This window comes from Syzygium oleosum, unplaced genomic scaffold (genome assembly GCF_021117445.2).
Source record: "Syzygium oleosum isolate NSW1041296 unplaced genomic scaffold, Sole_v2.1 Sole_v2.01, whole genome shotgun sequence".
NCBI lineage: Eukaryota > Viridiplantae > Streptophyta > Magnoliopsida > Myrtales > Myrtaceae > Syzygium > Syzygium oleosum.
In genome coordinates this window covers 14,624,962-14,696,230 of record NW_026607485.1, presented here as the reverse complement: position 1 = coordinate 14,696,230, position 71,269 = coordinate 14,624,962, and the positions used below count along the sequence as shown (strand labels likewise).

Here is a 71,269-nt window from a genome sequence, read left to right as displayed (position 1 = left end):
GGTTTTAATTAAGAACAATAGATATGATATTTTAAATATTTTACCAGAATTTTTTTTATTTTAATACAGACACAATGCAAAGAGAAAGGGCTTGGATGTATAATAAGAACTTACCTGGACGTCAAGGATTGATAGATGAGTTTCGTACTGGGTTGGAACTATTGTTAGACTTTGCTAGTAGTAAATATGAGTTCATGGATGGAAATAAGTTAAGGTGTCCGTGTAAAAAGTGCGGTAATGGTAAATTTCTTGTGTGTGATCAAGTTAGAGAACACCTTACTAGATTTGGGTTTAGTCCGAACTATTATAATTGGACTTCCCATGGTGAACCATTTATATCTGATGAAGGATATGGAAGAAGTGACCAATTTTCAGTTAGGGAAGAATGTGGCTATTATGAGCAATTGAACCCATACGAGAGGATGGTGATTGATGCAGCTAGTTATAATTTTGTCACAGAATCAAATCATGCAAGTACTAGTTTTACTCCTACACGTGAACAAGTGGGTACTAGTCATGCTTCACAATTGGAAGATATAGGAGTAACGGGTTTTGATGAGAATGTCTATAATGAAACTTTTCAATCTAATCAGTTCCGGGATGTGTTGAAAGCAGCAGATGAACCTTTATGGGCAGGTTGTGAGGACCACACTAAGTTATCGGTGACAGCCCGACTATTAAATATCAAGGCGAGCATAATATGTTCATGGGATTGCTTCAACTCTTTTGTTGAAGTAATGCGGGAATCATTGCCTCGTGATAACATCATGCCAAGTGATTTTTATGATATGAAAAAGCTAGTGGATAACTTAGGTCTTCCGATTGTAAGGATTGATGTATGTAGTAGGGGTTATATGATATATTGGAGAGATGATGAAAATGCAGAATCTTGCAAATTCTGTAGCCAACCTAGGTACAAGATTAACAGGAAGCCGGGTCGTAATCAGAAGCGTAGACCATGCAAGCAAATGTTTTATCTGCCCTTAATCCCCAGATTGCAAAGGCTTTATGCGTCTAAAGCCACTGCAGAACACATGACTTGGCATGCAAATCATGAAACAGAAGAGGGTCTAATGTGTCATCCTTCAGATGCGGAGGCATGGCAATATTTTGATAGAACATACCCTGAGTTTGCGATGGAGCCTCGGAACATCAGGTTAGGTCTCTGTGCCGATGGATTTGCTCCATTTGGGAAAACAAGAAAAAGTTATTCATGTTGGCCAGTTATCTTAACGCCGTACAATCTTCCACCTGGTATGTGCATGAAGACACCTTATATGTTTTTGACATTGATCGTGACAGGACCGCAAAATCCGAAAAAGTTGATAGATGTTTATATGCAACCATTGATTGAGGAGTTACAACGGCTATGGGTTGAAGGTGTCCCTACGTATGACGTTTCTACCGATCAAACATTTGTAATGAAGGCTGCCCTTCTTTGGACGATAAATGACTTTCCAGCTTACGGAATATAATCTGGATGGAGTACAGCTGGGATCTTAGGATGTCCGATATGTTTGGAGAGGTCAAAGTCATTTAGATTAAAACATGGAAAGAAGCCCAGCTATTTTGACTGTCACAGACAATTTTTACCGCCAAGTCATCCTTTCAAAAGGAATAAGAAAGAGTTCACCAAGAATAGGAATGAAAGAACGAGTCCACCATTGAGGTTGACCGGCGATCAAATTTGGGAGCGTGTGCAGGACTTTCCAACTGTTGTTGAGAACCCGCACGGCACGACTTTTGCGTACGGAAGTACACATAAGTGGACAAAACGCAGTATATTTTGGGATCTACCATATTGGAAGGCCCATCTTATTCATCATAATCTTGACGTCATGCGCATAGAAAAGAATGTTTTCGACAATGTCATAAATACTGTGATGGATGTCGCCGGAAAAACAAAAGACAACTTGAACGCAAGAAAAGATATGAGAGATATTTGTGATCGACCAATACTAGCTGTGGATGCAAGCAGCAGGGGACCAAAACCGAAAGCAGTTTATACATTGGATAAGGAGCAGAGGCGAGTTGTTTGTCAATGGTTGAAATCTGTGCGGTTTCCTGATGGATATGCTTTGAGCCTCGGGAGATGTGTTGATTTGAATGAATGCAAGTTCACAGGTTTGAAGAGTCGTGATTGTCACATCCTAATGGAAAGACTAATTCCAATAGCTTTGAAGGAAGTTCTACCGAACTTTGTATGGGGCGCCATTACAGAGTTAAGCAATTTCCTCCATGATATTTGCTCGACAGTGTTAAAAGCATCGCACATTGAAAAACTAGAGAGAGATATTCCAATTATTCTTTGCAACTTAGAAAGGATATTTCCTCCAGCGTTTTTTGATTCGATGGAGCATCTCTTAGTTCACTTGCCTTATGAGGCCAAAGTTGCAGGTCCCGTCCAATTTCGATGGATGTATCCATTTGAGAGGTAATGTTTTTTTTAAAATACAGTTCAAATTAGTTTATCATATAATATGTTCCGATAAGCTTCTTTCTATTTCAACTAGATTCTTATATCATTTGAAGAAAAAAGTGAAGAATAAGGCACGTGTTGAAGCTTCAATTTGTAATGCATATATTGCGGAAGAAGTGACAACATTTGCATCATACTATTTTGAGCCGCACATTCAGTGCAAGAGGCGGAGAGCAGGCAGAAATGATGAGGGCCCCATTGATCCCAATTGCACAGCATTCTCTATTTTCAATTATCTGGGTCGACCAAGCGGCGCATGTCAGTTTTGTTACTTATCAGGCGAAGAATTTCATGCAGCCCATGCTTATATTTTACTGAACTGCCCAGAAGTCGAGCCATACTTCAAGTAAGTGTAAATTTGCAAATATATGTTTTGTGTGTCAAATATTTGCTAATATTAATATGGTTTTTAATATTAGGATTTTCCAAACTGAAATGTTTGGACTACAACCAAATGAGTTTGACCATTTGTGCGATGAATAATTTGCAGCATGGTTCAAGACATATGTAAGTTGCCTATGGACCAAAACCAAGTTATTAAAATTATATACATCATTTAGTATAATATATATTATTGACTTTGCATGTGTAACCTTAGGTTCATAGTAATTATGATGAAATTGGAGGGCAATGATTGCTATATCATCTGTCATGGGGTCCACAGTTAAGAGTTCGAAGTTGGCCAGCATATTTCATAAATGGATATAATTTTCATACTCAAGAATATGGAATGGGAAAATCTACAATGAATAGTGGTGTGTGTGTTCGGTCATCCAATGGTGGCAGTTCAGAAGATGATTTTTATGGCTTGTTGGATGAAATCATAGAGATAGAGTGCCCTGGACCATTAATGATGCGGGTTGTGTTATTTAAGTGCACGTGGTTCGACCCCGTCAAAGGAATGGAGGTGCATACGAAGTTCAATTTGGTTGAAATAAATCACAAGAAAAGGTATATGAAGTATGAACCATTTGTCTTGGCACAACAAGCAATTCAAGTATGTTATGCATCATATCCTAGTTTGAAACGTGACAAAGCTGATTGGTGGGCTGTATGTAAAATCAAAGCACAGAGGAAAATCGAGGAACACTGGAAGGATAGAGCCTACCAACAAGAGGAAGTGTGTAACACGGTTGAAATTGATGAATATAACATACCAACTTTATGAGATCCGTGTGGAGCAATGATAGATGTGGATCCAACTGAAATTTGCGAATTAAATGTACAAGAATGTTCAGAATCTGATTTTCAGACAGATGACAAAGACGAGGACGAAGACGAAGACGAAGATTAAAATTTTTGTCACAAAACACTATAGATGCGTAATTATTAATGCTACAAGTGCTATTTTGGTTGTTATCATTATTGTTCTTGTTATTATTGTTATTGTGCTTTTTTATTATTGTTATTATCGATTATTCTTTTTATTTTAATTGATCGTCCGAAATTTTGTCCCTAAATGCCGACAAGTCAAATATTATTAACGTGCCCTAACATTTCCGATATTCTAATTTCCATTGCAAAATTTGAGATGCCAAAATTTTGGACTGAAAAAAAGACGTAGCAAATTTAGGATCCAAATAAATGAGATGCTAAATTTTTGACCGAAAAAAAGACGTCACAAATTTACAACGATCATATAGTATGTCCATATTTGCGACGGACCAGTATAGTCCGTCGCAAATTTGCGACGGACTCAAGCTGTCCGTCGCAAATTTGCGACGGATTTTTATTTCCGTCGCAAATTTGCAACGGATTTTTTTTTACTGCGCAAATTTGCGACGGATTTTTATTTCCGTCGGAAATTTTTTGTCGGTTGAAAATTTGAGACGGACATAGAACGTCCGTCGCAAATTTGCGACGGAAAGTGGAGTTCCGTCGCAAATTTGCGACAGACTCAACCTGTCCGTTGCAAATTTTCGCAAATTTTGCGAGGCAATTTTTACCATTCGAAATTTGCGACGGATAATTTAATCCGTCGCAAATATGCGACGGATTTTTATTTTCGTCGTAAATTTTTTGTCGGTCGAAAATTTTCGACGGACATAATTTAATTCGTCGCAAATTTGCGACGGAAAGTGGAGTTTCGTCGCAAATTTGCGACGGAACTCAACCGGTCCGTCGCAAATTTTGCGACGGACTAAACCTGTCCGTCGCAAATTTGCGACGGACTATAGTGGTCCATCGCAAATTTTGCGAGGGAATTTTTACCGCTCGAAATTTGCGACCGATAATTTAATCCGTCGGCAATTTCCGACGGATTTTTATTTCCGTCGCAAATTTGCAACGGATTTTTTTTTACGTTGCAAATTTGCGACGGATTTTTATTTCCGTCGGAAATTTTTTGTCGGTCAAAAATTTGCGACGGACATAGAAAGTCCGTCGCAAATTTGCGACGGAAGGTGGAGTTCCGTCGCAAATTTGCGACATTATTACCCCTTCCCCCCTTCCCCAACGCCACCCAAGCCCGATCTGCGCTGCTCCCCCGCCACCGTCGCCGTCGCCGCCCAGCCTTGTAGCCGCCCCGCAGCTCCCCCGCCCGTGCCGGTCGCCCCGCGAGCCCCCGCCCGGTCGGCGGTCGCCGTGCCAGCCGCCTCGCAGCCCCCCCGCCCGTCGCTCGCCGCCCCGGCCCGTCGCCCGCCCCCCGCGGGTTGCGCCTCGCCGTCGCAGCCGTCGCCGTAGCCGTCGTCGCCCGGCCTCGCGGCCGCCCCGCAGCTCCCCTACCCGTCGCCGGTCGCCCCGCGAGCCCCTCGCTCGTCGCCCGGTCGCGGGCTAGCCGCCCGCGGCCCGCCCACCGTCGCCCGCCCGCCCCGGGTCGTGCCCTCGCCCTCGGCCCGCCTCGCCGCCCTCGCCGCGTTCGAGCGGCCCGAAGCCTTGCCGCGCCGGCCAGGGAGCCGCCGCCGTCGCCGCCCAGCCTCGCCACCCTCGCCCGCCCGCGGCCGGCGGCCCGTCCACGGCCCGGCGGCCTTACCCGTCGCCGTCGCCGCCCTCACCATCATCCGGCCGAGGCTCTCGCCGGGCGACCCCCGCCCATTGCCGCCCTCGCCGGGAGTACGCCACCGTCGCCGCCGACGCCGTCGTCATCGTCGCCGCCGCCTCTCCTTGCCGCCGGCCACCCGCCTCCTAGTCGTCGGCCCGACGCCGTCCCGCCCGCCGCCCGACGCCATCGCCGCCGCCCGACGCCGTCGCCGTTGAGCTCCGCCGTCGTTTGCCCGGTCGTGGCCGAGCACCTGGCCGACTAGTCACCATTTGGGCCCATGCCCGCGCCGGGACCGCCACTGTTCGATCGGCCGGTTTTTGTTGTCCTTAAACTAAGTAAGCAACTCCCTAAACCCTAGTTAGTATAATTAGGTAATTAGTCGGACTTGTTTAGGGATTATTTAGGATCACTTTTCGTTGGCTAAGTTACGGGTCGATTTCAGGATTGCATGTGGCTTTGATCGATGGTCGACTGGTTAATTTGTCTATTATGTGGATGATTAAGCGTTAAATGACGATAGGGTGATTGATTAAGCGTTTTCACAGAAAATGCTTGAAAATTGAACAATTCTATAAAAAATCATGAAAAATTACGGAAAATTAAAAAAACGGTATATGTTGACAACAAATATGAAATTTGACCGTAAAAGTTTTTTAAAATTTTTAAAAAACAAAAAATTTCATAATATCACAAAATGGCAAAAATTAATAGTGACCACCCATTTTGAGTGAAATTTAGATTTTTTAACGTTCCGGGACAAAAAATATTAAAATATTAAAAATTTTCATAACCTTATAAAATGGCTTAAAATAAATGTGGTCACCCATTGTGAGGGAAATTTTTATTTTTTTTGGGTGAAAAAAATTTTTTAAAAAAATATAAAATTTCAAAACTGCATAGAATTGCCTAGAAAACATGTGGCCATCAACTTGCAGTGAAATTTAAATTTTTTTAGGTTGCCAAAAAAAAATTAGAATTTAAAAATTTTCAAAACTTCACGGAATGGCTTATAATACCTGTGGCCACCCACTTTTAGTTATATTTAATTTTTTTAACGTGCCCTAAAAATTATTAAAATAAAGAAGGACAAAAATTTTGGAAACTTTACCTAATAGCTTATACTACCTGTGGCCACCCAATTTTAGTATGGAAAGTTTTTTTTATTTCACGGGAAAAATTTTATATTAAAAAATAATATTTTAAAAATTCTAAAAATTTTTAAATTTCAAAACTTTACAGAATGTCTTAGAATATCGGTGACCACCAACTTTTAGTGAAATTTTTTTTTTTTAGGTCCCAAAATTTTTTTAACAATAATAACAATTTTTCTCTTACAAAACTTTACAGAATAACTTAGAATACCTGTGGCCACCCACTTTCAGTGAAATTTAAATTTTTGTACGTGGTCAAAAAAATTTAATCAAAATGAATGCGATTCATATAGTGATGTTTGATACCTGTGGCCACCCATATCGTGCTCATATATTGATGTTTCATATCAAAATGAATGGGATTCATAGTATATTTGTTCGTAGGAAATTGCACGTCATAAGCACTCGACATTGGCTCATTTCAAGGAAACATTTTCTCAGTCTTTCCATCAAAATGGTAAGCTTCGTCATGTATATCATTATGTGTCCGTAATACGTGTCAATAGTTCTTTACATATTCGCATAACCTTCCTACTTGTCAGTATAAACGTGGAGGTCATTCGTATAGAAGACAAGCCTCTTTCTCGTCCTCGTCCCCGGCCCTTTCCTCTTCCCCTGTCCCGTCATCTAACCCTCAACCACAATATGGTCCGTCACAATATGGACACGTTGGCCCTTCCTCCAACACTCAACAACATGTTACGGGACTTGGCCACATGCGAACTGAATCTCTTCCAGTTCAATCTCCTTTAGCTCCCTCTCCTTCCGTTCCACCCCATTATTCGGCGGAACAATCGAACATTGACGGAAACACAGGTCAAGAAGATAACCGATTCTTCATATGCCCATTTGGAGATTCGTAAGTACTTCATTTTATTTTAGTATATGTAATATTTAGGGCTTTAGATATTGATGTCAACTGAATTGTTGATGTTGCACAATATTCGTATGATTGCAGATTCACGGATGCTCCGTCTGTTGTGAGGGAATTGAACAAAATAGTAAGAAACTTTTGGATGGGAGAGTATATTACTTACAGAAGTGTTCCACAAGAAGTGAAAGAAATATAGTGGAATGAGTTCAAGGTAAGTTTTACATATTTTATTTTCTCACCAATTAAGTTTGGTGTAGTATATTGATGGTCAAGAATGATGTAAAGGGAACAGAACAACTCTGTAGTTTTCGATACCTAAAGGACCAGATATTTTCCCCGACATGAACTTTACAAAATCTGTCTATATTTGTCTGGTGCATGGTTATGGATATGTGATCATCATAATAACTTTCAATTTGTGTTTTTATTCATTGCAGCGGAAGTTCAAGTGGGAGGAAGCGGAAGACAATGAAGTGAGAAGAATTTTCGATAAGAAAAACGGTGATTTTATGCGAAATGTCATGAATAGAGCGAAGATCAAGCAAGTGAAGCCGTCTTTCTTTACAGCTAACAATTGGGCGGCAATTAACAGATTTTGGGCATCTGAACAGAGTCGGCAACTCTGTGAGCAGAATAAGAAGAATCGATCTTCTAGTTCTAGTGATGGGTCAGCCACATATGCTGGGGGCTCTATCAACATTGCGGAGCATCGCAAACGACTGGTAAGTCTGTTAAATGAGTTATAAGTTAATTTAATTCAATTACTCATGTTTACATTTTGTAGGCACAAGAATTGGGGACGGAACCGACATTTGCAGCTACATTTGAACGCACATTTCAAAAGAAAGATAAGACATGGACTGGCGATCGAGCAAAAGCTGTTAAGGTATGTAAGGTTATACTTTGGCTTCTATGTAAACTATAATGAAAACCGTGAATTCTTTCAATATTTATGGTAGATATATATATATATATATATAGTGATTTTATTTTCATCTACATTGTTAATGTAGGAAAAATATGATGAACTTTTAATGAGCAGTGCTAGTGGTAGTGATGATTGTCCTGAGTCCGGGCCACCAGTTGATAATATGGCATTATGAATGGAGGCAACGGGTGGGGTGAAAAAAGGGAAAATATTTAGAATGGGATCGTTGTCAAGGATGTACATGCCGAATAATCCTGGAAGTTCATCATCCACTGCGACTGGTCGAAGGAGGCCACGACAAGACGAGCAATTGACCCAAGAAGTGCATCGTCTGAATAATTTACTTGTTCAGAAGGACGAACAAATAAATAACTTGGAACAACAAATGAGACTTGTTATGCGACACCTTAACCTCAATCGCTATGACGATCCTCCTGTACCTCCAGCCAATCCAATAGGTGATGGGCACAATGATGACCAACACATTGATGCCGATAATGCTGATGATGATGATGATTTTCTCCAGTCTTTCTAGTTAAAATTCTCAAAATTGGGGGTAAGCTTGCTTCATAATCTTGGTTTTTCATAATTTCACTCATATTCATATGTAAGAACATTTATGTTCATCCTGAAACGTATTTTTGTTAACCCTCTTGTTATTTTACACCTAGTTTCACATCCATGCATAAACGCTTCTTTTATATTCTGGACTGATTTATGTATCGACATTTCCTCAGGTCTCGACAAAAGTGACTACTTTTGGTGTCCTGCCATCGTACCAAAGCTGCGTCTTCTTGTGTATGGTTTTTCTGCGTCTTCTATGGTTGTCCCGTCTCTTAGTTCATGTTTTGAATGTATTGTAAGATTGGATATCAAATAGCATCATGTCAGACTCTGCAACTTTTCTTCAGTTATTTGTTTCAATTATATGTCATTGTGGCTGGTTTGTCAGAATCTATGGTTTGTTCGTTTTTCTGTTTCAATTATATGTCATTGTCTCCTTTGTTTGATATGGACAAGAATTTATGGCCGAAATGATGTAAAAATAGCGACGAATATTTTAAGCCGAATTTTGCGATCATTACAGTTCGTCGCTAATTTGCGACGAATACATTTTGCAAAGAAATTTGCGATGAAATTTACGACGAATTTTGCGACGGTTCGTCGATAATTTGCGACGAAATATTTGCGACGAATTTTGCAACGGATTGTATTCGTCGCTAATTTTGCGACTAATTTTGTGACGAATTTTGCGACGAATTTTGCGACGATTTTGCGACGGAATTTGCGACGAAATTTTGCGACGAATTTGCGACGTATTTGCGACGAAATTTGCTACGAATTTTCCGACGAATTTTGCGACGGATAGAGTTCGTCGCAAATTTGCGACGGATTGTATTCGTGGCTAATTTGCGACTAATTTTGCGACGAATTTATTTTCGTCGCAATTTTGCGACGAACTTTTAAATTTTCCGTCGCAAAATTTTGCGACGACCTAGTAGCGACGGAAATTCCGTCGCAAAATTCGTCGCAAATTCGATTTGCGACGGATTTTTCCAAATTTTCCGTCGCAAATTTCGTTGCTAATCCGGTGTTTTTTTGTAGTGGAGTTGCTAGAAGAGTATAGAACCCAGAACGCCAAGTGAAAGGAGATCCAATATTAAGACAACGGGACCATGTTATTAATCGCTCAACCATTTCACTATCTTTGATGCGGGACTTCTCTTCTCTTGAACTCGGCCTTTGACTTGTGCACCTTCTCAATTTGAAAATAATCACTCATAAAAAGATATTTAGAACCACATTCTATTTGTCAAGCATGTTTAATTAAAAATATTAAAATCGTAGAACGGGAATAATAATAACGCCAATAAAATGCTTACAAATTTTATCACCATGCAAACAAGTCTGGGAGCATCATCTTCTACAGCTAAATACACAGCAAACTCAACAAATTCAAAATTCAATAGAGTACCAGCTAACTGCTAGAGGATAGCCCATTGGCCTCCATTGATCGTAACTATCAGACAGCCGAGGAAAGCTCAGCAGGGGCGACCTGAGAACACTTCCAACACAATGCCAAGTTACAGCACATCGGAAGTCGATGCACAAGCTCGATGTGATCTCATGTCGCTTCTGTGGGGCTATACTCTGGTAAATGCATCATGCGTTGACACTGCGCTTTTGCATTTGTGAATCCTTTGGACTTTAAATAGCACGGAGCTGAAAGATCTAGTACTACACCAAAATGTACTTGAAACTTGAGTACCGGCGATTCCCACGCTTGTAGCGAGCAAACGTGGACTGTGAGTACAACATTGTACTGGAAAGTCAACTAGCTTTCTTATGGGAAAAATGCAAGAAATTGAACTATTGCAGTACTATGCGGAGATTTTCTTTCCTTGTTTGAATCCCGTGTTGATTTTCTTCTATTTTATAAGATGTGGGTAGTGCCTCCCTGGAAAATCGGGGTCCAAGAAGTGCTACATTGGGGAAAATTTTGAAAACTAGGGTTTGGAAAATAAAACCAACATAATGGAATCGTCACCAATCATTTTATAAACAAAACTAGGATGATTAGAAAACCTAGGTGCTTGTGCTGTTAGAGAGGGAAAAGTGCCAAAAAAGTCCTAAACTTTTTGCATTAGTGCCAATTTAGTCCTAAACCTTTTTTTGGTGCCAATTCAGTTCTAAACATTTTGCATTGGTGCCAATTAAGAGAGGGGTTACCGTCCTCTCAACACCCTTTTGATATCATATTTTTCAATTAATACCTTTAAATTCAACTATCTAACAACTTCCGAAAATTAAAAATGCAAATTTGATTTATCCAAAGACGTAATCAAGCGAAATCCATATCGCCTCAAACCCCGGCATGACTTCGTGTGCCGTGCGAGTTTTGTGTTTTCGAAAATATACTTAATGACGTGCAAAAATATGTATTAGTGTGAGTGTATGCAATAGCAATCTACTAAATGACGTTTGTTTCAAATTGCATTCTTAATTTTAAAATTGTTGGAGCAATGTTATTATTAGCCGTTTTTTTTGGTCGAAATTATTAGCCTATATTTTTCTCATTCGGCCATATATATAATTTAGGGTTTTGAAAGAAGAAAATATTTTTGGGAAAATAATTACAGGTTCGAAAAAGTATCGAGAAAATCTTCACATGCACGAGATCTTAGTTCACGATCGGGAGACCATTACCCCTCCGATGTTACATCCATCGGGATGTATTCCCTTTGTATGTCGACCTATGGATTAGTTACGTGCAAAGAATATTTCAAAATCAGGTAATTAAAAATGAAATAAGGGAAAATTCCAAAAAAGGGCCTGAAGTGGAGTTATTTTCTCAAATAAGGACCCAAAGTGGATTTTGTCTCAAATAAGGATCTGAAGTGCCCTTATTTTCTCAATTAAGGGCTTGAAGTGGCTATATAGTCTCAAATAAGGACCTAACCTCACCAGTCAAAGGGTATTTTCGTCTTTTACTTTTTTTTTTTTATTTCTTTATCTGTTTTTCTTTTCCTTTTCCTTTTCCTTTTCTTTTTTTTTTCCTCTCTTCCCTCCGTCGGCCTCAGGCGGAGGCCGCCTTCGCCTGGGTTGGCAAGGGCGAGGGTTGCCCTTGCCGAATTTGGCGAGGGTCGCCCTCGCTCGCCCAGCCCAGGCGAGGCGACCCTCGCTCGATGCCAGTAAGGGCAACCTAGGAGAGGGCGAGGGCGACCCTCGCCAGATCCAGCAAGGGCAACCGTCGCCCTCGTCCACCCAACCCATGTGAGGCGGCCCTCGCCCGACACAGGCTGGACAGCCCTCACGCGGGCTGGGCGGGCGAGGACGAGGGTTGCCTTCATCGGATCTGGTGAGGGTCGCCCTAGCCCGCCCAGCCCAGGCGAGGCAACCCTTGCTAGCGTGGGCTGGGCGGCCCTCGCCCGACGACGATGACCTCAGCCATCACTACGTCTGTTCGGTGACCTCCGCTGGCAACAAGCGAGGGCGGCCCTGGCCTGAGGCTGGCGGAGGTCGCTTGCCAGGCGCAGTGATGGCTGGGGAGGGAAGAAAAAAAAAGGGAAAAAGAAAAAAGAAAAAGGAAAAGAAAAAGAAAGTAAAAAAAAATCAAAAAAATATACTTATAAATTTTTTTGACTAAAATACCCATTTTCCGACGACGGAATAGTCATCGGCCAGCCAAAGGTCCTTATTTGAGACGATTTGGCCACTTCATGCCCTTATTTGAAACGATTTGGCCACTTCAGGCCTTTATTTGAGACAATATCCACTTCAGTCTCTTATTTGAGAAAATGACTCCACTTTGGGCCCCTTTTTGGAATTTTCCCATCCAATAATAACAAGTTACACATGCAACTTAACAAAAAATGTTGTCTATTCAACTGCTTGGCTCCCCTAAAAAAGGCTTCTCTCGGAAAGAATATTTCACTTAATTATCAATTACATCACTAAGAGAGTCTTTGTTTACTTAGAATAAATTAATATCAGGGGTTATGTTCAATGTCATAGTGCGAGAAACTCCAATCATGGAATAGATCCTTAGGTTTAATTGCTCCATGTGACCTAGCAAACTTACCATGAAAATTATTAAATAACTATCAACTAAATGATGCAATTCTAATTCATTTTCCGCATTCCTTTTTATGTTAATGAACTCTATGCATGAGATGCAATTATTAGCCAAAACTATCTATATGAAATGATTGCTAAAATTAATTCTTGATGACGTGCATTATATGATAAGCATGTTATGAGACGAATTTACTTTAAATCTAGATACAATTTAAATGAAATTCAAATGACACTATTTAGTTGTTTTTATCTTATATTAATGAAAACTATAGATTACCCTAAATCTAGATGCATCATGCGTGGCCCTAAATATGAAAATCCTAAAAATATGAACCATGAATGCGCTCTATACTCTAAACATGAGATATATGCATGATGGTCATTAAAATTCCTGTGGCATCAAAACGTACATCTTATTCAAAGTTTTTTGCTATAATTTGAACACATATCGTATAGAAACACGCATATTATAAACCACGAACGATGCAATGAGGCGATACTAAGGACTTGACCTTTAGGCCCAAAGGTCCAGCGCCCTTATATGCCTTGACTAATTCGAGAAAATCACAAAGATAGTTAAAATTAGGGGTGTACAAAAGAACCAGATTGAACCGACTTGTTCTCAAGAACCTGTTCTTAAAATTTGAAATCGATGAATATCGGTCCGGTTACCTGTTCTAAGTGTGGACCCATCCACCCGGACTGGATCAATTTTTTTTAATTCTTATATTCCAAATTTCCGAACCTAATTCTCATTTTTTTCTCGCTCAGACTCAGTCACACATGTTCGTCTTGATGCCTCTCAAACTAGGTTCTTGATGATCATAGCTATTTGTTTTATTAACATCAATCGTGTAGTAGTTTAGACTATGCAACAACAGTTGCAGTCTTGCGGGGAATATGATTTAAAATGGAGATACGGCGAGTTCTTGGACACACCTGGGAACTAGACTGAATTGGTGAGTGGGTCCAGGACCAAGTGGGTCGATTCCCCGTTCCAAGGTGGGAAACGGTCCGCCTTAGAACCGATCGCCCCTTGTTAGAATAACCTAAGGCTTAACTATTGAATAACATGCATTTTAAACTATATACTAAGATTGCACCCACCCTAGCGTACCTTAAATTTGGATTTGCCAAAGTTGATCGCAAGACTGCGGGCGACGTAAGGAATTCCAGCGAGGACAAGGGTCAGCCAAGGAGGGATGAGGCGCCGGCGATGGTGGGGATCGACGGAACGCTATAGTGACACCTAGGGCGCGCATGGAATCCATTCTGGGGCAGAAATTCTGCTCCAGAATGCATTCCGGAACAGAAATGCGTTTGTTAAAAAATTTCCAGAATGCATTCTGAAGCAATTTTTGCATTCTGGAATAAAAATGCGTTTGTTAAAAATACTTGATTCCAGAATGCATTCTTGATTTCAGAATGCATTTTTGATTCCAGAATGAGTTTTGGGCAAGAAAAAAAGAAGCTACTTTTTGTAGCTTCTTGATTCCATAATGCATTCTCCCTATTTTCTCTCTTTTTCGTGGCCTTTACAACACATTTTGAGATATCATTAATTTTTTTTTCAGAAAATGCATAAAAATTGAAAAATTCCAGAAAAATTCATAAAAATTTCCAGAAAATAAAGAAAAAGTCGGGAAAATAGAAAATTTGGTGAATTTTTTTCAAAAAATATAAAAAAATCAAAAATTTCAAAACTTCACAGAATGGCTTAGAATACCTTTGGGCACCTACTTTGAGTGAAATTTAATTTTTTTGAGATGCCAAAAAAAATCAAAAAATCAAAAATTTCAAAACTTCACAAAATGGTAGAATACCTTTGGGCACCCACTTTGAGTGAAATTTAATTTTTTTGAGGTACCCAAAAAATCAAAAAATAAAAAATTTCAAAACTTCACAAAATGGCTTAGAATACCTTTGGGCACTCACTTTGAGTGAAATTTAATTTTTTAGAGGTGCCCAATAATATCAAAAAATAAAAAATTTTAAAACTTCACAAAATGGCTTAGAATACTTTTGGGCACCAACTTTGAGTGAAATTTAATTTTTTTGAGGTGCCCAAAAAAATCAAAAAATAAAAAATTTCAAAACTTCACAAAATGGCTTAGAATACCTTTGGGCACCCACTTTGCGTGAAATTTAATTTTTTTGAGGTGCCCAAAAAAATCAACAAATCAAAATAGATTTTTGTTCCAGAAATCAATTTCTGGAGCAGAATTAGTCATATTTTATCAAACAGATTTCTCCTCCAGAAATCAATTTCTAGCAAGAATTCCGGAAATCAATTTCTAGCAAGAATTTGATTTCTGGAGCAGAATGGTTACCATTCGCGCCCCTAGTAACTGGCCTGATTGCAATAATTCGACTGAAAATGCTGTTGAAGGGCTGTCGGAGCTTCTACTTCAATGGATTTGTTGGAAAATTATCAGATAATACAAAGAAAAAGAAATTGATGGGAATCTGTTGAAAAAGATGAAATTTTAAGATTAAAATATCTTAGGCATGCAAACACTGTCCTTAAAGATAATTTCGCCTCTCGGAGTACGAAAATCGGTGCGATAGGCTTTAGCGACTATTTTCCCAAGATACAATAGACTTTCTTCTTTATTCCGCACAGAATAATAGAAGGAATATGAACAACATCATGTGTATCAGCTAACAAATAAAGGAAAGATATGAGAAGGAAAGAAAAATCTTTTTTAATTCGGTGTATTTTAAATGGTTGTGGTTTGAAGCACAATTTTCTATTCAAACGAAAGATAGAGCTATTAAGAAACTGTTATAAAATAATTGGTAATTATTAAAATAATGACTCTTTGGCCCTCCCATGTGCATAGCACATGCAAATTTTCAGTCACAAAGATATTCAATGGGCTTGATTGAATTTCATGCTCTTGCAGGCTTAATCCAAATAATTTAATTAAGCTTAGAATCCCATGCTTAAACCCATCTAGCATTAGGCCGAATAAATACTATTAAATGCTCATAATATGCAATGGCATTAAGATGCATTATGTATATATGTTGCATAGCCTCCATAATTTGAGGTTAATCTACTCCTAACATGGTTTTGAAACACTTCGACTTCAGTTTGATCACATCAATAAAACAAAGGAAGCCTTGGATATGCTTGTCACCGATATTCTCCTCCAAACATTGCCCATCAATATCAGCTGTTAGGAAATCTGCAATGTATAAGGAGACAACTTAATCCATTAATAATTTTTTATCTAGGATCAATTAGTATTATTTGAGCCACAATGGGAAGCAGATTTTGATACTCAAAAATTTGTTGAAAGTCGCGATCATATGCTTGTTTTGCAATTTCTGATGGCACTTCACAATGAGTTTAAATTTGTGCAAGCTTCACTTATCCAAAGAGATCCTTTACCTCGTCTTGAGGAAGTTGTCTTGGAATTGTTGCTTGAGAAGACTTGACTTACTACTTTGAAGGCGCATCGCAGTACCTTGTCCGTCTCGGAGTTGTTCTGGATGAGAGACTTAGATTTGAAGAGTGCATATAATGTCTAAAAATATTTACGGGCTTAGATATGTTTACGGTCTGCTCGATCATTTTACTGTGAAGTTCAGGACAAGAACAACGATGAAGAATAGTACCGTTTTGAGATAGGATTCTAAGAAACTCTTTTTATGGTTAATACCACGAAAAATCCTAAACTGGTACGCATGTGACAAATTTACCCCGAACTAATTTTTTTACCACAAAAAATCCCAAATTGGTACCCATGTGACGAATTAATCACAAATTAATTTTTTGACCACCAAAACTTCCGAACTGGTACACTTGTGACAAATTTACCCTCTGTTAATTTGGATCAATACCACGAAAAGCCATAAATTGGTAAATCTATGACAAATAGATGGGTAAAATCCCAAACTGGAACATCCTTGAACTACCACGTATCATCAAACTCAGCAATTTAACGACAAAATTTAACAGAAACTAACAAAAGGTAAATTTGTCACACGTGTATCAGTTTGGGGTTTTTAATGGTCAAAAAATTAATTTTGGGTAAATTTGTCACATGTGTACCAGTTTAGGGTTTTCGTGGTATTAACCCCTCTTTTTATTATATTTCATGACATTATCGGTATGAAATATCTTGATATCTTGAGAATATTGTATTTTTATCATGCCAATAAAATCTCGGTTGATACCAGTAAGTTCATTTAGATTTTTTTCCATAAGATGAAACCATATATAAATAGCTCTTCTTATCTCTCCGAAACTTCTTCGATCGAATGTACTGAACAAATAGATTTTTGTTTGAGAGTTATAAAATGGAGTTCTTCCACCAATATTTCGTCCTATTGCGAATATGTTCAAATAAAAAAGCCAATCATGACCCACAATGTCCATGATTCCACAATCTGTTTTTTTTTTGTTTGTTAATATCTTCGCGAGAGAGAGAGAGAACAATTCAAACCGAAGTAAGTTGCCAAAAAAAAAAAAATCTCTCTCTCCCCTTATTGCTCCCTTCGCAATTGCAAATTCGTATAGCTAGTGGGAACGATGAAGTAGGACCTTTTTTTTAAAGTCATCCTCATACTATTGCATATTTGGAGTGGTGTCATCATTCGACGACGTCTTTAGAATTTCCTTTTATTCGATTGCAACTCTAAAATTTCTAAAATCCATTCAATGCGATCTTCCATCCGCGTCGACACACACGATGGCTTTAGCTGACATGGTAGGTCATGCCGTCAAATTCTCATTAAGTATACATGTAGTCTTCGAGTGTCTTTTTTAGACGGGCCAACATCGGCGAACACAAAATCAAAGATGAAGATGCTTTCATGTCTCTCCCTCTCTCGTTTCTATTTTCCTTATTTTCACTCAAATTTTGCTGTTTTTGAATAGTTGAGTAATATTAAATTACTATATGTCCTCCATGTTAAGGTGCTATTTAGCAACAGCTTAACAGTCTCATCAGTATGCGTTACTATTTTTAGCAAAGGGTATGTTTCAGAGTCATTAAGAAAAAAAAAAAAAAAAATATATATATATATATATATATATATATATATATATATATATACATATCTCTAGTATCTGAATCTTCATATTTACCTTCAATTTTCATAGTAAATATAACGATTTTGGAGTTCTCTCAACATGAAAAAGAAAGTAACTCTTCCTTTTTAGGTTTAAGTATGGCATTGGTTTCTAGCAACAATTTGATCATGCGCACATCATCAAATTGAAACTATGGAGAGAGACACACATTGGATGTTACCTCGTCGACAAGTATATATGACGTTTCAAATTAAATTCATATAACTCGGTGTAGTATATTTGCAATGAATTATGTGCTTCCTCCCTGACCTGCGATCTAAAAAGGTTATGTCAGGTTATAAGTGAACTTTATGACGTCACACTTCCTAAAGTGTATCTTTACAAAAAAAAAATTCTCAACTTGGGGATACTTGATAGGTGTTTTATCTTACTTGAAGGGAAAAAGGAAATTACAAAAAGGGAAAAATCGAGCTGAGAGAGAGAGAGATCGCCGTCGAATTTGTCCGCAATCTTTGTTCATGCCCGTTTTTGCTTACACGCATCATGCGCAAGCGAGCATTTGCGGTGCCTCTCAATGGATATAATCATTCGTCAACACGATCTAGTAATATGAGAATCCCACAGGTTTTCTACATGATCTCGTTATGTGTTATATTAAATGCGCCTCATCTAATAATAAATCACAATTTTATTGTGGCCAACGAGGGCCGACAACCACTGGGCAAGGGTCGCAACCCTCACCCTTTGCCGGCAATCGCCGGCGAGAGTCAATGAAAAAAAGAAAAGAAAAAAGAAAAAATATATACAAAAAATTCAGATTTTTTTTTTTGAAATTACAAAATATAATTGTCATTGTCAGCATTTACCTTTTCAGACGTGCCACGTAGGACGGCTGGCGTTCACATTAGCAATTTCCGGCCAAAATTGATGATGTGTAAATGAGAATAACTATTCTGCTTCTAGTGTTTCTTAGTAAGAGTTTGTCGCCTCTCTCGCAATTTATGTTATGCATTCCCTAATTGGTGAAATTATACGAAGCTCTCAATCTCCATGATGCTCCTTTTACTACGGTTATTATTTTTTCGTAAATGTAATTTAGCCTTTATTTGCACAAAAAAAATCAATTTTTGGCGTATAACTTACCTGTTACCTGCTGAAAGTACCAATCAGACAACATAAAGCCATATGAGGACAAGACTGCAATAAACCAATCCCTGGAATACGAAATTAGACCACAAAGATAATATTACATAGAAAAGCATCAGCATCAGGAGATTTTAGACAAAAGAGAACCTCATTGATATGTGATGGGTTTTGTGAATGAATGGGCCGCCCATGATGGGCTAACCCAGCCCATTAACTTTGAAAGAGCCCATGAAAGAAAATAACCGCAAATGGCAGTTATTTTGTGGGAACAAAAGTGAGAAGAAAAAAAACTTACGTAAGTTCTGTAAGTGGATTTGGTTCACTATCAGAAACTCTCACTCACTTGAAACCAAAAACCGACTTTACTCGACAATCGAAGGATCGCTCTCTCTCTCGAGGCTGTAATAGGTGCATTTAATCTGTGGCAAAGAGGTATGTTTGTTTACATAATATGCTTCGTTCGATCGGTGATTCAAGTATAAAATGGACACGTTTTCCGTGTTTTGCATTATGTTTAGGAATCTGTTTCCTACATTGGTATCAGAGCATGCATTCTTGTTTCATGATCGTTTAACGTGCTTATAAAATGGAATGTTGGCCGGAATTCGTGAAATGGCGCCGACGAACGCTCGGGTACGAAAAACCGACACCCGGCCATATTGTTCGAGGTCGTTTCTCGATTTTCGTGTGTCAAAATTTATTTTTCAAAATGTAGGGCCGTAGTGCTCGTCGAGACGAGAAAAATGACGGGTGGCATGCCTCCGGGGGAGGCCGGACGCGCCTCCATCGACCCGGTCCGATCCGACCCGTTTTTTGACCCGATGACCCGACCCGTGGACCCGTTTGACCTGTGGACCCGACCCGGTCATCCGTTGATAGTTGACTATCATTGACCGGCGTTGACCACCGAATTTTTTTTTTTTGCTGATCATGTACTTTAAGGATTATGTGTAATCTTGTTTGGTTCTGCATTTGTTGCAGGAACAATGTCGCACCGTAGGATGTGCACACCTATTATCCCACGATCGGCTGAACAAAAGGCAAGACTTGCAGCGTTGAGAGCTGAATTAGATGCTTATCGATGGGACAATGGTGATTTGGAGAATCACGTGGTCAAGGTCAATAAGATGATACAGAAAATCATCTGGAATGGTTACTGTATGCTAGACTTTGAGAAGTTGAATGTTCTGATCAACACTCTTCCATCTGAATGGAAAAAGGTGTTGCATCGCCTATGGGAGGTCAACGTGGACCCAGCCTACAAAAAACTTGCAATAGATTTTGTGAGGGAATACTATAGGATTGAGACAACAAAGACTTCAACCCTAGGGATGAATGGAACCTGGCGAAGAATAAATGCGCCATGGAGAAACCCTAAGGGATACCTGACAGTCTTTTCTTGTTTGTCAAAGAAAGAGATTAAGTTTCCTAAGAAATTTGAAAAATCATTCCCTGTTTATAGGAAAGTTAGGTATCGTTGATTTCATATATGTTTTAGGTTGATTTTAGATATCCTAAGTGGATATTTCTTTTCATGTTGATATTCATGTTTCTTTCCTATGATGGATTTGTTCCTCATGTAAATAGTTTTTAATGAATAGATGTTGATGGATATTTTCTGTTATGAATAGTTTATGGTACTATTATATTATAATATCTATCTTATTAATATCATGTGGTTGAATGAGAGTTCTAAAAATTTTAATAACTTTAAAGAACGTAATTTTACCTTAATGATTATATTAACGATAATTTCACATTAGGATTTTAGATGATGATTGGGAACATAGTGAACTTTTGAATCTAAAAACTATGTGAAATTACTCATTCATATAATCAGTTTGTATAAAACTGATGGCTCAATTTCATAAAAAACCCCCAACTTTAGCCTTTGTCCCAATTATATCTCAAACTTTTTTTTATCTCATAAAAAACCCCAAACTTTTACTTTTGTCCCAAATCTACCCCGTTTACTATTCATCCAATTTTTTAATATTATTTTTATTTTTTCGAATTTTTTTCTTTTTTCTTTTCTTTTCTTTTTTTTTTGTTTCACCTTCAACCTCCGGTTGGTCGCCGGACCGGCGACCGGCCGGAGGCGAGGACCGGCGAGGTCGGCCCCGCCGGCAGCTGGCGAGGCTCGGCCTCGCCCGACAGCGGCGAGCCGACCTCGCCCGGCAACGGGCGAGCCGACCTCGCCATCGGCCCCGCCGGCCGCCGCGAGGTCGGCTCGCCCGGCAACGGCGAGGCCGAGCCTCGCCCAGATCTGGCGATGCTCGGCCCCGCCGGCACTGGCGAGGTCGGCCTCGCCCGGCAACGGCGAGGCCGAGCCTCGCCCAGTCTGGCGATGCTCGGCCGGCCGGCGGCGCGAGGTCGGCCGCGCCCGGCCAGAACGGCGAGGTTCGGCCTCGGCCGACCTCGCCCGGTGCCGTGAGGGCCGATGGCGAGGTCGGCCTCGCCGTTGTTCGGGCGAGGCCGAGCCTCGCCACGGTTGCCAGCGGGCGGACCCTCACCGAGATCCGGCGAGGCTCGGTCCCGCCGCCCCCGGCGAGTCGGCCTCGCCCGGAAGGGCGGGCCGAGCCTCGCCAGATCCGGCGAGGCTCGGCCCCGCCGGCACCGGGCGAGGTCGGCCTCGCCCGGCAGCTGGCGAGGTTCGGCCTCGGCCGACCTCGCCCGGCAGAACGGCGAGGCCGGCCTCGCCCGGTGCCGGCGGGCCGAGCCTCGCCAGATCTGCGCGAGGCTCGGCCCACGGCCACCGGCGAGGTCGGCTCGCCCAAAGCAACGGCGAGGCCGAGCCTCGCCGCGGCCGGCGGGGCCGACCTCGCCGGCCCTCGCCTCTGGCCGGTCGCCGGACCGGCGACCGGCCGGAGGTTGAAGGTGAAAAAAAAAAGAAAAGAAAAGAAAAAAGAAAAAAATTCGAAAAAATAAAAATAATATTAAAAAATTGGATGAATAGTAAACGGGGTAGATTTGGGACAAAAGTAAAAGTTTGGGGTTTTTTATGAGACAAAAAAAAGTTTGGGATATAATTGGGATAAAGGCTAAAGTTGGGGGTTTTTTAGGGAATTGGGCCTAAAACTGATGCATAAATGAGTGGCATTAATAATTCGTGCTATATGTCTGAAATATTAAGATACCATGGCTTTAGCAACTAAGAACATAGTGGCTGAATTGAACAAAGGAGAGAAATTGAACGGCGAAAATTATGAAATATGGAACATAAAAATCCAATATGTGCTAGAAGAACAAGAAGCACTATAAGCTCTTAACCAACTTATGGAAGAACCTGAGGATGGGAACACTGCACAACATAAGAGAGACAGAGATGCATTTGCTGCATGGAAGAAGCAGAACTCGATTGCTCGCATCACGTTGCTGAGTAGCATGGAGAATGATATCATGCGAGAGTTCAGGCGTTTTGAGAATGCCAAGAAAATGTGGGAAGCATTAGTAGCAAGATTTGGTCATATGTTGGTGACCAAGTTGAGACAGCTCACTATAAGGTTTGACTGTTATAAGAAGCCTCATGGTCAGTCCAGGAAACAACACCTAAGAAAGATGTCGAACATGATCATTGAGCTGAAGGATGCTGGACACATTCTGACTGATGAACAGCAAGTGCAAGCAGTGATCCGTTCCTTGCCTCAAAGCTGGGAGCACATGAAGGTGCACCTGACCCATAATGAGAACATCAAGACCTTTGAAGATGCCATACGCCATCTTGAGTTAGAGGAGGATCGCCTCATGGCGGCGAAACCAGAAACCGACATCTATTATGCTGGTTCTAGCTCACATGGGGCTTCGGGCTCTAAGCGCAAGCACGTCGAAAGGTTCATGAAGTGGAAAGGTAAGGGAGCAAGTTTTTTGGGTAAGAAACCAAAAGTTAATCAACATGACAAAGGAAAGCGTTCTTTTGTTAAGAAGATGTCGAGGGTGAAATGCTATAACTGTAGCAAGAAAGGCCACTTCGCTCGCGATTGTGCGGAGCCAAAGAAGGTAAACTCCCCTTGCATTTTTTAGAACTTTGCCTATGTGTCAAGTTCTGTATTTTTAACTGAGTCTAATTCTTTGTGGACTCTAGATTCGGGAGCAACAGACCATGTAGCGAAAGACAGAGATGGCTTCGTGGAGTTCCGACGGGTTCTGACCGGAACAAAATGGATCTATGTAGGGAACAACTCCAAAGCTGAAGTTAAAGGGATTGGCACCTGCCAATTGATGATGCGTGGTGGACGTACATTGTTCCTACATGACGTATTATATGCTCCGGAGATTCGTCGGAATTTAGTGTTGGTTAAACTTGGTTTTAATTTGAACTTCCATAATAGTGGTGTTGATTTGTATTTGAATATGAATTACTATGGTTGTGGATACTTTCTGGATGGTTTTATAGTATTAAATGTTAACTATGGTGATGTTAATGTTTGTTATTCTCTATTTACATCTTCCAATTCCTATGAAAATGATGTGAATGTGTGGCATGCTAGACTTGGTCATATTGGCCAACAACGAATGCAAAGATTAGCCAAAGAGGGTTTATTAGGCAATATTGAAAAAGTTTATTTGCCTATTTGCGAGCATTGCCTGGCGGGAAAAACAACAAGGAAACCATTCGGAAAGGGTACAAGAGCTGAGTTTCATTTACAACTAATCCATTCTGACATTTGTGGTCCAGTGAATGTAAGAGCAAGGCATGGGGTTGTGTATTTCATCACATTCATAGATGATTATACTCGATTTGGATATGTCTATTTGATTTCTCATAAATCTGAGGCATTAAGTTGCTTCAAGAAATTTATGAACTCGGTAGAAGATCAATTAGATAAGAAAATAAAAACGTTTAGATCCGATCGAGGTCGAGAATATTTATCTGATGAGTTCAGAAATTTACGTGATGAAAAAGGAATAGAAAAACAGTTGTCTATTCCATATACTCCTCAACAAAATGGTGTTGCCGAGAGGAGAAACAGAACCTTATTGGAAATGGTTAGGTCTATGATGGCACAAGCTAACTTACCTATCACTTTTTGGGGTGATGTTTTGTTAACTGCTACCTATATACTTAACCGTGTGCCTTCTAAATCAGTTGCTTCCACTCCGTATAAGTTACGAACAGGTAGAAAACCCGGTGGCCGGTGGTGGGAGGCGGGCGGCGGTGGGAGGACGGGTGGCCGACGGTGGGAGATGGTGGCCGATGGACTGCGGGCGGCGGCCAACGGTGGCCGACGGTGGAAGGTAGGTGGCGGCCAAAAGAAGGCGACCGGCGGCGAGAGACGGTGGTCGGCGACCGGCGGTGGGAGGAGGGCGACCGGTGGTGGGAGATGGTGGCTGGTGGACGGCGGCTGGCGGTGGGAGGTGGGCGGCGGTGGCGGGAGGAGAGGGGCCGGGGGTGGGAGGCGGGTGGCGACGATAGACGGTGGCCGGCCTACGGCGGCCAGTGGCCCACGGTGGGAGGAGGGCGACCGGTGGTGGGAGATGGTGGCCGGTGGACAGCGGCTGGCGGTGGGAGGTGGGTGGCGATGGCGGGAGGAGAGAGGCCGGGGGTGGGAGGTGGGTGGCGGCGGGAGACGGTGGCCGGCGGCCAAAGGCGGACGGCGGTGGCGGGAGGAAGGAGGCCGGGTGTGGGAGGCGGGTTGCGGCGGGAGATGGTGGTTGGTGGTGGGTGGCGACCGTAGGTCGCCGGTAGGGGGAGGAGAGTAGGCGGCGGCAGGAGACGGTGGCCGGCGGCGGCGGCCAACGGCGGGTAGCGACGATCGGCGGGTGGCGGCGGCCGGCGATTGGCGGCGGGTGAGTGACCGGCTAGTAGTGAGGGAAAGTGATGAGAAGAACAAAAAAATTTTGTTTCTCATTTCTGTTCCAGAAATAGAGAAGCTAAAAATTTTAACTTCTGATTTCTGTTTCAAACCTATTTCTGGAACAAAATTTTGTTCCAGAAATAGAAATTGGAATTTCATTACCAAACAGATTTCTGTTCCAAACCTATTTCTGGAACAGAAATAGAAAAACAGAATGGTTACCATTCGCAGCCTAAGTTGCCCTAATAAGGAAAAATGGATAGATGCAATGGAAGAAGAAATGGAGTCAATGAAGTCAAACCATGTTTGGGAACTGGTTGATCTTCCAAAAGGATGCAAAGCTAGTGGGAACAAATGGGTTTTCAAAATAAAGCGAAAAGCTGATAGCTCAATAGAAAGATATAAGGCTCGCCTCGTGGCGAAAGGGTATAATCAACAAGAAGGAATTGATTATGAGGAAACTTTTTTTCCTGTAGTGAGATTTACCTCAATTCGCCTTATTCTGGCAATAGTGGCAAGTATGGATCTTGAATTACATCAAATGGATGTAAAGACTGCTTTTCTAAATTAAGAATTTGAAGAAGAAATTTACATGGAGCAATCCGTTGGCTTCATTATGAAAGGCCAAGAATAAAAGGTATGTCGACTTCTAAGATCGATATATGGCCTTAAGCAGTCTTCGAGACAATGGTATATATGTTTTCATAATGCTATAGTGGTGTATGATTTTACAATGATTGATGAAGATCATTGCGTATATATCAAAAGATCCAAAGACCAATTTGTGATCTTATCATTATATGTTGATGACATACTGATGACCGGAAGCAATAAGGAGTTGGTTAATACGGTAAAGAATTGGTTATCATCTAACTTTGAGATAAAAGATATGGGAGAGGTTGCATATATTCTTGGAGTTAAGATTTCAAGAGATCATTCCAAGAGATTATTGTCTTTTTCGCAAGAGATTTATATAAACAAAGTTCTTGAACGATTTTGTATGCATGATTGTAAACCCATGAATACTCCTATTGCAAAAGTTAAAGGAATGAGCCACAGGTTGTGTCCTAAGACTCCACAAGAGAAGGAACAAATGAAACGTGTTCCTTATGCTAGTGCTGGTGGGAGTTTAATGTACGCTATGATGTGTACAGGACCTGACTTATGTTTTGCAGTTGGAATGGTAAGTAGATACCAATCCAATCCAGGTCAAGCACATTGGAAAGCCGTCAAAAGAATCATGAGGTATCTAAAGGGTACTGCTGATTATTCTCTGAGTTATCAAGGAAAGGATCTGTGACTTGAAGGCTACTCAGATGCTGACTGGGGAGGAGATTTAGATGAAAGGAAATCTACCTTTGGATTTGCATTCTTACTGAATAATGGCGTCATATCTTGGAGCAGTAAGAAATAAACATGTATAGCATTATCCATCATGGAAGCCGAGTTCGTGGCATTGTCAGCAGCAGTACAAGAGGGAGTTTGGCTTAAGAGATTTTTGGATCATTTAGGTCTTGTTGAGCATGCTGCAAGCTCATTGTTAGTCAATTGTGATAGCCAAGCAGCGATAGCATACACCAAGGATCTGAAATATCATGGCAAGACCAAACATATAGATACCAAGTACAATTTGTTAAAGATATGGTAACACGAAAGGATGTGAACTTGCAGTATATATCTACGCATAGAATGATAGCAGATCCTATGACGAAGCCAATTCCTAGAGATGTTTTCAATGATCATGTAAAATCTCTAGGACTGCGTAGATACTGATGTACTGAATATTGTAATTTCCCTGAATGTTCGCATTTAAATGAAATTGTTATATCATTGTTAATGCCTATGAGTTTTTTTTATATTTATGCATCTTAATACTTAGTGTATTATGTCAAGAAAGTATGTCGGACAGATAAGATTAACCCACTCACACGGGTAATCGCCTCTATTTACTATGTGATAAATAGAGATGAGACAATTTTAAGCTTATTATCTAGGTGATAATCGAGAGCTCTAGCTTAAAATATAAATGTCGCCTTAGCTAAGTGCTAAGATGAGGACATAACATTTACTATGTCCGAAAGTAAAATAGTCCACATATTTTACTTTATCTGTCTTTGATGCCAGATGTGAGTTCTGATGGATTCTTTAGAAGAGTAGATACGTGAACTCAAGTTTAGACATTGAGTATGTCTGAACTATCATCTGTACGGTATTGAATGTAAAGACATACGCTCCACGGGAAAGGAGTTAATACCGTAATATGTATTTCATACTATGTATGCATGAGGCGACCGATAAGAGTGGCAAAAGTTTTGATCTCAACTTTATGCCGTGTGAGACTCTTGAGGATATGAGTTCCTCATTTAGTGCCCTCACGACTCTGACTTATTCTCAAAGTTTCTATTCAGTGTTTGCTATCTTAGGGTATTGCCAATGGTCATGAATGATTCGATCTAATTGGGTATTTCTAGAAAAGCGAGCTAGACTGAAATAGAGAGGTTTAAGGAAAGAGGAAGATCAATTTATTTATGATGTCACATTATATTTTTGTATTCACAGGTCGACCAATTATGATTTTGAGTAAATCATAGTTGTGAATACAATATACGAGATACTAAAAGAGATCAAAAGAGATATAAATGTGACTGATTAATCTAGGGTACTGCATACTATATCTACTCGAAAATGTTATGCCCAATTTGAGCTACTATGTATTCCTAACATATGCATGGCAACGAGCTCTCGAAGTATGTTGGTCGCACGGATTATTTACTAGTATGAACATTGCAAAGAAGAGAGAGTTATGTTTAGTCCACCATGTGCGAGTGGGAGATGATGGGTTTTGTGAATAAATGGGCCGCCCATGATGGGCTAACCCAGCCCATTAACCTTGAAAGAGCCCTGAAAGAAAATAACCGCAAATGGCAGTTATTTTGTGGGAACAAAAGTGAGAAGAAGAAAAACTTACGTAAGTTCTGTAAGTGGATTTGGTTCACTATCAGAAACTCTCACTCACTTGAAACCAAAAAGCGACTTTACTCGACAATCGAAGGATCGCTCTCTCTCTCTCTCGAGACTGCAATAGATGCATTTGATCTGTAGCAAAGAGGTATGTTCATTTACGTAATATACTTCGTTCGATCGGTGATTCAAGTATAGAATGGGTAAGTTTTCCGCGTTTTGCATTATGTTTAGGAATCTGTTTCCTACAATATGCTTCTAGACATGATCGAAGAAAGAGTTCGAAGATATCTTGTTTATTTTCTTTGTTAGATCTCTGCCTTTAGGCTGGTTCAACCATCTAAGCTCGTCACATGCAGACATTGCATTTCTTTTAGCAAATTGAACTATACCCTTTTGAAAATACACATTCAACAAATATATAACAATGCGACTCCTCGTAACCTTCGACAAAAGTTAAAGAACTTAAAATGAGGTCTTAGATTATCTACCTAAACATCCATCTTTGAATAAGCAAGGGCAATGATCTGATGTTTTGTGGAGGCAAAACTTGCAGAATCTACGATTGAGTTAAGAAAAAAGCTCTTTTATCATAGCTCTATCAAGTTCTTTTAACTGTAAAATGTTCTGTCCTCTTGTTTGATCATGCAAAGTTGCTAGCAAAAACAGATAAGCTATGATAAAAATTGTCAATTTAAAGTGCAATCATTAGCTAGATAGTTCATATCAGCACCAATAGATGATTGATTCAGCAGCAGTCATCGTTGCAATTCCCTCACTTACCGAATTTGAAGGGTATATCATGGTGATAAAGGATGAACTATGACCGGTAGACACCGGACAATATATAAACTGCTGAGAGGAAGCCGTCACTTTTTTTTTTATTACAATTGAAGACTCAAATATCCGACCAAAAAAAAAAGACTCAAATAATACCCAATTTCCACTGCCTTTATTGTGAATGACATTCCAATCTGGAGCAATAGAGTCCCTTAATCTTCTTCATTGGCTCATTCGGCTCGTGTCTCCACTAGGCGTAAGAGATAGATGATGTAGATCATCAACACAAAACTAGCGGAGTAGACATTTGTTTTGGGTCTAGAGTGAAAGCAAGAGTACGCTTGTCTTATAGCATACTAATAAGTAGTATTAATGTAAGAAAACCATTTACATCAATATTCACACAGACAAAGGAAAATTAGATAACAATATCTATGCTTTTTTTCATCATAGGATTGTGGAATGATGAAAGTACAAGCCAACAAGCTAATTATCACTTTATTTCTGCTCCCAACTGCTTCTTAATTGAACTTAACCGAAATTGGACTCCTAACAGAGTATTTCTTGGAATCCCACCTCAAATATCCCTGGGCAATATTGGCGACCTCGTGAGTGGAATTGGCACGGCTGAGTGTGATTGAATATGTTGCTTTCTGGTTCAATCTTGAGAAGTTGAGTTTGTCAGGCTTCACGGTGACATACACGCCCTGTGGGAAAATGATCGTGACAACATAAGGCGAATAGTCTATTCCAACATTAGTCACAATCCTGGCAAATGTCTATGAAGGTCCAAGGGTGACCGAAAATGAGGGGTAGTTCAGCTCTCCCTCAGGAATGCTAGAAACTCCCGAGCATTTCACTAGTTTGTGAGCAATTGTAGCCACCTGCTTGTCGGTGTATTCCAGACCACAGAGATAAGGAATGTAATCGTCAGGCTGAATGTCGTAAATGAATCTAGGGTCAATGGCCTTTACAGGATCAACATGGCCTGCTTCGATGGCAAAGACATCCGCGGCTTGAAGCCTTTTGTCCAGGATCGGGTTTTGATTGATGTTCAGCTGCTTAGCTGAAGTCATGGTAGCCGATTTGATCGCTGCTGCAGACCAGTCCGGATGAACACCCTTTATCAAAGCCGTGATGCCGCTGAGGTGAGGACAAGACATGGAAGTGCCAAAAAGAATGTCGAAGTAATATGTTGCTAATATGGCCCTGATGAACACCCTTTATCAAAGCCGTGATGCCGCTTTTGTGTCAGTTCTGATGGGAAATGGCCATGCTGCTAATATGTTCACACCAGGACCAATAATGTCTGGCTTCAGAATTCCCAGGGAAACCAAGCTCGGGCCTCTTGAAGAGAAAGAAGTAACCACAGGCGTGGTCGGGTTTCCAAACACCGAATGCAGGGTGGTCTGGCGTTACACCCATTACGATAACGCAAATGATAATTCCCTTTCCCATAGTTGAACCATTGAAAGATCCTTGATGCAGTGGTAAGCCCAAGAACTGGGGGCTGTGCGTTGTCTGGAGGCTGTATATTTGCTCTGGGTGAGCCGCCACAAATCCAGGCTTATCCTGCATTGCGGCGATTTCATCAGGAGTCAGCCTTGCTGCAATGCCGGTCATCACATTTCGTTAAGAGTAAAGAATGCGCCTCCGGTTCTCTAAGTCGGTAGAATTTGTGGGCAAAAAACGAGTAATACCAGGATTCGAGATCCTCCAATTCAGAAAGGTGCTGGCCACCAGGGGGAGTCACGTGGACAATGTAGGTTTGCAAGTCATTGCTCTGTGATTGAGCCGGAGATGACTGGCCATTGGCAAGAGAGAAGTTGACACTGCAAAACAAAACAATTAGGCAGAGGAGATGAATGAAAGCCATAGGTGGTCTTAGTCTAGAATGCAGATACAAGCATTGGAAAATGGTGTGGTTTGTGTTCAACGACTAATCAGAGCGTCTATTTATACAGAAGCTGGAATGAAGATATGGCCAGCTTGTGCATATCCGGTCAGCTATGTTCTACAACATCTCGGTCGGGCCCCTAGAATAATTTGTTGGAAGTGGCTTCTGTATCTAATTCTCAGAGTTGCTTTGAGAGCATTATCACTTGACCATCTAAACGAAGGAGCTGCGGCAAGCATTGGCTTGAAAGAGTTACTTTTAATAGGATGATTTAATTCTCAGTGTTCTACTCTTGATAGTTTGCATATGGTGGAGGTTGTTGCGTCGATGAGTGTATGGAGAGCAGGACCATCATGTTACTTGTAGCTTTTGAACTTGTTCCTCGTAGGTATTTCGCCATCAGATATGCCTTGTAAATCAGGATTTTAAACAGAATGCCCCGAAAAACCGGCAAAGATTGATCAACGTGAAGGTTATCACTTCTCGCCCATTGTTAACTAATCCTTGTACTAGTTACAGCACTCATTTGACATTTCTCCAATGAGACCGCAAAAAATGTTTTCGATACGAGTTTGTAAAATCTGAAGATGGTTTAGAAAATCACCAATAAATTACCCCTAATCTAATGGATGAAGGAATGTCAGCTCGATGCCGTCATTTGCCTCATGAGGTTGGAGCAATGAATTTTATGTCTCGATGCAGTTAGGTTTCTCAAATATGATCGTCGTGTGCCAATTCACTTTAATCTAGTGACAGGCGGTTTCTAAGAAGTACGTGCTCAGTACCATAAGCAGAATAATTTGTTGTTACCAATCGGTATCAAGTGCATGTGCAATTATGAGTCAGGAAGACATCAGTTGATGTTTTAAATGCTGAAGCCTAGTCATGTGAATATCGTGGTCTCGTTTGGGGAAGGAAAAATGACTAAAACTCAACCAAAATGGACATTTCCCAAAAATCAATGCTTTATCAACCAGAAGACTTGGAAACGAATGGCAAGAACCGTAACAATTGGACATCTCGATACGTCGAATCAACGTCGCTTCGAAGTGCTCAGTAAGAATTCCAAACCTTGATTTCTTAGTGAAGCTGTAATTTGGGATTGCATTGTATATCGATGTAGCATGTGAGGGGGAAAAGTCCTCGACTGTCTTAAAAGCAATAAACACAGGCAACAGACTAGTGGGTACACAGATATATAAAGCATAAGTAACAAAAAGGTTGTTGGACGAACTTCAGTCCGAAGGATTGCATATGTACTAAAAAGTTACATCAATGTTGCTAACCTTCCTTACATAAAATGAAACAGACTATCTAGGGTTGTTGGAGGAATGAAGGATTGCTGTACTCAGGAAATATTTGCAGCAGACTGCAGTATTTTGAGATTATTCTTTGACGTTCTTCTCTATGAATCAACATGTTTATTCATCTTTTGTTGTATTATGCATTTGTTATCTTACTCAAAGATCGCAATCCTCCCTTCACGATAAAAGTAGCCATTACATTTATTGACCTTGTTGATAATACAAGCTCTGTTTCCTTGGAAATGTTAGATACTAGTGGTTATCTCTTGAAAATTAACTTCAGCTTGTTTCTCTCCAACAGTACACGATTCAGATAACCAACGCAAACAGGAAAGAATGATGAATAACCCAAAAGGTAAGGATGCTGGTCAACAGGTGATGCTCATTCAAAAATTTGAATTCGCCTGTAGCCAGTCTCGGCGATGGCCGGCCACCGGTGAGGGCCACACTCACCCAGATATAGGCGAGGGTGTCGAGGTCTAACGATGGTCGCCCTCGCTAGATTTGCGAGAGTGTTGCGACTCTCGCCGGCCCGGCCACATGCAAAAAGGAAAATAAAGTTCAGGACTTTCTAGACAATTTTCCTCCCAAACAAACGTTGGAAAAATGATTTGAACAGTTGGAACTTTTGGAACAATCAAATAAGCATTGATAACTGGACTCAAATAGAAGTCCGTAATTTTGTACAAGAGTAGGTAGTTTTATATGTTAGTAAGTTACATAGATAACTCTTTGTAGATTATTGAAACAGTTGGCAATTTGGAAACAGTTAAATATATGTTGATAACAAACTTAAATCTATGACAATCTGGTGTCGAAAAGAAACGAAGTAAGAATTTTTTTCATGTGCCAACACAAGCATGAAAATTGCTCCTAGAAAAGACAGTTCATCAGAATTTCAAACCATAATGAGAGTGAATGGAGAGAGCACTAGTCCCTCTTCTTAAAATGCAGTGTAGCCCCAACCGTAACATCATTTTATCAAGAGCAGTTGCAACAGTATCCAAATTCCTACTGAAACTGATGCCTTTAAATTATCATGGTCAACATCAGACTGTTTGGCATGGGTATACTTTGCTACTATTGCTGCTAAGGAGATGAGAATAAATAAAAAGAAAAACATTGGCATGAAGAAACTGAAGCTCAACAACTGGAAAACTTCAATAGAGGAATGAACAGTACAGAAAATTAAAACGAGTGTACTCTCGGCCAAAATATGATTACATGGACTCTGGTCGCCGTTCAAAAGTCTGATCACCTTTACACAGATCAGTGGAGCAACTATTATCAAAAACAAAATTGTTGCGGCCACTGCAATGGATACTGAAACGGATATGAGTTCTGTACAATTACATCAACAGGCAACATAGCCATTAGAAGACTACCATATTTCCTGCGTGCAGAGTTGAGGAGCCAAAATTCCGATGCTTGCCATCAGCCACGTTACTCAAGCGAAATCCTCGATTCGGAAGCTGGTTTATAAGAAGAGTTTCCAGTTGGCAAGCCATGCTCTTCCCCGGAACTACGAAATAAATAAAAGATGCATTTTGCATTCCTTCCTTCGAACGATGTGCACGTATCCTGCCCTCAAGATTATCCGTCTAGGCAAAAAGCACACGTAATTGAGCTAAGATTGACAAAATTGTCATAGAGAAAACTCTCAAGTACCAACGAGAGACTATAATCGTGAACCATTGTGGTTCGTAAGACCAACGATATAACATGCCCATCCCCATTATACTCTTGCTGAAAAACCAATATATTTTTGCAGTAATCATAGCCTACCATGCAAATGAGGTATACTCTATATCAAATGGAAAGAAAATATCATTATTCATCAGAAAGAAAAAATTCTTAGATACAAAGGTGACTAGACTCCTCGGTGCACTCAGTATGTTGATTTTTTACGTGAAATTCCAAAAAAAAAAAAAGTTTCATACAACACAGTAATAAGCATAATCAAATTCGGAGTCCTTCCGCACAAAAAGAGATTCTGATTAGAGGTGGAAATGGAGAAATGGAGAAGGCAGAAGAAAGGTAAACGCCAGCTAAAAACGTGGAATGTGAGATGATAATGGTAAGAGGTTTGGTAATTTTACTATTATGCCCTCTTTGGTCGCTTAAGGCAATATCATATATGGACATTCCTACAAGTACCTTTCCGACATATATTAGATTAATCCAACTTTTTAGTTATATATTAGATTAGTGCTAGAAGTAAAGTACCTCTCCGACATATATTCTGCTGTCAGGGCTAAACATGACATAGACAACAGAAGCACCTATTGCAGATGGAGGCGGTTGTTCCCTAGCAGCCACGGACACACAGTGCAGTTCAGGAACTTCCAGTGGGTCCTTCAGCTTTCGGAGCTCCATCAACTTCTTTTGAAAGATCGTTATAACCGCATTCTTGACATCTTGCTGCCAGGCTTCCATTTGATTTGTCGATTCAATCTCATGATGGAGGGTGTCTGCTCCAATGTGACTTAACTGAGGATGGGCCTTATCAGAACCTTTTACAACTTGTGCAGACAAATTATTTCCTTTCAAGCCATACATCCCACAAAATGCTTCTTTCTTATGTTGAACATAGAGATCTTCTGCTCTTTGTATTATTGTTTCGGGAATTCCTTCTTTCTTGGCCGTCTCAAATGCAAGGCTTTCATGACAAATTCCATCTATCAATTTCCAAGTTGGCTTTGTCTGCCCATCAACATATGTTGTACCCATGGCTTTGTGCACAGTGTTCTTCGTATTCAAAGGCAAACCAAAAATTCCATGCAAATGAGTGGATATAATACCCAGACAACCAATTCTATCAAGAGTTTCAACAATACTGCCAGCAATACAAGTCCCTTTCGCTGTTTCTGTTCCTCGGCAGATTTCATCCACAAGCACAAGGCTTCTTGAAGTTGCTCTGGTAATAATAGATCGAATCTCGGACATCTCCACCTAAGACAATCGAAATATGAATGGACTTATCAATGAGCTCATGACATGCACATTGGTGCCAATACATCAAGATCCAAGTGCACAAAAGCTATTTGTCAGGACCATCAAACAAGCACATGGTAGTCCCCAACCTAACAATAGATCACTATTTTTAGATTTTATCATTTTTGTTTTGGCCAGACAAGAGGCACTTCTCTATTGTTCTTGTCTCAACTGACTGATTGCCAAATTCTTTTCCAAATTCAAGAGCACCTTCATTGCCACTGGTAAAATCAATATGGGATCTATTTGTTCGCGGCAAGTTATGAAAAATTCCTCCTCCTTAAAAGAAAAAAGTTCTGAAAAAATCCTGGCATTAAAATAAACAGGCAAATGCACTACACAACAATAATATCACACTAAAGAATGATACGGTACGTGTCAAATTGACAAACACAGGCATGTGGTGAGCACAAAGAGAACTATTCTTTAACCATCACTAAAGAGAGAGAGAAGTGTTAGCCCAAGAAGTTAGTACCTGAAACGAGCTTTTTCCATCAGCAGGACTATCATAAGATTTCATATGAAGCATAATAGAATCAAAATGTGGAATAAGAGCCGACTCTGCTGGGACCATCAGTCCACAAATTCCAAGTAGAGCAGCTGCACAAATTGATCGCAGTAAACTTGATTTACCACCACCATTAGGTCCTGTCAAGAGAAACAACGACTGCATATCAACTGTATTGTGTACTGCACTGCCTTGCGCTACATCAAACCAATAAGGTGACAGGCCAACTATTTTCAGCCTATTTGATCCATCTGAAACTTCCACATCCTGCATTCAACATATGTAAATGTGATTCAACGTTTAGGAACCAGGGACAACAACAAAAATAATGCACAGGGCCTCTATTAGGACTTTACTTGACAAAAACAAGCCCGTAAGAATAGCCAAATGATTACGGGTGACATCGTGGGGAAAAAAACATACAACATCTCGCATTTCTAGCCTCCATCAAAAGAAGTTGAGAAAGAAAACAAAATCTGTCTTTATAAATTGACCAATCCAACAAGTGAGATTATGGCATAAAAAGCATTCAGTTTGATTGGGTCATTTGAAGAGGAAAGTCAAAAGGCAAGACATATACATAAGGGAAATTTGACCCAATTCAGCGGTATTAAGTGTCAAAAAATAATAAAGGTAGAAATCGAAATCCATCTTCTTTCCTTAGTAATCTTTTTCAAAACAATTCCAAATCACTCTGAAACCAGTACAAACAAGTAGCAGAACATAAATACAAGCCATGCCCCAAGTTTAGCCTCACAGCAGAGCGAGCCAACTCAACCCTTAATGTTCCCTTTAACAACATGCTGGCCTAATATATGTATATATTTGGCCTTGCATATGGAAATAGCACCAAATGCACCCAATTATATATGATACTATACTTATTCAAACACAGAAGATGTAGATGCTACTAAAGCATAACACAGATTGCAGACTGACTTCTGGTGTTACCTTAGACTTACAGAACCCGGCAAGGGTGGGGAAAACCCATTTTCTCCTCCTCCCTTCACTGAAATACAAGAATTGTCACAAGCCAAATCAGTATGTAGCAGAGTAGATATTATTAATTCTAAAATGCCAAAGCATGAGCCTAGTTATAAATATTAGTTAAGATGTATCTCAGACAAAGATGATTTATGTGGTCGCTTTCTGGTCAATTGACTTGAGAGGATTGCCATGCTTCAGTCTGCAAGCAAATTTTCAACCTTGAGACCAATCAACATGGCACCCTCGCATAGGAAACATGTGTAGCTCAAAATAGTGAAGTAAGTTCATTGACTAGATAGTCTGCTTTTCCCTTTATTCTTCTCTACAGAGAAATGCAGGGATAAAAGAAAGAGAAATCATCCTTGTCTTTAACCCTTTATGCAGAAGTGCTATGAATCTGTCATCACACATTATTATTTGAGTTGCCACATAGCACAAGCCTTGTACACAAACTAAGTTACAGATCGTATATAGATGTCCATTCCAACCTCACGTGAGCAAACAATGCTTTTGCAATGACAAGCAACATAGAAGCAAACACAAGAACATTTGTCTTTATCTGCAGCTCAGCAGAGAGTCCCCGCAATAATTCCAAAACCCTTGCCTTAGCCTTGTCACCAGCCTCATGGTATCTGAAGAAGAAACCATTTGAATGTGTTAGCAGTTAAGGTTTAAAAAAGAAAAAACACAAAAAAAGAAAATGTTCTCCTGGATAAAAGGAACAGCAACCTAGCCAAGGCCTGCTCCACCTTCAATGTAGTAAACCATTCCTCTCCAACCTTTCTACCTCTTGAATCTATGGCAGGCTTAAGCTGCTTAATTTGATCTTCCCCTGGAGTACCAGCCCAAACTGTCGGTGCAAATCGTTTTCCCTTAAACCAAACTGCTTCATGTTCTCGAGAATAAGTAATTTCTCCCCTTGGACCCCCAAGTGGAGCAGTGATAAACTTTATTCGTGAAGTGATTGGGACGAAATCTTCTTCAATCTGCAATCATCATAAACATCTGAATATTAAAATTGAAAAGGCTAAAAGAAGTCTGTAAAAGTTCTGGAAGAAAGTCACAAGTCACGACAAAGGGAAAATTACATTAATCACACTTGAAGGTTAAAGAGGTTCTAATGATCTCACCGCTAGTATCAAAATTAGGTTTGCCTCATTTAGAATTAGATTAACTCCTTCTAGTACAAATGGATCCACTTATCAATGCTATCCACTCTACATGGCGAAATTAGTGGCTATGACATCCAACTCTCTCTGTAGTAGGGCCACTACGGCTCCCTGCTTCACTCCTTAGTTTGGTATGCCTTCTCAAAGATTAAGAACTTGGGCTGAAATAGATAGGTTGACCAGCTACCACCACAAAGCTGAGGTTAATGTGGTTTTCGAGGTAACACTAACTGCAGGCTATATCACACAAAGGTGCCTACAGTCACAATGACAAAGGGATCTGATGGAGCGGTCAAAGAGATTTGCTCTCTTATTCTCTCATGCCCATATCCTTCCCCATTCCCAAAAAAAGGAAAGGGGTGTACTCATGTCTAATAAGCAGTTCAGTTGATGGAAGACAAAATATCCTTCTGGGATAATTTAAGATAAGTTCAATATCTCGGGTGTTCATTTGTTTCTGCTAGTATCTATATGCAAAACCAAAATACAACAAATAAATGAGGACTGTCTATGGCTGGAGTTTGCATAAGACGCACCCACCCCACTTTGATGTTGCAGTTCTAGTAATGCACTGTTGTCAAAAAGCTAAATGCTAGGACAGGCACAGCTAAACTCACAATCGAATATAGCCTGCATAGTAGTCTGGTCAAGGCTGCATAACAAAGAGCATGTGACTGCAAGGTAAGAATTAATTTCCACCTAAAGAAAACTAACTTCAAATCGAAGAACTTTTATCTGACCAAATTCACATCATCAAGGCCCAAATTGCCAAACCAATGTTGAGTAGCCTGTGCACAAAAAAGAAGCAACTTATGTGTATGTAAGGCAAATATAGCCTAAATGCTTACAGCTTTTGACAAGGCCCCTGCTGCCCCTTCAACCTCTGCAAAAGCTTCTTCTACATGTATCATTTTAATGCGCCCTTTCCATGAGGACTCCATGTCCTCGAAAAATTCAGCGGGAACAAAGGAACAGGAACTAATCTTTTGATCACTTTCACCATCTAGAGAGATCATGCCACCGATTTTACTTGATGCCCATTCACATTCAGAAACCTGGAAAACATCCATCCAATTAATTCCTAAATAACAACCATGCAACTTTTATAACTCCGAGCTATCCAAAAACTAGAATGAGAAAAAGAAAGAAGCCTGAGATCGGCTGCATGAAATAAGGCCACACAAGTATTGCTCATTTGTATATCTTAAGACTTAATAATTTTTCCGCTGGAATGAAATAAGGCCATACAAGGTTAACTTTCATATGTGAAGTATTATTACATTGTTTGATTTAGAGATAAAAGTACAACAATGTAAACATCAACTAAAAATTTTCAAACTTTCCATGGAAGGGGAAAATTCAACATATCATGAATTTCACAAGAAAGAACAATTCACATATCTTGAATATGTTTGCAGCGCCACTTGAGCAATTAAATGACTATGCAAGGAAACAGAAAATGCGATAGCCACATAACTGGTGAAGCAAAAGAGCAAATCACAACCTTCTTGAGTTAAAGGGTCTCAATGTGATAGTCATTAACCCAGACTAAGGCCATAGAAAGGTCGAGTGAAAGCTTAAAATGAGTCCAGAAAAGAAAAATAATTAAAAATGATTTAACATCTATAGCCCAGAAGCCGAAGTGCACATAAGAATAGCAGAATTCATTCAATAATAAAGACAAAGTTTCAGTAAGACCTGGATCAGAAAACCAAAACATCTAATCAACTTATCATTCATTAGCAAGACAACAAAGAGGAAAAAGGTTTAGAGTGGGAAACTGCAAAATAATCATCTAAGGGAGAAACATGTTAATATTATAACTTATAAGTGATGTGACACCAGTGTTGGATGAATCACTCTACCAAGAGCATACAAAGAAGAGCAAGTAGATCTCCCAGGGGGTCACAGGATTAGAAAATGAAAAACTCATGGATAAACCCAAGGATAAGGACTATTTTGAGAAAAACATAAAAGGTCTCTCTGCTGTCAAAAAGCTAAGCCCGTATATGAGCAGCAAAACACAGAGATAAAGCGACGCAGGGAGACAGGCTACAAAGCACCTTTTAACTGTCCAATGCCCGTCTCTTTTCCACATTTACTGATTAAACAGCTGGAGATATTAGGACAAACTTCTTGCAGCAGATACAAAGGATGCCATGAAGTTTTGCTTAACCAAGCTGAAAACAGTTATATACCATCAAGCAGGTGTGGATTGGAAAATACTTTGCTAGGCTTAAGCTTCCGTAGAGAAATGAGTACACCCCTTGACTGCTGAAATAAATCTTCTACGGATTGGTCAGTGAATGGATTTTAGTCTTCATTTATATTATCCAATGTATAAGGAAATAGAAATCTGAAGGCTGCAATTTGAGCAAGATCTATAAGATCACAACGGCCCTAAAGTTTATAGAGTAGGATCCAAGTTAAGGTCTACTTGGTTCATCAGGTCTTTCATTGCAAACACAGTTCGAGAATAGCCATGTCTTTGCCTTATCCTCCAAAATACAAAAAAGTGTATCCATATCATAATTAGAACCTAAGACTCATTCATAACAAATGATAAATTAGAACCTAAGGCTACTTCTCTGGGAAACGGAAGGTAGAGAACGACCAGATAAATGGACTTCACTTTCCTCTCTGTTCTATTTTTCATCCCCCTCCTCCGGTCGAAAGACCAGCTAGAGGGACTCAGCTCCTATATAGGAATGAAATGTCTCAATCAAAGAATCATTAAACCATGTGTCTATAACTCCTGAATAAGAAAGAGCTACGCATTTGAATGCTCTCTCATTAGTTTGAGGTCGGACCTCATAAAGGGTTAATCAAATAATTTGGAGACCTTGATATTGAATATAACAAAAAATGCATTAGTTTCCTTCCATGCAAGGTGCAGGCTGTCTACATACTAAAGCCTCAGATCAGCCACATATACTGTGCACAGGTCTCAAACTCGTTTATTTGCATATATATGTTCAAATGTGTAAGGAACACCAAGTTTCTTCCAATAACATTGTCATACAGATAAGGAGACATGAATATCCACAGATGGTGAGCTTGATAGAACTCACTAATGTCTGAAAGTCGACTTTTAACCCTGTTGCAACCCATGTTGGATCCATTAATAGCTTTAGAATTTCTCTGAGCTCAAAATTTCTGTACATGTGCAGTACTTCATCCAGAACATTTTTAATTCTACAAAACTCAATATGATTGGCCTCCCTCAGTTCAAGTAGCTTCACAAGCTGCATGACAATGAAGAAAACTTTCATTAGGTCCTCTAGGCCTAGCCTAGCACGGCAGATATGTGGGGAATATAAACAAACGTATCAAGTAATTAATTTGAATTTTAAAAAATCGAAATTGTAACTTGCAACTACTTAAATTAAAAAAAATGTTATCAAGCAACACATGTCTACAAATTAACGCTTCAATGCTCCACATCTTTCTCGGCCACCTAAAACAAGTAGATAACTAAATACCGCTTTCAACTGCACACCAGCATAAAGTATGACCGCAGCAACCTTAGTTATCATGATGCTTGTTTAGAAAGACACAAGTAAAACATGCTGAATTAGCAAACCTCAATCATAGAAGAAGAAACTTTAAGGGCAACACATTAAATGCAAGGATGAAACTCGAATACTCTGACTGATGGAAGCAGAAACAACAATTATGAACATATCACCTGTACACAATCAGACATTAAGCTAGAATCTAGTAACCTAGAATTGGATGAATATTTATTGCGAGAGAGATGGGGATGAAAAGTTAATTATATGCATGCAGAAGTTCCAATAAGCACAGGAACTTTGTAGAAAAGGAGATGACTAAAGACATATTGCCAAACTAATTTAACTAAGAAGCCTGATAAAAATTAGAATCAACCTTTGCAGATGAGATGCAAGTAAAGTCAGGAATCGAGCAATTTATCTCGTTCATAAGTTTGCAAGTAGCTGCCCAAACAGTAGAAAGAGCAGGACTTAGCACAGAATCTTAAACAACAATACAAAGAAAAGGTTATCATTGCAAAGCTAGGAAATGTTGACGAATGCAAGAGAATATTGGAAGAAAACTGGTCTCCACATTCCTCGTTAATAATCACCATGAGAACAGAATTGTTACAAGATGGCATAGAGCTATGACAGTACAGGACAAACTTTCTTACCAAATGTAATGCCATACCATGAAATCCATGCACAGAACTAATACATGCCTATATTTCGTAGTTATTGCACATATAGTCCGTTCGGTATAGCTATGGCTGTTTTGTGCTGTGTCAAAGCACATACATTTAATGACATATCTTTTCAAGGTGTTGTGCTGAGGCTACAAATGACTAATGTGTTTGGCAAAAGCCGCTGCAAGATTTACTATGGTTATCAAAATGATGAAAAGACCAATAACATTGCTGTAGAGTTGTTACCAACGATTATATATATTGTTAGAACTTTTGCAATGTACCATTTTCACCTTATACTAGTAGTAGTAGTAGGAGTAGGAGTAATAGTAGTAGTACTAACAACAATAACAACAATAATAATAATGACAAAGTTGTTGTTAGTATTATAATTTTATGTCATATTTTTATTATGATTGCTATTATAAATTAACATATTCATGTTATTTTATTTCAAATTTCTAAAAAAGTTGCTATAACTTTCCTTCCCTTCAAGGGAAAGATATTAATGAAAATTTGAAACAAATAGAACTGTGATTATTGTTAGTATTATTAATATAATTAATATTTGCTCCTTTATTATTATAGAATTAACATATTGATCTTATTATTTTTTATTCCAAATTCTAGAAACGCATTTGATGACAAGAGAAAAAAGTAGAATTTTAAAAAGGGTATTTTTGTCCTAATAAAATCATCTTTAAAAAGTTTAAAATTTATAGCACCTCAAAGCTACTAGAGGCAGCTTTTGGAAGCTGCTGTGAAAGTACTCTAGATGTTTACCAAATGCCTCGAAAAGCCAAAGCACCCTATTTCACAATTGTAGCAGCTGAGGAAAACCTACAATAAGATCTGTTGGTCTATATCTAAAGTTTTCACCCAAGAGTCAGTGGCAGTTTCCAGTGTGATCAGGTGACGGCCGCTAATGTTAAATCACTGACGGCTGGACAGTCATGATATGGCCATGGCTTTTTTTTTAAATTAAATAATGACTTATTTATGTAAACTATGTTTTCATTTAAGCTAGTCATATTTAATGAACACCAAACATACAAGAAGATGCTATATGCCAACGTTTAATCTTACATGTAGGAATTTTCTACACAAGGTTAAAGATAGAACAGAACCAAGCATTTGTCATCACACTTTAAAATATTCCAACCTATAGATAAATCCCGATGACGGAACATAGCCTTAGATCTTCTCCTATCTTTTCTATCATAAAATTAAATTCCACTCACTTGATCATCTAAAGTACATCATTGAAAATGTCAAAACCACCTCAAGTACTTTCTCTCATCTTATCCTCAATCGAGATCACCTCAATTGTTTCTCAAGTACAATCACTTCTTAAGTGTTTACATATATACGAGTATGCAATATGCACTAGTCTCACTCTAAGTTGATAGATAACCAGAAGAAAGCAATTGGCCAAATATCTAATGAAAAAGAAGTTGGTCTTTCAAGGAGAAAGAATGCCCAACAGGGTATGAGAGTAAAATTCGCACAGCGTAAGAATAAGGTCTTCTTGAGAAATACAAAACCGGGAATAACAGCGAAATCATTCATCTAGTTTCTCATTAGTCCAAGATAAAGCCACGAAATGGGAAAAGGATAAAACAAAATTTTGAGAAGTATATATATATACACAAGTATGTTCAGTACCCTACTCTTAGATTTAAATTCTGGTGTTCGCATATTACTTATCTTCCAAGAGGAGAAAGAGATCATTAAATTTCTTCTCTATATCTATTATCTATATACATAGTGGGGGCAGATTGCTGGAGGATGGGATTCGAGAGAGAGAGAGAGAGAGAGAGAGAGAGAGAGAGAGAGAGAGAGAGAGAGAGAGAGAGAGAGAGAGAGAAACGCACATTTTAATGTTCTGTCAAAGTGAAAGGACCATCAACCTAGATCCAACATTGTTTATAAGACCACTTTCTATGAGTTAATAGCACTCATCCAACTAGTAGGAGTCACAATAAGCCCCCTGATTAAGATAGTAACAATCAGCTGTGTCCAACCCTTCTATCCTATGAGACTTACAATATCCATTTCCCCAGAGATACAAACTAAAGTGGTTACTTTCTCTTGTTCTTTTCTTGTGGGGGGGGACGACGTTTTCAAGCGATCCCATTTTCTCCAAGAGAAGGGGACTATCCAACTCTAACGACCATTGCGTGATTCAATCAACAGCAACAAGTATCACTATTCTGGTTAATAAAAGAGGCAAACCATCAAGCAAGGGACTTAAAGTACATCACAGCACCTTGAATTGTGATTGCAATCTCATATGCAGGAGGATTAAGAAGAAGATCTCTAACATACCTGGCAATGCACAACAAAAGGGGGGAAACACGTGCATTAGGAGAATTTTTTATTAAACGGACTTCATATCTAATACAATAGCAAAAATATTAAACGGACTTCCATTAACTTTGATTTGCTAACATGTTAATCAGTTCTGCTTCTTTACTTAGACGAAGTCTCAATGAAGAAGAATCTTTTTTGCAAGCTTCATATCTAATACAACCATAAATGGAAGAGGTTAAACAAGCAAAGGCTCAACTAAAATGGGTCCTTTCATGACATCTTTATAAACCACTTGTAACATCAGCTAGTCAAAATAACTGCAGTAGCTTTTATTCACAGTGGGTGTTAACTCCATGCCATGTCTTGACCATCACTGGTACTTAAATAGACTTTAATGCTAAATAGTAACGTTCCTTATCTGACTACCATAAGAGTGATATCATCTGATTAATCAAACAGACACCGACTCACCACCTCTTAATCCATGCCACAGCTACAAAAAGGACTTCAGTGTCATCTAAGACAGTAATATTAAAGAATCAGTTAAAATTCATATTTAAACCAAATTGACCCTGTGAGCTATACATTCACCTAATCCATGTTAATCCGACAAGCTAAGATATAGAAGTCAAACATTAGCAAGTTTGTAGATCCAACCAACCCTTACTCCTTTTGTCACACTTATCTAAAATGATTACCAAATGAATCAATCCATACTCCATAAGGCCAAGCACAAATCCTTCACTTTCATATAGTGTTGTATAGAACAAAGAATGATAGACTGTGCATGTTCTGTTTCATTGACAGCTGGCAAGGCACACTGAGGGATTATTCTGGGACTATTCTACTAAAGTGTAAATTGGGCAACTTACAGTGCAGGCAGACCAGTGCAATTTGATGGGAGCAAAACCTTCAACAAGCAAGGTATGCCTTCTGTTGGTATGGCACCTGTAAGATGCAGTTGCATAATGATCACACACAATACAAGTCACAAGTGCAAACCTTCACAGCATCAAGATATCCAGACCAAATTAAACCAACCAATTTGTGTCGCTGTCCCCAAATGCAAAGGCTGAGGTCTGTTTTCTGAAGACACGGTAACATTTCTAAATTTAACTTCGTCATCAAGTCCATAAAGCTCCTTTACCTAAAAACAGCAATAAACTGAAATGAAATGGAACAGTTTCTCATTAACTTTTGGATATTAGCCCAACGTGGATGTAACACTGAAGAAAACCTTGAACAGAAGCTCAGGCACCGGATCGCCTTCGATCCATTCAAAGGTTCTGGAATTACATTCCCCCCACAATAAGCCTCCCTTGCCGTATTCTCCCCAGCGAAAAGTGCCTAAAAACTTCCGCATGTCAAATTATTGCAAAAAATAATGGCTACTGTTGTCGAGAAGATAACAACTGTCTATTACAACAAAAAAAATGAATAAACATGTATATACATAGAGAAGAATGGCAAAGAATAATCTCAAAATACTGCAGTCTGCTGCAATATTTCCTGTGTATAGCAATCCTTCATTCCTCCACCTTAGATAGCCTATTACATTTTATGTAAGGAAGATTAGCAACACTGATATCACACAGCTAATACCAAATGTGTTTTTGCAATTATGCAATTTAAGTTTCTTCTGTTGTGCTCACATACAGTCACTTTTCACTGAGCTGACAATCTGATCTTAAAACCACCCTGCTGATGCTCGCTGCCAGCAACATTGTCACAAACAAATACATGCTGCATATGACATGAAATCTGTCATATTGCAGAATACAGTATGGAAACATAGGGCAAGATCACTCTTCTCCAGCAGTACAAAATTCAGATTACCAACACAAACAGGAAAGAATGATCAATAACCCAAAAGGTAGGGACGCTGGTCAACAGGTTTATAAAATTAGGCAGTTTTTACGCAACAAAGTTGCAGTACTCAGCAGTTCTGTCGAGAAACCACTTAGCAAAATAAGGGAAAACAAAAATATTCTGCCAAAAAAGTAAGGCTAGTGCCAGGTTAGTTCAAGGGGGCTTTGCTCATTAAAGTACTGTCCAGATGCCTTTTATCATCTTTGTAAGGAACGGGTGAATTTGCTAAGTTGCTTGAGTATGCCAGTTCACTCTTGGGCTTTGATTTTTTTTTTTTTTTTTGGGGGAGGGGTGGGGTGTTGTGTGGAATGATTAAGAGAAGGGGCAGAAAATTTGAAATTTCTCCTCAAAAAGTTTCAAAATGTTATCCATTTTCTCCCCCAGCTCTCCTCCTAACCCCCCCCCCCCTCTGAAACAAAGCAATAGAGAAGTCAAGATTGACTGAATGCTCAAGTAGAGGCATCAAACACATGAAAGCCAAAAATATTCTTTTAAATGTATATTCCAAACAATTCTTTAACAGATTTTTCATACCCTAAGGAAATAAGCTATGTCACTTGACACTAGCATACCTTCATATATGTCTTATTTTTCTCTTCATCCTTTTGTAATAGGCACATGACAGTGTGCACAGATTCCCATCTCTTTGTGACAATGTTGGACAAGCTATTTGGCACAAGATAGTGTAGGACCTGTTTGTTTATGTTTCTTATAAAGCCAAATATAACTTTTTTTTGCTTTTCCGCCAGAATTTAAAACACTATCCAAGTTTTGAAATTTTTTGAAGAAACTGTATAAATCTACCTGTCAACATTTGTAAATTGTGAAGTTTCAGGTTAAGAAAAAGTCAAAGTACGTCGGCCACAAGATTTAAATTAAGCAAAACGCAAAAGTCTCTCCAGACACACCTGTATGCTTCTGCAGATGACATAACTTGCTGAATGAAACCACAACACAAATAAATGTAAAACTAAAGTTATGGAGGAAAGCATTCGGAGTGTATCGTTGAAAAGGGCAAAAAACTTCATTGACAAAACATACAGGGACCCCGAAGATGCACATAGCTCAATGTGTGCTTTTCAAATTACATTCTTCAACAAGTTAAGAAAAAGGTCTAACCAGATGAATTCTGCCTCAAGGATGTATGCAGAAATAAATGGTGGTACTGGCAAGTTCGCAGTTTTGTAACCAGGGCCTCTTCAGTTAGACCGTCCTCCAGCATATATGTCTTCATAGTCTCTAGAACTAGAATCATGGAATATCCTCTAGCTGACCGAGATATACCTGAATTTAACATATAAGGGAAATTGAGACAACAATACCTTTCATGCCATTTGCCTTGCATAATGCGAAAGCAAAGACAATTCATCCAAAGAAGTCGCACCGGAAAGGGAGAAAGGGAGGACAAAGGAACGCAAACGAACATGCAGGTTATACATACAAACTGCGCTGCATCATAATTGCCACTCATTCCAGGATGTGAAGCAATCACTGCCTAAAAAACGCGATTTTTCTGTACATTACCAGTATCTCAAATTATAGGCCTCTCGAGGAAGCACCCCAGGGGATACAAGACAAATTGCTAAAGAGATGGGTAGAAAAGCACTTAATGCACAATCCTGTATTATCCAAACAATATGGCCACTGGACCCAGTAACTAATGCATTTTTTCAATGGAAGTAAACTTATGAATCTGATGAATAGTCACATTCTTCTTAACCAACCAAGCTTTCTGTTAAATGGAAAAAGATCGTTCAGGATTAAAAAAGTAAACTTGTTGGTTTATCAAATGGTGGTGTTCCAGTTTTTGAGAGAATTATCATGCTAGCTGATTTGACTCGGGAAGCACTATTTTCTGTAAGTTGCAGAACAGGCTCACAAGGAGATATGATGTTAGAGTAATTAAATAATAAACCACGCCTTCATCTAACAGCTTAAGCTTTTAGAACAGTTGGTTGTGGTCCCGCAAAATCTTACATATGAGATCATAAGTTCATCCAAAAACTTCATAAGCTACTTATCAAGATTGTGATAGTTGTTCATATCTTCAGTCTTGCTGTTTTTAAGCAGTATAGGATTCATGCTCTTTCTCACTTAATAGTAGTGTAGTATGTCTTCTTCATCTCTTCTGTTCTTACATTTTTTGATGTACTAAAACAGTTTCTCTTTTAATAATGCAGAATAATAAATACAAGGTTATGTGCTTATTGGCCATCTATAAAATAAAAATAAAAAAAGTAGCTTAAGAAACCATGGAAATTTGAGGCTTTGTGCTGCAATAAGCCTAAAGGTACCCAAGAATCGTATCATTTGTAACAATTGATTTTATGGAAGGACAAATAACATGCTCTTACCAAAAACTGGCATTGGCTCTGGAAACTCCAAATCATGATCAATACCAACAAGCCCATATACATAGGGACTACCAGGATGAGCATGCCTAAAGACGGTAAAAAAAGTGAGGAGAAGAATTTGCACATTGAAATTGATAAACCAAGTACAGATGATGAAATAGCAAAGGTCTCATATAGATGCATGGGCCCACTCATAAAAGCTTCTCTAAATTTCAAATTGTGAAATACTTTTACTCAACATGTATCAAACAATATATGATCATATTCTTTGCTCTATGTGGGGGAAAACTCGACATGATAAGAAAAAGGAGCGGCCTCAGTCTCTCCCATCCATCAGCAAACTCTTTTTTTACAGCAAACCATCAGCTTTGACATAATATCAGCCTATGTTATGGACAGCAGAATGTGAATACTTATCTCGATTATAAAATGGTGTAATAGATTTTGTTCAGCTGGCTTCAATCAGTGAGTTAGACATTCAATCAGCAGACTACGAATAGGTATCTTAATTTATGGTTGCCCAAGTGTTGACCGACACTTATTATCATATCATCATAAATTCGGACTTAGGATAGCTGACTTTTGTTTCTTTCCTGTAGTATCTTATGCAATACGAGATTAGGAAAGCCCGTGATAAATAAACTTTACTCAGTGCAGGAGGGCGAGCAATAGTATCCAATATTTCCAAATGTGTATGGGAGCAACATAGTTTACAATCTCCATGACATCTTTCTTCGTTGCAATATCCCTAGTAGCTGTGCACCTCCCATTCAGGTAAAGCATAGGATGAATTTAGCTAAAACCTATGGCTACATGACCAGCAACCATTTACTCCAGTTTTTATTCTATTGACAGCTAGTCTGCATCCGCCTCGAGATAAGAGAAACAAGAAAAATAGCCTAACAAGATGTAAAGGGTCCGATGCAGATCTTTATTATACAAAAGAATAACACCAAAAAGTTGTTAGAAGTCAGAAAGAAACCCTAAAAATGCTTTTACTAGCCGCCTCTCATAGAACTTCCTTATTTTCTGCTCTTGGATATAGAAAACTTTTCTTATCCATTCAATCAGACAAAAGTTTGGTAGATACTTACTCTTTTGCCTATACCATAGTTACTCTGAATTAACCCATTCATAATGCCACCTTATATAAAATGCCCACACATCTACCCAAGCATCTCTATCTTCAGCAAACTCATTTCACAAGCACAATGGAACAAAATTGAATGAGAAAATATTATCAAAAAGATCACTATGTCACTTTGCACTGACCCTGATATAAAACGACTCTTGCGACATCGAGCCTGAGTTGGACCCTGAACTTCTTCTACTATGCACTGAATAAACCAAAGCCAGACACTTTAATGAAAAGTCAATCCAAGGCAGGTCTATTAAATACCATAGCCGAGAAACATATGTTTTTCATATAACTATACAGATATAAATACAGACATCTGAAGATGGACTAATAGGAAGAAAAAGAACAAAACATAGTTCAAGCAGCAACAAGGAGCAGATATGCTAGGCATGATCATGAAGAAACAAGTTGGCATTGAAGATCATGAACCACCAACCAGAGGTCATAGATGAAATCACTAAATTTCCATGTCCTTTCACAATTGAGATGTAGCCTTTTGTTTCAGAATTTGTTAAAAAGTGCCCCTAGGACACTTAATAAGATGTTTTAATTATGCTTTGAAACTTGTGATTTTATTATGACATGCTAAAAAGGAATAATTTTCAATCTTCAATGTTCCTAATGTACATTTGAAAATGTTCTTTCTATCTTTAGGTTGTTATTAAGTGCCCTCGGGGCACTTGTTAACAAGTCCCTTTTGTTTTTTCTTTCCCTGAGTTCTTATCATGCGTCTGCATTTCGAATATCACATTTGGACAAATTAAATCAGCAATCAAACTTTTTAAACAAGAAAGCACTATCATATGAACATCAAGCTTTATAATCGAAAGACGACAGAAAACTAGGACAACTGGATCAGAAGTCTAAATGCCATGTCTCATAATCAAATAGTAAAGTGAAAAATGTAGAGGGCAAAAGAGAAAGCAGAAAACTGATAAAAGGTTCAAATACTAGCAAAGTCTGATCAAATGGGCACACATCCGCTAGACATGGCCCACGTATGAGAGATGACCGATAATTCTAGCTTTTTAAAACAGTTACCAAGATGAGATTTATAAGAACATTTTGCGGCAAGCATTTGGCGCTTCCATGCCTCTGAACATTTGGACATGAATTATTGACCATGAGCACAGCAGTATTATCCAATCGTGTCAATGGAATGAGAACCACAACTAAGTATTGCTCTTTTATTTATTTCAACTGGGTAAACTACTTTTTTTTTTTTGGTCGTGCATGATGAGTAGATTAATAGTAGCATAGTTCATAGTGACATAAACAAAATATTGTTTTGGGTTTATCTCAAAATAAAAGTCGACTACTATTTTATGAAAAACAAGTGCTTAAGTTCAAGGACATGATAGAACACAGTCTGCAAACTATGCAATCAGAGACCATGTCAGGCAAGAGCTATAAATCGGTAGTAAACATATGAACATCATGCAACCAGACAATAAAACTGAATAATCCACCCCCCCCCCCCCCCCCCCCGGGGGCGCTAGAGGAGTGACTCAATATAAGGAAAAAGACGAGCACAACAGCATCATGATCAAGTATCCATAACAACAGTAAAAATCCACCAGACTGAGGAACAGTTGCCCTAGACACATTGAGTTGCACAAACGAGCATATGGGAACAAAGTCATTAATTCTTACCACAGAAAAGCCATTCCGAGTGAGGTCATCCAGAGTTTGTCGAAGATTCTGCAAACAAATCATTTTCAAAATTAATTGAATATTTTTATAGAAAATGAAAGACAAAATGAACATCCACAACAGTTGTGCTATTCCTGCAAAACCTTATACGGAATCTTATTCTTAAACATCAAAAGCAGTTTTAAGAAAGAATATCATGATCAAAAAGTAGCTGCAATAAGCAAATCTTCATATCTATGACGTGCTTGGATCTGCTCCGTCCATTCCAATTAAATGACCCCTAGAAAGCACAGGAGGTTTAATTCTAACTCCATCTGTTCTGAGATTGGATTATATTAGCCAATTCTTTCCTTAATAAAAGCAACTGCAGTTAGATTACAGAGACTGGCCCGGTCAATAGTACAAAAAATGCTGCCAGGTCATATGATACTGGCATTATAACAAAGAAATAAGTTTGACATTCATGGAGCTAAAAAGATGAATTTATTAGTCATTACTCTCCCCCAGGATATGCAGCTGAATGACGAAGAGTTGCAATAATTTCCTTGATTTGTATTTTTATTTTTATTTTTATTTTTGTAACTGTTTTTTATTTGTATTTAAATGCTGTCCGAATGCCATGACCCAAAAGCTATCCCTGCACACTGTCTCAGGCAGATAAAAGAGAGAGTGGACTGGAGGGCAGATTTCCTTTTATCTTTGTATAGATGAGAATAAAGACCTTAAGTAAGGGTTATAGCAAAGATATCACCATGAGTACCTGCAGCATAGATCACTGGGGTACACAGAATGGCCCTTGTGTAAAATGTGGTAGAACAGAGTTAGCCTTCTTAGTTTATGTTGTTGAAAATAAGATAATTTTGACTTCTATTTAAAAAAAATAATCATACCAATGTACTTGATGCATAGCTAAAAAATTAGCATTACATATTAAAACAAGAAACTCATGGATAAGTATATGCTCAGAACTTAAAATGGCAAATTTGGTAATATTTCATCTAAAATGTTGGGAACACCGATAACAATTAACAGCATTACTGGTGTAGTCTCTTTTGCTATTTTTCCTTTATTTTAATGCATTCTCAACAGAATCCCAGTCTGCCCATTTTAGTGTTTTGAATTGCTAATTTTCCCATGGAACATGCATTGCAAATCAAGGATCACTCAGAAATACGTATTTGAGTGTACCATATTAACCATTTTATAAGTCCACTAATCCCTCAATAAACTTCCCAAACATTCCCATTGAAGTTGCGTGCAGAACCAGTTGTTCTAAAACTTAAAATGTCAGAGAAGAGAACAGCTCGCTTTGTAATTTATATCTTAACATTCAACACTGGAAGGCTAGTAGACTGACGAAAGCCCCAAGTGTCTAAGCCATAAGTGATGGTGAAAGAATTTGTAGAAACCGATAATGTGCAAAGAAGTGAACAAAATACACGAGTGAGAAGGAAGTATGAGGAATCGAACTCGAGACCATTGGCTTCGCTATGCATCTATGTTCATGTTCTGTGCCAAAATATTTTTTCTAAAAGCTTCAGCTATTACAGAAGGGTAAAGAAAGTTAGAAATCCCGTCCATGGTGTTACCATTGTATGGAGAGTGTCTACACTCGAGCAGAAAGGTAAAATACAAGGAGCTCAGTTGAAGAAAAAGAGAGAAAATTATGATGAGAACTATTTTTTATAAGATGACACAAGATGTACTAGTAGTATCATGTTGCCCTCGACACCAAGTCCTTTCGGTATCAAAGAAGATACCGCTTTATTTTAACACTAGATATCTATCATTAAAAAGTCCACAATTGTGCAGTGAACATGACCATTTAAGTACCAGATAAATAGCTAGAAAAGTCGGAACATAATCCCAAATTATATGCTATAATGGCCCATTAGTAGAGGAAAATATCTAGTAAACCAAAATTGATAGCTTCTAAGAAATAACAAGACTTGCATGTACAATAAAACAATACCATGACAGGGCATCCAGCCCTGGGAATGCTATCTGAGCGTAAGCCACCAAAAGGATTCAGACCAGCATATTCAACAAGAATACAAGCATCTATCCCAATTGCCTCATAAAACTCTCCGACCTGAGGGCAGAAAATGCTCAAATCATTGTCATGATAAATGCCAAACGGGGTATTGCATTTCAACTTGAATGGCACCACAAGCTCATTTGGGATATGAACATACTCTGCATAGCAAAACTTCTCGAGGAAACTTTGATTTGAACTGCAAAATTTCCGAGTTTAGCGACCCTTCTTTTAGACTACATAAAACACATCAACTTATTCTCAGATCAGCAAGAAGTAGCTATCAACCTATCAACATAGACAAGGTTATGTATCAATTTATCTGCATGTGCAAACTTGAATAAGCAAAGAGAAAAATGTTGCGTGATCTGGACATCAATTAATTTCAAGCAAATGGAGGGACACATCCAGCAAAGTCCCGCAAATCCATGAAGAAATGGTCATCTTAATTATCAAGTTTCTCCCATTTGAGAAGATTCATTTGATCCATAGATAGTGCATATTCATACTTTACTTCACAGCAAGCCTCAAAAGCATAGACAAACAGCATGTCAGCATTTCCACTGAACTTGAACTGAAATACTACGGTCACAGCTTCTTCCTACATGGCTAAGAATAGTTTAACAAGGAATCAGATAACCTATGGATACTGCTCACTAATTGACTGGACTCAGTGATAGGGAATTTAATCTGATGATAGAATAGAAGAATAACTAGCCCACTCGATGCATGTAAATGAAAATTTGACAATATATAATCTCAAATGCGAACTATTGAAGGTGCAAAAGGGCATTATGGTTGTATAACGGTCTAAAGAGTCCGATGGAGATACTTTCTTAGAACTAATAATACGATCCCCTGATTTTTCCCATCCAACGACCATTTTTTTAGTTGAAGACTGATTCACTCAGTACAAGAAACACAGACCAGCTTTTTTCCCCATGATAATAATTTTACTCATCAACAAGTTGTCTACACAGGCCTATCAACATGTCACCGGTCTATGTTTAATTACCAAATATAGAAATGGAGACTCAAAACCGTGCTGGTATCGAAGTTTCGCATGCAGATAGCTAAAGAGGCTCGAAAGCAGCGAATGCATGTGATAAACGTTGCTGGCGAAATATGCTGTTTTTGTTTCTGAAAAAATCACGAAAAATCACCTTCCATTTTTCAAGTTAACATCAACACCTAGCAAATTGGAATAAACGAGCCTGCTAACCAGTTGGACCGTGGAAGGCTTCCTGCAAATCTGCAACCTCTGCAGAAAAAGATATAATACAATAGGAATCATTCTCTTTAGAACAGGAAGGCAAAACTGTACAAGCCACTGAGCAAGAAACTCCAAGCTAGTATTCGTTATAATTATGCTTCAACCAGCAAACCTCTTTCCACCATTGCATTTGAGAAATGTATTTGTCATCAAGGATGTCATCAGATATTCTGCTTTTCTTGGAAGATTTTGTGCTTCCTTTCAAAATCTTCTGGTTTTGGTAACATCGGATTTGCAAATGCTGTCTGCTTCGGCGTGAATAACTAGAAAGTGCCATTTGAAACAGAAAGAGAATTAACTCATCTTGAAGTTGTGAATTTAGAGCAAAATCATACATCGATCCTATTGCAATGCAGATATAATTACTTAGACTATTAGTCAAATCAAGATCCATGCCAAAAAATGGATCCCATTCTCCACCGAGAGCCGAGAACCGAGCCACAAATATCGAATACTAAATTCAATAACCTCGTGGGATAACTACAGTTACCGAAAATTAGGATGCCATTTGAAACCAGGAAATAGAATGATACAAACTCTAGCGTGCTCAGTGATTTGAAACTGATTAGGTGATTACCCGCATGATAACAGGCTAGAAGTGAGGATTAATGTTCCAAAATGACCAATTAAGCAAGTCCATGAAGAGAGTAAAATGGATGTGACAACCACAATTCAACATGTGCCCATAAAATTCCAGTTAAACTACTCGACAGCTCCAACCCTCCAAAGGCCAAAAGAGAGCGACCCAATGAACAACGAGGCCGGCCGACACCCGTTTCCATCCTCGAAAGGCTAAACACAACCGGTCACATAATAAACGTTCCCGTCACCTAAATCAAACAGGTCCGGCGCTCCAGACATCGCATTGCGATCTTCATTCAGCTTTCTGCGGAAAACCCACACTTCCACCACAGAAGCCACTTACTACTACTCTTGCTACGACTCGAGTTCCGAGACAGCTCACCCTCATCAACCTCAGGCGCTTGCCGGAACATTTCCAAACGAACAACAGTTACCCAAAAAAGAACAAGAAAAGGAAAGACAGAAACACACACACACAGAGGGGTGTTACATGAAGGGCGGTGGAGGACCGAGCGAGCAGCGTCTGGGAAGAGGAAGAGGAGGGCGGAGGAGGAGAGACAGGGAGCGCCATTTGGGCAGCGAAACGACGGCGTTCCGAGTGGCGAGCCAGCGCATCTCGGGGGTTCCCTTCGCTTCGCCGGCGCTCCGGCCAGGGGATCGCGCTCTCGGACGGGCTCCGGCGAGGAACGAAAAGCCGAGACCGGAAGGGGGGAAGGAGACAAAGCTCGCTATCTTCGTCTCTGTTCTGTTTTGTCTGTACGATGCGAAGTGAGGCTCGCTCACGTGCAATAGCAGCGCGAGTTGAGTGTCGTGTTGTGGGCCCCGGGGTCCGCGGGACCCAATGCAATCGCCGCCGTTGATTTTGTGGTTTGACCTTTTATTTAACGGGAAACACCGAAAACTTTTCAAAACATGTAAGGAAAGAGCCACAGGTTATACATATTGCGATACATTTATTTTGAATCCAAATCATGCCCATTGTGACGAATTTTCCTTAAACTTTTTGTTGTGACATAAAAAATTCAAAACTTATATTTATGTCACATATTTACCACTCATCAAGATTATGTTAAATGATTTTAAAGCAAAAAAAATGTTTTTTTTTTATATTTCACTTCAGTCACGTGGGCACCACGTTAACATTATTTGCTTGCTGGCGTCCATGTATGCAAATTTTAATGGTTCATATTGATAAAATTTCGACGGAGGGTAAATGTATCACATCGGTACAAATTTGGGATTTTTGGTATTATATAAAGAAAGTTTAAAGTAAATGTGTTATGGTAGACATTAGTTTAAGGTTTTTGGTAGTTCTAAAATTTATCATGAAAGTTTATATCGTGAAGTCTGCAAATTAATAGAGCAATTCTAAATATTTCCACTTTTAGATTAGAAACTCTCGCGGTCTTCACTCAAATAATCTTGGGCAGTAACTTGATAACATTAGATATAAGTTAACTATAGATTATATATCAATGACAATGGATACAGAAGCTCGGTGCACGCAGAACTGTAGTTTGACCTCCTCCATCATCTGCAGAAAGCGGAAATGGCAGCTTCATCTAAAGAAGTCTCTTCTGGTACACCAGAACTCAATCTGTTGGCTTAGTCTTCTCATTTTTTGTTATTGGGTAGCTGAAAAATCACGGCTCAGCGTACATGTCCAAGTGCATATATGCATGAAAGACTCGTTGAGAGAGAGACAGAGAATCCTTCATCTTCCTCAGCCGCCGACCGCCTGTTTCTATGTTGGGCTCGAAGCTGGGAACTGGAAGTGGCTTTGGCTGCTTTGCTGGCGGAGGCTCTTGCCACTTTCACATATTCGTCCGGATCACCTTCCTTAACGCCCTCCCTGTATTTCCTGAACGGATCTCCTCTACTAGAGTCCATGCGGCAAGCATGCATTCCCAAAGAAGGCGGGGTGGCCCGGAACACCTCCGTTTGCTCAATGTGACCAACACGAAACCGAGATGTCGCCGTCGAGAAGCTGGACATTGCAAGACGGCATCTCAGCCAATGCCGAGAGCCCTCCGGCAGTTCCCATCAGTTTTCGACGATGGCACTCCCAACAATGGCAGAAAGATTTTGCGCGATGTATCACGTTCTACTTTCCCCAAAATGAAGGACCTTCTTTTTTGCTGAATCGCGAGCAAGAGCGCGATCCCATGCATCAACTGTTTCATTAAGGTCCTCTTCTAAAAGTGGCTTGGCCACCATGGTTGATGGTAATGGAAACAACCATGACAATAGATGAAGGTAGAAGTCCTTCCAGATCAACAATGGTCGAATACATCTCATTCCCAGTCTCTTGACAACCCAAGCATGATCTTTTGGGCGATGGACGAGCGACTCGAGCTCTGTAAATTTTCGAGCAATATTTGCCACGAATAAGATTGTGTTGGATCACGGTTTCATTCTCTATGTCCGCTGAGAGCGTGTTGCAGCCCACAATGACCTGAAATTCAGGACCATCTTGCAAAACCATCCCATGCTCTTGAGATGTCTCAGAAGCTCTCTTTAGATCACATCTTCCACTTTCTGCAATTCCCAAACATGAGATTGCTTAAATTTTTCTTGAATGTTAGAAGAATTCGCTTCGTTTTCTATTTTTCTTCGAAATCCTCTAGGCATATTAGTGAGAAAAGTTATCATTGAGACATGCATCCTATCTCTACACGGGAGTTTCCCAGTTTTAACAGTGTAATGCTCTATGTCAATGAGCAAAGAGATGGAAAACAAACAATACCTTAGGCTCTGTTTGTTTCGCGGAAAATATATTCTAGAAAAATGTTTTTCGGATTTTCTAGCATTCAGTTCACAAAAAATAAACTAGTCATGGAAAACATTTTCCACTAATGGAAAAAAAACACCTTCAAAAATCAAAAGTGGGGAAAATGTTTTCTACTTTCTAAAAAGCGAAAAACATCTTCCATATCTTCCTTCACCTCACTTTCTTTCAACAAACATGTTTTCCTTTTATTTTTATTTTTTATTTTCTTTTTCTATTTTTAAAAAATCAAGCTTTTAATTTTTCGATTTTTCTTTATTTTTTTCCTTTTCTTTTTTTTTCTTTTTGTTTCTTCCTCGGATTTCGCCTGCTTGTGGCTAGGCTTGAGCTCATCAGCCATCGCTGTGGCCATCGACCGGCCGAGGAAGATGCAAAAAGAATAAGAAAGAAAAGGAAAAAAAGAAAAATAATTAAAAATTAACAAATAATTAACAAATCGAAATTTTTTGGTGATTTTCCCCATAAAATCAAATTAGATACCAAAAGGCGAAAATTATTTTTCAGCTCATTTTCCGGCTTTCAGTCGAACACCGGAAAATATTGTTATTTTTCTGGAAAATGACTTCCTAGAAAGAATTTTTCAGAAATGTCATATTTTCCCCGAAACGAACGGAGCTTTAGTTTCTTTATAAATAATAGGCATGAGAATGTAACGTTGGCACAAGTTCTTGCAAAAGTGATTTTACAGAAAATGGAATTGTATATAGTAGGTTTTGTGTAATGGTGGGCAAGTTTGTATTTTCCAATGAGAGACCAAATTGAAATACTCTTGACTTAAACATAGTATTGATATCATGCAAGGACTATGGTTTGTTTAAGAATAATAAATAAAAGTTACTAGTTTTTTGTTCTCCTAAGAAAGAGAAACAATATCGACAAACAAAATCTACACAACCCCCTCTTTCAATGCTAAAACTTTGGTAATCTGATTAAAAAAGAAAGAAAAAGGTTTTCTCGATAAATACTGACGGCTTGCAATTATAGGCATGACTTCAAATGCAAGCATTAATCTTCCTATTTGTTCTGTATTAAACGTCACATAAGTAGGATGATTTGCAACTCTCCACTGATTTAAATGCTCATGCCTGTTACTGACATGGTTGCCGTAGCCAATAAAAAGAGAAAAAAAAAAAGGCAAGGTCATTTTTCGGGATAATTGTCCAAAAAATCAAAAATCTATTATATGACGGATTTAGTCTTAAACATTTCAATTGTGTCAATTTAGTTCTAAACCATTTAACAATTTGCCAATGAAATCTTTCCAGCTAATTTAGGCTAGAAATCACTGACGTGGACTCCGGCATTCTTATGTAACATGGCTGACATTGACATGGATAATTTTTGTAAATTTTTATAAAATTTTCAGAATTTGACTCTCTCTCTTTCCTTTCCTTTTTATTTTTCTTTTCGTAGCTAGCCGGACCTCGACAATGGCCGACGAAGTCAGGCAAGGGCCACCATTGCAGCCTTTGGCAAGGGCTCATCTATGCGAGGGCCTCCCTCGCTTGCCTCCCCTGGGTGAGGGCTGCGACGCCCTTGCGTAGGTGAGCCCTCACCAATTCCAACAAGGGCGACCCTCGCCCATGGCTCGCCAAAAGAAATAGGAAAAAAAAAGAAAAGAGAAAAAAAGGAAAAAAATTTGAATATTTAAAAACATTTTAGAAATTGCCCAGGTTAACGCCGGCTATGCCATGTAGGACGATTGGCGTCCACGTCAGCGGTTTCGGTCAAAATTAGTCGGAATGTAAATTGGCATAAACCTTTCAATTGTGGGCCAATTTAGTTCTAAACCTTTTAAATTTTGGCAATGAAGTCCTTCCGGTCAATTTAGACTAGAAATCACTGACGTGAACTCTTGCCATCTTACATGACATGGTCGGCATTAGCGTAGATAATTTTTTGTAAATTTTTGGAATGGCACTCTCTTTTTCCTTTCCTTTTCTTTCCTTTTTATTTTCTCTTTTCTCCTATTTCCTTCCGCCGCCTGCTAGGCCTCGACGATGGCCAACAAAGGTCATTGCCTGGGTAAGGGCCGCCCTCGTGGCCTCTAGTGAGGGCTCGCCTATGTGAGGGCCTCCCTCGCCTGGGGCCGCTTGGGCAAGGGCCATGACACTTTCGTGCAAGTGAGCCCTCACCAATTCCGACAAAGGCAACCCTTGCCCATGGCTTGCGGAGGGAAATAAAAAAAAAAAAGGAAAGAAAAGAAAAGGGAAAAAAATTCCGAATATTTTTAAAATTTGCAAAAATTGTCTAGGTCAACACCGATTATGTCATGTAAGACAATTGTTGTCCATGTCAACAATTTTCAATCAAAATTAGCCAGAATGACTATATTAGTAAATCGTCAAAAGGTTTGGAACTAAATTGGTATAATTGAAAGATTTATGACTGAATTAACTGCCGTATAATAGGTTTAAGACTTTCTGAGCAATTTTCCCGTCACCTTCGTATGGGTAAAGGTTTACATTCGTCTTCGGATGGGTGCATTGGGTGGTTCGTTCGGTTAATGGCACTATTTTGACCAGGAGTAATGATCTTTCAGGCGGCGCGATCTGTGAGCGGTTCTTTTGACTTCATATGGCGTGTCGAACTCAACCGTGCTGTAAAACCCCTATAGACGAGGACAAACCTCTCTCGGCGGAGACGAACAGGTCACTGTATTTCTATAACTCTGAAAAAGGAAACCGGTTCTGGGGCCAAGCGATGAGATTTTTCAGTAGCTTCATGAGCAGTTCTTTTGACATTACGGTATTGAACTTTCATTCTTGTTCAAGTGGCCCTTCGGCTAAAGTCCCCGGAATGAGTTGAGGATTTGCACAAAGGTTCTGAACAGTACTGTCTCGCTGTTTTACATAGTTCTTGTCTGAATCTGAAGTGTTGGACTTGATCGACGCAATGTTATATTCCTACATCAGGTCAGAATTCATGCTCACCGGCTAATTACTCGCAACTCTTGTTCTTTGTGATTGACGCTCATTCCGGCAATAGTTTTGTGCTCGGTATTACAATTCTTTGGCATAAGTCTCGACTCGTTTTCATTTATTAGTCTTTGCCAGATTATACTGATCCTTACGGCAACTATTTTTCTTGCTTCAAATATCCTTCCGGCAATTGTTTCATGTTACTTGCTACAAGCCATATGCCTGTAGCTTCAAGCTTAACAATCGCACTAGAACATCTCCGATGGTGCACTGTCAATTTCTGAAAGAAAATCACACGGTTTTGTTCTAAGTAACACTGGTACTTTTGCCATGACCATATGCTGCTTTCCGTGGCAGACTAGTTTGATGAACTGCTAATAGCTTAGACAGCGATGGTTCCCTGGCAGGATCAAATACCCAAGTGGAAAATTTGCTTGCTTAACTCCTCGAGCCTTGTAAAGGGCCCGAACAGGCAGAGACCAAAGTTGTGACCTTTCCAGCGGCTACATATGGAGAGGGCAGTTCTCCGGCGCTCTAGTGGGAACTTCAGACGAGGTGAACCGAACAATATGGAGCAACACATCCTTAGGGGACTGCCAGAATTAAGATTGGGCATTTTAAAGGCCCCGTTACACAGAGAATAATCCTCAACAACACGAACATCTCCGACAACCGGAGCATCCATGTAGGACATGCCGTTCTCTAACCTTCCAAGTACATCAGATCTGTGACCATTGACATGCTTCCCAGCCAACATATAGAGATAAGCGCCTTTAACAAAAGAATTTGGAAGGCAACCCCTGTAAAGGAACCAACCAATTTCTCTGCAATAAAGCACTCACCAAGTTCCAAACCAAGCGTAATCCAGATAATTTGACCTCTTGGGTGGTAAACAAAAAGATGACTCATGGGTTGGAACTCTCGGCAGGTTTTCATAGAAGCCATAGGATCAGGACTCACCTTGCGTGTATATTTGCACCTTGCACCATCCGAGCTACTGATATGAGATAAATAGATCCAGTAACTGAGGAGAGCTTCACAATCTGATTTTAACACCAAATTCTCGAGCCAAGGTGTACGAGTAGTCCAACACAACAACAAGGAGACGCGTGTGCTGTGATTAGATGTGAAGACAGAGGAAGCAAAAGACCAACTTCATCCTCTCAAATAAGCTAAGCAACAAGTATGCTCCTAAACTAGATCACAAGCTTTGTTTTGCTGGAGCGAGCACAAAAGTCATTGGCTGAGAAGATTCCTCGCTTTGCAGATACAAAATGTTTTGATGCAGAAGTGAAGAGGAGCAGAGAACCAGAGGGGGGAAAACCGTGAGCAGTGATGAAATGAGTAGCGAAATCATGCCGTTTGAGCCGATAATCGAAAACCTCAAAAGACAAACATGTAAAAAGTCTTAGAATTACTCCAAACAAAGTAACAATACGACTGCTAAAGTAACATAAGCATGTAAGCATCAGAACATGGCCAACTAAGTATGAAAAACACCTTCAAAGTTTCGGTAGCTGAAGAGCCCGAGCCAAATACATGTGGCATCTATGCACCCTTTGCTAAAATACTTGTAGAAGCCATGCGAATCCAAGTTCCTAACTACTTCACTGTCAGGACACCAACATACGTAACTCGATCATCCAAACCAGGCTACATAGCCGAAGGTTCAGCAATTACCAACTCCATTTAATATAAGCCATGCGCTTCTACCAAGATGCAGCCTTAATCCCTGCAGAAATGAAATGAATGTTACACTTCTTGAAAGGCATGGAATCTTAATCCTTGACATATTGGAGAAACCCAATGATCTAAGCCTACTACTAAGGGGTGTCATTTACTGAAATGCACAAAAACAAAAGAAGAAAAAGTAGAACCTGACAAAGATTGTGACAACCCAAGTCATGTTCCTGAAGTAACGTTTGTACATAGTTCTTTAACAGCTTTTGGTTATATTGCCAGGGGACTGTCATAAAGTAAAAGCAGTCTACCGGTGAACTTAAGGCCTACCCATTGGCATAAGGGGAATCCCGATTAGCACGGCGCTGCGGAGGGGAACGGCTATAGCTGCGGTCACGTCGAGGAGGTGTGATGCTGCGGCGGCGTGGAGATCTCTCCCGGGGGCTGTAGCTCCTGCAATTTTATGCAAATCGATGAATATAATCACAAAAAAAGAAAAAGCCAAGTGTACCGGACAGCAAACAAGACATATAGAACAGAAAGTTTTATAGGTAAAATCAAAGTATGACACATACTATGTTCTTACAAGAAAAACAATCACTATTGCGATCTCATTCTCCTAATCTTGTTCAATTGAAGGCTTTTACCATAAAACACAAACAGCCGGTATATACTATAAAGTATGGAGAGAGAAAATCATAACAGAGCACAAAAATGAACCAAAAGCAGTATTAAAAACCTAGATCACTATTCCTAGAACATGTGGCCAGCAAAAAGGTGATTTTACCAAATATTAACCACCAGACTTGGCACATCAGGGGTCAAAACAGTGAGGTTGGACATCTCTATCACTGAGCTAGTTGCGTAGACAGAGGTCTCAATCAAATTTCATTTTTTACAGTTGAATACAAAAAGGCCAAGATCCATGGTAATTTCCCCCCTTCCAAAATCTGCTAACCCTTCCTCTCTCAGCATTTCAATGGGTCATGTAGAAGTTATTATTTCATTCCTCAATCTTTATTTCCATTTTTCATTAGTCGATTTCCATCCCCCTTCTGATTATTGCGGTACAACTGCCACCATAAGAGGAAACCAGATTGAAAGTTTTCTTTTTCTCTCAAAGAGTTATTTCAGTCTAGCTTTACTTCCAATTACCAATACTTGAGCTTTTTCCCAAATCAGAATTAGAAGGGACATTTCAACTCAAGTTATTGCCAGCAAATGCTAACATATCATCTGAACACGAGACACTTGCACCACATTAAGCCCATTCTACAAAAAACTAAAACATCATCAAACAATCGTCAGCAGAGACAATCCTGTTATGCCGATAAATAGGGTGTTGACATTGAGGAATAAAACTAAAACACACTGCAGCATCTAACAGAAAATTAATTCAATCACGGAAAAAAACTAATTCAACAGACCTTCTCCCATAACTTGGACTCCTACGACGCCGAGGACTGGGGCTCCTATGCCGTCCACTTCCCAAGCCTCTCGAACCAATGCGCGAGCGACACTCTCTGGCAAAATGACCCGGCTCACCACACTCATAACACTTGGAGTCCTCACCTCCGCCATAGCCACGTCCACGCCCACCGCCACCGCCACGGCCTCCACCACCCTTGTTGTGAGAAACTTCCACGCGCCAGCCATTCTTTCCTGGAAATCCAGCATTAATTCATGGAGATTTTTAAAAGTCACAAGCATGTCATACGTGGGATAATAATGCAAGTAAGATTAAACTGTAGAATCACCAAAGGATGTCCGTCGTGCTCAACTTCGCTATTCTCTAGTAAATTAGTTAAATATGCATCACTGAATTTATCAGTTCCTCCTTAGTCTGTTCGTAAGCGATTCTAATGACACGCTCTGATCTTTAAAATGCCCAAAAACTATCAGTTTCTTGACTATATGAAGGGCCCGTTTGGTTCGACTTTGGGGGAATGCATTTTGGGGAATGCAAATACCTTTGGGCTAAAGGGGTTTTCTGAAATGTAAGTAATGTTTGGTAAGTGTTTTTTAAAATCATCTTGGGCTAAATGACTTTTGCTAATATATATATATTTTAAAAAAAAGCTCCGGTGGAGCCAAACCACTAACCACCACCGCTGGCCAGATCTGGTTGCTGGCCAACCGCTGACGGTCAGATCTGGTCGCCGGCCACCACCGCCTGGGGTCGCGTGACACCGGTGACTGCCGCCTGGGTTCGCCGGACCTCGGGCGTCGCCTGGGTCGCGCGACCCAAGCGACGCCGGACCTGGCTTGGGTCGCACGACCCAGGCGACGCTCGAGGTCCGACGACCCCAGGCGGCGGTCGCCAGGGTCGCGCGACCCCCAGGCGGTGGTCACCGGAGTCAGGCTAGCCCTCAGGCAGCGGTTGCCGGCCACCGGACCTCGGTCTGCGGAAGATGATCAGTGTCGATGAACAGTGCAAGTTGCATTTCAAAAATGTAACTTCCCGAAGCACCTCCGGAGGAGCATTGGCCAAAGGTCCCTTGGGGAGCATTCCAAATACAATTGCATTTCCCCAAAGTGAGTAAAAAAAATTGCCAAACACCATTTGCATTTGACCAAGGGACTTTAGAGCCCAAATGAGCATTCCAAATGCTGAACCAAACGGGGCCGAAGAAGTGCTGAACAATAAATCACAGATCAATGCATGATGAAGACAGAGATGGGTTATTGAAAAGGCTTTTCCCAGTATAAAATTCGAGTATGCAAATAACATTTCGAAAACAGCAGTCGACTAAATAAACAATGTCTGAGCCTTCGTAACTAGACTAATGACAGTAACCAAGCTTTCATTTATAGATCATTCATATATGCTCAGATTTTCTTGTCAAAAAAGTTTTTTTTAAGCACGGTGGTGGTAGCATTTCAACCACAGTTCTCTAAACAGACAACTCAGCCGCAGCTTGTTTAATTCGCGGGAAAATACAAGTACTCCCCCAAATTAACAAGTCAATACCAGTCACCTGTACAAACTATCCAGGTAAAGATCACAAGAAACAACTTCCATATGAAATTAACAATTTGTGAGTGTCTACAACGGAAGAAATCTGAGTTATAGATGGGTGCAGGTCAAAGAAGACATCTCGTACTAAGAGGGAGAAAAAGAGGATCTTTTTACTGACCATCCAAGGAACGAATGGCATCTAGAGCATCTCTTCGGTCGTCAAACTCAATAAATGCGTAACCTGGTGGCCTCCGAGCAACCCAGACACTGCGTTCAAACCACCGAAGAAATTAAAATCTACAGCCAGCAAGCCCATGGAAAACAGTACCGCATCAGCTAGCAACATAAAACAGCAGACACACACGAAGGGTTTTCCGCAGTACCCACAAAACCCTAACCGATAAGGAGACAAACCAGAACTAGTCAGTAACCAAAAGGGGCGAAATCTAAACAGAAAAATCCATCCTTTAGACCACGCAACGTTCGAATTTTACCTTCTAAGAACACCGAAAGCACGGAATTCATCCTCTAGATCCCGCTCTGTCACCCGCGGGTCCAAATTCCCAACGTACACCCGCGACATTGCCGCAGCAACCAGCTTCAGACCTCCACAGCCAAGAAAAAACCAAAAAAGATCACTAAAAACCAAAGACCCCAAAAAACTACAGCAGCAGATCACCTCCCGAAGCACACCCAAAAGGGCAAAAAGAAGCAAGCACCCAACGAATTTCGCCCGACCGCGCGCACGCGCGGATTCAAGGGTCGGAACGAAGACCAAAAAGCGGCCACTTGAGCACGAAAGAACGACCAAGAACTGCACTTTTTCGAGTTCAAGATCGACGATCACAACTAGGGTTCCGACACGAAACGGGCCGGCGAGGCGGCAAGCCGCTGGGATCACTGTCGAGAGCGGGAATCGAGGCTTTACCTCTCGAGAGATTCTCGACGATTTCCGAAGGAGAACGATCGGCTGCGATTTCGGAGCTCTTCGATGTCGCGACCTCAGCGTGCAGAAATTGTCGAGAGCTCGACGAGTCCTATGGAGATGTCGGCTCGAGACGAAGACGATTGGGCCTCATCGCCCACTGGGCCTGTTTTTGGTTTCAAAGATTTGACTTTTGACCCCATGTTATGGCAATACATGATAAGAAAAACAAACGAAAATTCGTGCTAGGAAAAAGGTGTGTCTTTGCCTGTTAAAAGAGAGCAAGGAAATTTGAGATTTACTAATCCCTTCAAATCACATGTTTATGATCGTGAAACGTAAATATGCTCTATATGTGATATATACTCATGTTTCATGAGAACCGCGGAGCGTGGTAGATGGCAGAGCTATTCTTTGTAGGAATATATTGAATCTATTTACTATCACCGGATGTGTTTATTCCACAAATTTCACAGCGGAGATCATGATATTTGCAAAAGATGTCTTGTTTAATAGCAAATATGCACTTAATTCCCTCAATCTCATGGTGTGAACGCATGTGCATATCGAAATGTCGTGGATTGTTTTGTATTCGTAAAAAACGGGAGTAGTTGTGAAGAGAAAACTTGTTGGTGTTTTGAGGATGACAAAACATTGTATGTATAGTAACATGCGTAATTGAGTGTGCAGAACAGGTTCATATGTTGTTAACAACAAGATGTCTAAGTATGTAGAAAGACCATTACTCTATAGGAGGTGAAAAAGCTATTATATGTGAAATGTGTTGGTGGCTAGATGGACCTTGCAAATGCAGAACAAGTTGTTGGACAGGGAATATCTCAATGTTCAGAAGGACCTTGAGGATGGTCAACAAACTAGAGAATGCGTGATCGTCGAAGAGTTTGGACGAATCAGTAGAAGACAAATAGACTAGAGGAGGACTTATGTTCGTCCTAGAGTTTGGATGGAACAAGTAGAAGTGGAAAGTCTACAGAATATCAAGGACGTCAATATGCTTGGAAGTGCCTAAAAGTTTGAAGGAGAATAAGCTTCTTTATTCAGAAGTTTTGTTGGACCCGACTGCAGAAGATGTTCTTGCTACAGATAGAGTAATAATTCTAGTACGAGCCTCTAAAATCCTAGAGAGAAGATCCAAACTCTATTTTAGGAATCCACAAAAAGCGAACAATAGAGGGTAGCAGGCAGACTATTACGGAAGCAAAACTGACTATTTTAGGAAACTATCTTTACGGAGCTCCAGAATGATATCTACGACAGTAGATGACAGAACCAACAGCTACTTGTGAGATTTGAATTTAAAATGGTCATTGAGGTCTAATGGCAATAAATTCAACCCACGGTCAATAGTTGAGTTGGGGAAAATGAACAAAACTAGTCTATGCTCTGAGTTTGTATCTTCTCGTGTTTGTTAGTAGAAGCTGTGTAAACCTAATTGTATTTCTCAGTAGAAGTCTGAGCGTCTATAATCAATTAACAGAGTGCTAAGAGTAGTAAGGATTGGTTATATCTGTAAAAGACAAGCTACAAGAAAAGGAAGCATATTAAGACATTGTAATATCTCAAGGATTATTACATAGTAGGGAGAATGGAACATGCCGAGTGGAAAGGCTAAGGATGCGCTTGGTAACCATTTTGTTCCTGGAAACAATTTCTGCTCAGAATTGAATTTTTTTATTTTGTTCCCGGAAATAATTTCTAAACATTTGAAGGCGTTTAGTAATTGCCCAAAATTTCTATTCCTAGAATAGAAAAAGAACAAAAATGCATTTAGCAACTGCACAAAATTTCTTTTTATTAATGATATTTTGAATGTTTTAACATTTCTTTCTCTTTTTTTTCCTTTTCTTTTTTTCTTCCTCTCCTTCCTTGGCCCATGGCCGGCGAGGGCATCGTGGCCCTCATTGGCCACAAGCGGGGGCGAGGGCTGCCCTTATCGGATCTAACGAGGGTTGGATCCTTGCCACCACCCTCACCAAGTCGGGCAAGGGTTGGAAGAGGCCGACGAGGGTTGCCCTCACCAGATTCGGCGAGGGCGGCCCTCGCCCAGGCCTTGAGGGTCTAGCCCTCGCCCTCGCCCTCGCCGGCGAGGGAGACCCTTGCTTGCGGCCGGTTGCCGACCATCGGCCAAGAAAGAAGAAGAATCGATCACGGCCATAGGCTTGGACAGAAGAAAGAAGAAAAAAATTCTCTTCTATTTCTAATTCTTGTTCCCGAAATCAAGAATCAACTTTTTTTTTTTTGATTATGTTCCAAAACTATTCCTGGGAACAAAAAAATTACCAGACGGATTTCTATTCTTTTTTTATTCCCGAAAAAAAAAGAATAGAATCATGCATTGTTTGACCGATTACCAAACAGGCTCTAAATCACTATAAATATGCTTTGACTGTTCTATTCCTCAATTTCCTTTATATTTTCTTGATCGAAGATAATTGTTTCTGCATACCCACTATCCTTCCACAGTATAAGTGCACGTTGTACACGCTATCCAACATTTGAACATGAAAAGGTTTAAAGTTTCCTTATACAATAAATTCACTGCCCTAAAAATTGTTTGTGCCTTCCTAAACCATTTATCGGAGAAAATGGTCAATTCATGAGCACTAAAATAAACTAGGACTATATTAACGAGTGTTTTTGTTTACTTGTTAAATACCTAAATAGGGAAGTATTGTAGTTGTCGATGCATTTTTTTTTATGATGAAGTGTGCAATAAGTATTTTTAAAAAAATAAAACTTTTAAATAAAGTATGCTTAACAAGTCGTTGGCACATTTTGTTACCATACCAATTAAACTAGAAGAGATTAAGTTCGGGCCACAATAATGAGTTGCTTAAAGTTATTGAGTGGGCACGGACACGAGAACCTATCAACATGCAAAACTGGCGAGGATAGGAAGGTTTCCTGATGGGATTTGACATCTAGGGCAGCTTTTAGGTTTCAAATGTTTAGAATAGGTAAGTATGAGGAAATTTTAGAGTATGATGTTATCTTGTACCCTATATGCTGTGCAAGGTTCTGTAAAAACACAAGGTATTTGTAATAAATACTTTTAAATGAAGGCTTTTCCTTAAAAATCTCAAATTTCAGATCCAATTCGAATCCTGCCGCGACCCTTTTTTGTCAAATCAAATCATAAACTTTCATTATAATCCCAAATTCACCACTGCTTCCAAGCATCGCCAATAATTTCTTCAAAATTATCAATATGAGGACAAGTTAAATGTTCATTATCAGAACTCTTCACCAACACCCTCACCTTCGTAAAGAACAACAACAACCTCTTGATATTGATAATTTTGAAGAAATCGATGGCCATTTTTGCACACAGGGCAGATTTCGGACTAAAGTAAAAGTTGGTAATTTTTTTTAGACATAAAAAAGTTTGAAACAGAATTGAGATTTTACTCAAAGTTGTACTTTTTTTTAGGGTATTAGGCCTTTAATAGCGATAGAGTCTTGATGTTTTTCTTCTCTTTTGCGATTTCTTTAAAATCCTCAACATAAACACATGAAGTTACATTATGGGACGGAACTTGGATGGGAATACAACAAAGAACAAAGGGCGTTCCATGGTCGAGGGAACAAGAACTCGCCATGCTTCTTTATTTCCAACACCCGACACACCGATAACAACACAGAAAGTTTCTTCTTTCCCTTGAAAGAAAGTGGCCCTCCATGCCTCGGAAGGACGACGATGCTTGCAGCACTCCTACACGATGGAGCATTCGTTCTCCCACTCCACAACCTTGTACGCGCGCTTTAACTTGTCGTACACTCCTGACAAAAAGCCCTTGTCCAATTTCGGACCCTGCGATCGATACATGTATTCTCCCATGTCATCAATATTCAAGTGAGATTATGTAGGAAGGACGAGACGATTTAAAGACAAATGGATCAGATCATGTCACGGTGATTTTGTCTTCATGAGGTGGTAATTTTGAGAGAGAGAGAGAGAGATCTTACTTGGCCATTAGCTCCTCCCACCTTCTGACTGCCAATCTTCGTGCGATTACTTTCTTCCTGCTAATAGGGAAATTAGTCTGAAAACTGCTTTACAATCTACATGATTATCTTCCGGACCAACTTGAGCATACCAAGTTTGTATGTATTGTCTACGTAATGAGGGGGGGGGCGGCGGGGCGGTGGGTGTGGTGTTTAAAATCTTTCGAAGGTCGATAAAAGGTAGGTGAACATTATATCTACTTGGAATCATCTTGGGAAACGCACTTGCCATTCCGTGAATTTAGCCTTACCCATCGCACGTGGAGGAAGAAGCGATTCAAATATACCTTCTAAACTTTGAAAACTCAAGGTCGGACGTCTATTTATTTTGATCTAAACTATAAATTTTACCTTTCGACCGGGTACGTCGGTACTCGGCCTATAGTTCAATAGGTGTTTGTACTCGTCGCGGGTGAGGACGTAGAAGAAGGTGACCAGTTCCTGAAAATCGAGAGTGCCGTCCTTGTCCTTGTCCAGCTCTTCGAAGAGCCAATTACAGTTGTCGGTTTGAATCTTGGCCTGGCTCAGGAAGATCCTGAACTCGCCGATGCTTATGTTGTTGCTCTTGTCCGTGTCCATGGCCTCGAAGAACTTTCGGGCTGCTTGCTTCTCGTCGTCTGTCAAGTCCCCATAGTGAGCCGATGCGGCCTCGCGAACCTTTTCTATATCTATCTTTTCCAACTCGGCCTCGCGGACCGCCCCTATACCCATCTCTGTCGACACAACCTTGCAGATCTTTTCTATATCCATCTCCCTCTCTCGCCCTCGCTCTATCTCTCCTTCTCTGCCTATTTGAGGATGTGTGCAAGTGCTATTGCTATGGAGGTTATTGAAGTATTTATAGAGAATCTCGGTTGAGCGTTCCATGTGTTACACACAAGAAAGAAAAAAAAAATATGCGAATGATTTTTAAGTTGTTAATGTGTGTGTACGATCAATGTCGATGCACGTGAAACAAAGAGAGGAAGCAAAATAAATTTCGTGGACTTCATTTAGGA

At 39.8% G+C, this 71,269-nt stretch overlaps 4 protein-coding genes and 1 pseudogene across 9 annotated transcripts; all 5 read right to left on the bottom strand.

The window, feature by feature from the left end:
- Window positions 1-29,495: 29,495 nt before the first annotated feature.
- LOC115693582 (subtilisin-like protease 3) lies at window positions 29,496-30,339 on the bottom strand. The gene is made up of 2 exons (XM_030620594.1): window positions 30,011-30,339; window positions 29,496-29,925 (listed from the first exon to the last, which is right to left on the bottom strand). Exons 1-2 carry the CDS (start codon window positions 30,337-30,339, stop codon window positions 29,496-29,498), a joined length of 759 nt encoding a protein of 252 aa, XP_030476454.1.
- Window positions 30,340-33,039: 2,700 nt separating this feature from the next.
- LOC115693586 (DNA mismatch repair protein MSH1, mitochondrial) lies at window positions 33,040-55,721 on the bottom strand. Of its 4 annotated transcripts, none has more exons than XM_030620598.2 (22): window positions 55,463-55,721; window positions 54,503-54,653; window positions 54,281-54,378; window positions 53,278-53,353; window positions 53,055-53,174; window positions 51,083-51,130; window positions 49,564-49,628; window positions 48,292-48,377; window positions 47,057-47,221; window positions 45,306-45,415; window positions 45,110-45,215; window positions 44,941-45,016; window positions 44,025-44,083; window positions 41,464-41,531; window positions 40,647-40,820; window positions 38,424-38,630; window positions 37,136-37,392; window positions 36,895-37,038; window positions 36,371-36,428; window positions 35,387-35,686; window positions 34,144-34,869; window positions 33,040-33,518 (listed from the first exon to the last, which is right to left on the bottom strand). In XM_030620598.2, the coding sequence occupies exons 1-22, from the start codon at window positions 55,585-55,587 to the stop codon at window positions 33,291-33,293; spliced, it is 3,447 nt and encodes a 1,148-aa protein (XP_030476458.1). In that variant the 5' UTR covers window positions 55,588-55,721; the 3' UTR covers window positions 33,040-33,290. The 4 variants fall into 4 exon arrangements, with proteins under 4 accessions (XP_030476458.1, XP_056173293.1, XP_056173296.1 ...); XM_056317318.1 differs by lacking the exon at window positions 55,463-55,721 and adding an exon at window positions 54,968-55,450; XM_056317321.1 differs by lacking the exons at window positions 54,503-54,653; window positions 55,463-55,721 and having other exon boundaries at window positions 53,278-53,405.
- Window positions 55,722-56,615: 894 nt separating this feature from the next.
- On the bottom strand, window positions 56,616-57,603 carry LOC115693583 (U4/U6 small nuclear ribonucleoprotein Prp31 homolog; annotated as a pseudogene).
- Window positions 57,604-60,817: 3,214 nt separating this feature from the next.
- Window positions 60,818-66,406, bottom strand: LOC115693584 (serine/arginine-rich splicing factor RSZ22). 3 transcript variants are annotated; one of them, XR_008817969.1, is made up of 8 exons: window positions 66,249-66,406; window positions 65,815-65,926; window positions 65,499-65,587; window positions 63,789-64,023; window positions 62,692-62,814; window positions 62,182-62,413; window positions 61,642-62,063; window positions 60,818-61,481 (listed from the first exon to the last, which is right to left on the bottom strand). XR_008817969.1 is itself a non-coding variant. In XM_056317958.1 (6 exons), the coding sequence occupies exons 2-6, from the start codon at window positions 65,901-65,903 to the stop codon at window positions 62,407-62,409; spliced, it is 543 nt and encodes a 180-aa protein (XP_056173933.1). In that variant the 5' UTR covers window positions 65,904-65,926; window positions 66,249-66,406; the 3' UTR covers window positions 62,079-62,406. The 3 variants fall into 3 exon arrangements, 1 of the variants encoding a protein (XP_056173933.1); XR_008817968.1 differs by having other exon boundaries at window positions 60,818-62,063; XM_056317958.1 differs by lacking the exons at window positions 60,818-61,481; window positions 61,642-62,063 and having other exon boundaries at window positions 62,079-62,413.
- Window positions 66,407-69,770: 3,364 nt separating this feature from the next.
- LOC115667028 (uncharacterized) lies at window positions 69,771-71,069 on the bottom strand. Its single transcript, XM_056309897.1, has 3 exons — window positions 70,623-71,069; window positions 70,233-70,289; window positions 69,771-70,077 (listed from the first exon to the last, which is right to left on the bottom strand). Exons 1-3 carry the CDS (start codon window positions 71,019-71,021, stop codon window positions 69,979-69,981), a joined length of 555 nt encoding a protein of 184 aa, XP_056165872.1. The 5' UTR covers window positions 71,022-71,069; the 3' UTR covers window positions 69,771-69,978.
- Window positions 71,070-71,269: the final 200 nt, after the last annotated feature.

Bases quoted from the DNA above. Each gene is read 5' to 3' on its own strand.
- LOC115693582 (XM_030620594.1), bottom strand. From the start codon at position 30,339: ATGACCGGCATTGCAGCAAGGCTGACTCCTGATGAAATCGCCGCAATG. The intron at 29,926-30,010 runs GTGTGAACATAT...GGTGTTCATCAG, and splicing joins GCCAGACATTATTGGTCCTG to GGCCATATTAGCAACATATT.
- LOC115693586 (XM_030620598.2), bottom strand. From the start codon at position 55,587: ATGCGCTGGCTCGCCACTCGGAACGCCGTCGTTTCGCTGCCCAAATGG. The intron at 40,821-41,463 runs GTTGATTCTAAT...ATTGTCATGCAG, and splicing joins CTTGCATCTCATCTGCAAAG to CTTGTGAAGCTACTTGAACT. The intron at 35,687-36,370 runs GTAACACCAGAA...TGTTGAATGCAG, and splicing joins CCGGGTTCTGTAAGTCTAAG to GATGTGGAAGTTTCAGATGG.
- LOC115693584 (XM_056317958.1), bottom strand. From the start codon at position 65,903: ATGTCGCGGGTGTACGTTGGGAATTTGGACCCGCGGGTGACAGAGCGG. The intron at 64,024-65,498 runs GTCAGTAAAAAG...CTGGATTTCCAG, and splicing joins TGCCATTCGTTCCTTGGATG to GAAAGAATGGCTGGCGCGTG. The intron at 62,815-63,788 runs GTCTGTTGAATT...ATAAAATTGCAG, and splicing joins AGTCCAAGTTATGGGAGAAG to GAGCTACAGCCCCCGGGAGA.
- LOC115667028 (XM_056309897.1), bottom strand. From the start codon at position 71,021: ATGGATATAGAAAAGATCTGCAAGGTTGTGTCGACAGAGATGGGTATA. The intron at 70,290-70,622 runs GTAAAATTTATA...CCCTATTAGCAG, and splicing joins CCGACGTACCCGGTCGAAAG to GAAGAAAGTAATCGCACGAA. The intron at 70,078-70,232 runs GTAAGATCTCTC...TATCGATCGCAG, and splicing joins TGGGAGGAGCTAATGGCCAA to GGTCCGAAATTGGACAAGGG.